This window comes from Conger conger, chromosome 5 (assembly GCF_963514075.1).
Source record: "Conger conger chromosome 5, fConCon1.1, whole genome shotgun sequence".
NCBI lineage: Eukaryota > Metazoa > Chordata > Actinopteri > Anguilliformes > Congridae > Conger > Conger conger.
Window position 1 is genome coordinate 43,100,085 of NC_083764.1, and position 51,497 is coordinate 43,151,581.

General features: G+C 42.4%; 5 protein-coding genes across 8 annotated transcripts; 3 read left to right on the forward strand and 2 right to left on the reverse strand.

Annotated features, from left to right (window-relative positions):
* Positions 1–6,210: 6,210 nt before the first annotated feature.
* Positions 6,211–13,005, forward strand: prss56 (serine protease 56). Its single transcript, XM_061244033.1, has 11 exons — positions 6,211–6,267; positions 6,468–6,624; positions 6,900–7,042; positions 7,181–7,340; positions 7,575–7,763; positions 8,242–8,412; positions 8,738–8,922; positions 9,076–9,553; positions 11,354–11,410; positions 11,739–11,845; positions 12,074–13,005. The coding sequence occupies exons 1-11, from the start codon at positions 6,235–6,237 to the stop codon at positions 12,245–12,247; spliced, it is 1,854 nt and encodes a 617-aa protein (XP_061100017.1). The 5' UTR covers positions 6,211–6,234; the 3' UTR covers positions 12,248–13,005.
* A 4,426-nt stretch (positions 13,006–17,431) lies between these two features.
* On the forward strand, positions 17,432–24,976 carry chrng (cholinergic receptor, nicotinic, gamma). The gene is made up of 12 exons (XM_061243430.1): positions 17,432–17,498; positions 18,672–18,808; positions 18,982–19,026; positions 19,448–19,560; positions 20,641–20,796; positions 20,975–21,075; positions 21,543–21,743; positions 22,144–22,258; positions 22,436–22,550; positions 22,699–22,900; positions 23,586–23,719; positions 24,196–24,976. The coding sequence occupies exons 1-12, from the start codon at positions 17,432–17,434 to the stop codon at positions 24,361–24,363; spliced, it is 1,554 nt and encodes a 517-aa protein (XP_061099414.1). The 3' UTR covers positions 24,364–24,976.
* Positions 24,977–26,161: 1,185 nt separating this feature from the next.
* Positions 26,162–31,996, forward strand: LOC133129855 (phospholipid scramblase family member 5). The gene is made up of 8 exons (XM_061244207.1): positions 26,162–26,270; positions 27,544–27,901; positions 28,355–28,429; positions 28,765–28,957; positions 29,488–29,599; positions 30,031–30,130; positions 30,218–30,276; positions 30,497–31,996. Exons 2-8 carry the CDS (start codon positions 27,547–27,549, stop codon positions 30,521–30,523), a joined length of 921 nt encoding a protein of 306 aa, XP_061100191.1. The 5' UTR covers positions 26,162–26,270; positions 27,544–27,546; the 3' UTR covers positions 30,524–31,996.
* A 146-nt stretch (positions 31,997–32,142) lies between these two features.
* eif4e2 (eukaryotic translation initiation factor 4E family member 2) lies at positions 32,143–38,140 on the reverse strand. The gene is made up of 8 exons (XM_061244208.1): positions 38,014–38,140; positions 36,556–36,667; positions 35,839–35,973; positions 35,215–35,319; positions 34,631–34,783; positions 33,893–34,029; positions 33,484–33,560; positions 32,143–33,333 (listed from the first exon to the last, which is right to left on the reverse strand). Exons 1-7 carry the CDS (start codon positions 38,031–38,033, stop codon positions 33,512–33,514), a joined length of 711 nt encoding a protein of 236 aa, XP_061100192.1. The 5' UTR covers positions 38,034–38,140; the 3' UTR covers positions 32,143–33,333; positions 33,484–33,511.
* A 220-nt stretch (positions 38,141–38,360) lies between these two features.
* capn10 (calpain 10) lies at positions 38,361–48,045 on the reverse strand. 4 transcript variants are annotated; one of them, XM_061242177.1, is made up of 13 exons: positions 47,854–48,045; positions 46,987–47,205; positions 46,741–46,872; positions 46,126–46,322; positions 45,469–45,689; positions 44,293–44,434; positions 43,512–43,678; positions 43,090–43,358; positions 42,767–42,969; positions 41,820–42,066; positions 41,189–41,382; positions 40,570–40,615; positions 38,361–39,602 (listed from the first exon to the last, which is right to left on the reverse strand). In XM_061242177.1, the coding sequence occupies exons 2-13, from the start codon at positions 47,125–47,127 to the stop codon at positions 39,573–39,575; spliced, it is 1,989 nt and encodes a 662-aa protein (XP_061098161.1). In that variant the 5' UTR covers positions 47,128–47,205; positions 47,854–48,045; the 3' UTR covers positions 38,361–39,572. The 4 variants fall into 4 exon arrangements, with proteins under 4 accessions (XP_061098161.1, XP_061098160.1, XP_061098159.1 ...); XM_061242176.1 differs by having other exon boundaries at positions 46,987–47,293; positions 47,854–47,904; XM_061242175.1 differs by lacking the exon at positions 47,854–48,045 and adding an exon at positions 47,561–47,827.
* Between the last annotated feature and the right edge of the window lie 3,452 nt (positions 48,046–51,497).

The following is a 51,497-nucleotide window of genomic DNA, read 5'->3' on the forward strand; positions in this document are numbered from 1 at the left end:
TCCCAAAAACCTGCAGACACGTAGTTTGATACCCTGAATCTAAGGTATAGCCACACAGTCAAAGTAACACAGTCTTGTTAATACTATTAGAACTACTATATATATATATATATATATATATATATATATGATGTATGTGTATAAAAAGTATATATAGAGAAGGGTTATTGTTTATTCAAGGGGGTAGGATTCTTTTAAAAAACTTCATACTAATCACACATATTCCATATGATTATGTTTATGAAACAGTGTATGAATAACATATCTTTGGTAGTATAGTATATGCCTTACATTTGCATAGCTACTACATGTATTTACATAAGTACTTCTATTACTAGTGTGAAGAGGACTGGCATTGCAGATGAAGACCTAGCAAATATTTGTGATGCATTTTAACTTTTTCTTCTTTATGATCAGCTCTAAAAGCATTACAAATAGTAACCACCTCTGAATTTGTTCAGAGGTGTTTACAAATGTGAAAACCTGTTCAGATTGATTGGCTTTTTTTGTACTGTTCCACAGCTTGGATTTAAGTGGAGCCTTTAAAATGCTTGTATTATGTGCTTGCAAATGTAATATTTTATTGAATTCATTTAAATATTTTGCTTCAGTCAAACCATTTTTTTAAGTGGCTTTGCTCTCTGAAATGCACATTTGACAACAATCATCAACCTGGCTGACTGTAATATATGTTTATTTTTTGTTATTATTTACGTAATGAAAGTTCAGCTGAGAAAGACAAAAGTGATACGAATTGACAATATTTTAATGGAGGGCATAAAAGCATGGAAATGATGAAGGGAATCGGCTCGTCTGTGATCGTTAAGGGGACAGCTTTGAAGTAGGCAGGCTCTGTGTGATGTGGAGGACAATGCATCCTTTGAGGGACAAGCAGAATGGCAGACGTTCCTCTCTCTCTCTCCCTCTCCTCCCGCAACCCCCACCTCCCCCCTCTTTTTCCAAGCATTACAGTCCACAGCCATCTCTTCCCCCAAGTTTCTAACGCTAATGAATTCAAACAACCCCTCACCCCATGCACACACACACACCAGCACCACTAACTCACCAGCACCCCCCACCCCCACCCATTTCTCCGCCCTCCCCTCTCTTTCTTTTGACAAAACCAAACCACTTTATAATTTCCAGCCTTGGCAAGTTGCTCTCCATTTGCTGGTACCGTCTTAATGAATTCAGCTGTTTGTGCATTGGCCATGGGAGCACTCCCCCCTCCCCTCCCCCTTCTGTCGTACCCTGAGAGACTCTATATATACCCCATGCTACCACACGCACCTATTGTTCCCCAAAGTAAACTTGCAGACAGATGCCCTACGTAACAGTGTGGGAGAGAGCTGAGACACTAGGGAGGCGGGAGACAGTTGCCACACAAACTTCTAGACAAAAGCAGTTGCAGGGGATTTCTGGAACTGAACTTGGTCCATACAGTTGCTTTGGCCGTTTCCTCCACAGGTGATCTAAAAGATGCTGCTACTGGCATCACTGCTGTTGCATTTTTTGGACTGCAGGCTGGCCGCACCAGCTGGGAGAGAGGTGTACATCATGCCGCAGAGTGCACTGCAAGGTAGGCATGCTCTATGGCTTGGGAAACTGGTCCTGCTGCTGCAGGTGGGTGATGTTGTGATGCTGTCACACCCCCGTTCTCATGTGCTGTTGCGCTGACGGCTGATAATAGGGGAGCCACTGTGTTAGTATTACCTCTTGTAGGGACAAGTGGGGTGTATACTAATGTTGAATAAAACATTACAATTTTCTATTGCCAGATTACAAGATTTATATTCAGGTTTTGATTAAGATTTGATACAAAGATAAGGTTCAGTGAGACTGCTAATCTTTGGTTGGGAGAAACTTGAAATGTGATTTGACAGGTGCCTTAAATCTAAAAACAAATTGCTTGATAGAATGCTTGGCACATCTCAGTTTAGGATGCCATGGAACATGCCACAGACCTTAGAACATTTTAGAATATTTGTGCCATTCTGCATTTTTCTTTCAATTATTTTTCAACAGACATTCAGGTCAAACCAAACCTTTATTAGCCTCCATAAGAGAGCCTTTTATCCTCAGCCTCTGAGGGAATACAGTAACAGATGAGTTATTTTTGTCTGTCAGAGGCTGCATTAGAAGTGACTTCAGACAACAAGCTGAAGAAGAGTATGACTTGCAACCTGAAGTCTTTCATTAAAAAGTTTGTCTGAAACAGATTTTAAAAGAGGTTGTAGGGATGGGCAATTATTGCCAGAACAGTACTTGAAGAATTTGGAAGTTTGTGGGGATCCACAAATTTCTATAATTTGGAGCCTTGCTGGTCTGATGGATGAAAGAAAATTTTTCAGATTTGTTTTAGTTAATCTAAAACTCGGCGTGACAATGGTATGTTTATGTGGCACTGTTCTCTGAGCTTCTGGGGTCAGATTCACCTGGTTGTGTCAAGGCATCCAGGTTGTATGACCGATGGAAAAAAATGTTTTGTGAATGGTTGAGGATCCTCTTTCTATGTGTCATAAATAACATTCCATCGTGGAATGGGATTCCTTCTTCCCAATACAATAAGGAGAACTTTATATTAACTCTTAAATTAAGGGTAATATTAGCTGGGATACTGTTTTGTGATGTTGTATCTCCTGGGCCTACATGTAGAACAGATCTGTGGTTAAAGGCAATAGTGATGGGAGCGGGGAAATGCATTCTCAGTTGTCCTGCTATGTCTACCCAAGGCCTCATCAGAGATGCTGCTCCCCAGCGCTCCAATTAAATTTTCAATCAGCATTGTGGTTAGAGGCTCTCTGTGGTGGAGCATACGGAGGGGGGGGCATGGGGGGGCCGGGGCGGTCGGGGGTTAGCGGCACATTTGAAGCTGGTCCCTGGCTCCTCAGCTGCCCTCTGAGCGGGAGCTTGCGCTCTCTTGTGTAGCCCCAGCGCATTTCGTGGTACAGTGAAAATGAGGACATGCACTCCGGGTGCTCTGAACTTATGGGATAGTCCTGAGGTCATGCTCCCTGTGTTAAATAGTCAAATGCCTCCTCCTATTTTGTTGCCACTGGAAGATATTTAAACATTCCTCATGTTACAGGTTACATGGTCCACAGACAGACATAGCACTTCCAGTGCATAGCAGTTGGAGCCATTATTGAGCCATTTGAGTCTTACTTGATGCAGGAGTGTACAGACATGCCCCCAGAAGGTGGTTTCATTGTACAACACTCACCTGTCTCGAGTAAGTGCTCAAACTGCTTTCCATGAAGGGTTTTTTCATCTTTTCTGCTTACATAGGCAAACCACAATCACTCCATAGCCAAGAGCTTCAATTATGTGTCCTCCTGAACCTAGGGTTGGGTACTGAAAACCCAGTACCACTTTGGCATTGGTTCCCATACTGGTACAGTACAGTCACTAGCTAAAACTAAAGTCACTCAGTCGACAGTGACAGCAGGTACCGTTAGCAAGCTAGCTAAACGTGGTCAAAATCCCAAAAGGTATAAATTACACGCTTCGACAACTCAATAAAAAAGTTGTCCAATTTCTATGCTTTTGCATTAAGAAGATGTTCTTTAATGTCATGTTTGCTCTTTATTTGAAAGACGGTATAGGTTCAGGCACTGGTATCATTTTACATGTATTGGTTTACCATTGGTCCGCCAAAATCTTAAAGGATACCCATCCCTACCTGAATCTCATCGCTCATAGAACCTTTGGGTCCCTTCCTCTCTGTTTTTGCCGCAGCCCTATCTGACAGAGGTACAGTGGTGCTGGAGGCTGCCCAGACCAGCGCTCTGTCGGCCCTAGAGCAGGCGGTATCGGACCGCAGCCGGGCGGAGTCCGGCTGCAAGGGCTGCGCCCCGTGCCTGTTTCAGGACTGTGGACAGCGCTCAGGGCCCTGCGGTAAGGACAACACCGCCACCCGATCCCGCTATCTGCTTCCTCCCATCGAGTGAAGCGTTTTCTGCTGGGCTTTGCGTCGTCAGTGAAGTTGTCCATGGTATCAAGATGAGTTGTATGTCTTTAAAGTTGCTCAGCCAAAAATATGAGGAGCAAGTTTCTGACTTTTATAATGTTCTTCATCTTTATTGCACTTGGATCATGCTAAGACACTTATCTGTCTGTTACTGTTTACCTTAACTTATTTGTTAATATTGGTATTGTGCAATTAGACCACGTTTCTGATGCTGATCATATCCCAGCATATTTGACAAAGGTGTACTCTACAGCACATTTTTGTTTGCTGTTTCACTTGTTAGTGTTGAAGGAAGCTTCTGAATATAAGAAGTCCTTGCGGGCGGTCAGGAAAACGTGGGGGCATAGAACATATTAGTGGGTCCCTTTTTTCTTTGAGAACCATTTCAGATTATATTGTGGTGGAAAAAGACATCCATAATGTATCTGAAAGCATTGCAACTCTAGTTGATTCATCCATGGAAGTGGATTAGGAAGATAAGCATCAAGCAAACATCTTCAGAAAGCTGAGAGAGAAGAAATGCCTATATAGGGACCCATACTGTATGTATTAGGGCTTCATATGGAAATATGAATATTTCATATTTCACTTTGCAGTGACAATAGTTTTCCCACTCGACACTGTCATATATTCTCTCAATTGTAGCTGTTCAATCAAAACTGTCAACATCAACAAATAGTATAGTAAATTACATAGAGTATGAATATAAATTATGAGATTGCTGGTTGTGGTCGATCCCTTATTACATTACTGTTACATACACTGTACCAGACCAGCTGAGGATGGCCTGCCACTCGCTAGGTTGGCACAGCTAGGTTCCTCCCAAATAAATTTCACGCCACCATTTGAGTGTTTTTGGGGCTTCAGGTCTGGTTTTTGCGAAATCGTCTTGTTATTCTGTAAAGTACATTTGTGACAATTTCATGTTCAGATAAAATTAATTTGATGTGAGAAATCACGTGTGAACCCTCATAGGTCATTCTCCAGACGCATACACCACTGAGCCGAGCTGTGAGGTCATCAGCCAGATGCAGCGGCTGTCAGACGAGAGGCAGCGCAACTGGGCACTGAGCCAAGTGTGCGGGTTCTACCGGCGCCGTTGCCCGGCGACGGAGCTGGGGAAGGAGAGCTGCGTGCGGGTGATGGGGGAGAGCTGCAGTGCCCGTGTCCTGCAATGCAGCCTGCTCAACACCATGAACAACCTGGAGCCCGCTCCACAAACCAAAATGCAAGGTACTGCATTCCTGCAGCTGCTTTTTAGTGACCAGAAACGAAAAGCTCAAAATGTATTGTTGCAGTGAAAACCAGTTTTGTTGCAGTGTTTGTTTTTTTTACCATCATAAAACCTAAGACTTTCAGTGGTATTTGCAACTCAAGAAAATCACTAGATTCTGCACAAACTAGAATGTTTATAAAAACCTCATCTACAGTGCCCTTTCATAGGCTTATCCATAACTCCCATTAACAGCTCTTTTTTAATCCCTGCTTAATAAAGCCAAATTATAATCTGCCTGCCTTCCCAAAACTGCTTTGGTGGTCTCACCTCTGCTGGTGTGAAAATATCTTGGGAAAATTGTCCTGCTCACACATGTACTATACTTTACCTGTGTATACAACAGTGGCCCAGTTCGGATTTAAAACCATAGCCACAAACACACTTCCATCAGCAATATCTTGCTGCCATCCCCTTTTCTTAATGGACTAATAGAAATTAACATGGTTGTGCACTGTTAAAACTACTTGATGGATATTATCAACAACGTACTTAGCTGCCTTCCCCCCTGACAGCTGTCTGTGGTCAGCGAGTCCCAGGGGTACAGAACCTCACTCAGCCTCGATCCAGGATTGTGGGGGGATCTCCAGCCACACCAGGAAGCTGGCCCTGGTTGGTCAACCTGCAGTTGGATGGCGGGATGATGTGTGGAGGCGTGCTGGTAGACAGCTCCTGGGTGGTGACTGCTGCCCACTGTTTCTCTGGGTAAGTGCCTTGACTATATCGGCCTTAGGCTGGGAAATCTAATTCCAGATTACTTACCAGGAACTAATAAATGAGGGAGCACATGTCACTTTCTTTCAGAATACTTTTTATGGATAGAGGTCAAAATTTATTTTTGGCTTTTGAGGAAGTATTATTTTATGTATCATCCCTCTGGCTTTAATGATATGCATCCATTATTTGGTTCTTCAGAAGCCGCGGTGAGAATTACTGGACTGCAGTAGTGGGGGAGTTTGACATCACTAAGGCTGACCCTGAGGAGCAAGTGATGAGGGTGAATCGCATAATTACTCATCCGAAGGTAACTGCATAGTTTTGTGCTGTATCTCTCTTACTCACAATTATGTGTTTGTCTCTCAGTGTCTCTCTCTAATGTTGAATCTGTACTCAAACTGTAATGTCTCCTTCAGAGACAATTCAGAAGTTTTATTTTGATGTATAGCTCTGCCATTCATATGCGTTTTATTTTTTTTTATTTGCTTTATTTTGTTCTGTCTATAGTTTAATCCGAAGACCTTCAACAATGACATAGCTCTGGTGGAACTGACATCCCCGGTGGTGCTCTCTGACCGCGTCTCCCCAGTCTGCCTGCCCTCCGGACAGGAGCCTCCTGTGGGGACCCCTTGTTTGGTGGCTGGGTGGGGCTCAATGTATGAAGGTGAGGAAGACCACTCCATATTGTTACCTTCACAGCAAGACTTAAATGTGACCTAATCTCCTAAATTACTTGTTGTAATGCAACATTGTGGTCTATTTAAAGCGCAGTGTCAGTTGATGTTGGCTGTCATGATATCCAATACAATGCACTCTGGCAATCAGGGGTACGCTTATACAAGGGCATTTTCATTCTGTGTCTTTACCAAAATGCTGTTCCTGCGTCCTCCTTTCACTATGTTTTCTTTGACTAATGCTGGCTTCTTTTTCTGTCCCTAGATGGGCCCCCTGCAGACAAAGTGATGGAAGCCAAGGTGCCTCTCCTCCCCCAAAACACCTGTAAGAACACTCTAGGGAAGGATCTGGTCACCAATACCATGTTCTGTGCTGGCTATCTGTCAGGGGGCATTGACTCCTGTCAAGTGAGTTCCAAATAACTTCTCACTTCATGTCCTCCAAATTTTAAAGCAACTTGTAATAGATTGCATTCTCAACTGAAAATGACTGTGAAACTCATTACAGGGAAACTGTAGCATTGATACTCTCTGCTCCCCACACAGGGTGATTCTGGGGGTCCCCTGATCTACCCGGACCGAATTTCAGGGCGCTTTCAGCTGTATGGCATCACCTCCTGGGGCGACGGGTGCGGAGAGAAAGGGAAACCTGGGGTGTACACACGGGTTACTGCCTTCTCCGACTGGATCCTTGGTGAAATTCAGAGTGAGTCTTCCCATTGTTTTGAACTTGTGTCCCCAGAAAGCAACATAAAAACAACTTTGCTGCAATTACTTGTTTTATAAATTATTGAGTTTAGCTATGTATTTCTCATTAAAGTATTGAGTTTAGCCATGTATTTCTCAAAGAAGGGTAGAAGGCAAATTCAATAGCAGGCATTGAAAAGTAAAGTTTGGCAATTCTGTATAAATTCAATGGCGTGCATTCTTTTTACACCAGAATCCTCTGGGAGCCGGGAACCTACATGTCCGGAGTTGCTGAAGACGTCTGAACTGTCTGAGGAGCAGCAGAGGTCAGAGTTCAGGTCTCTGTGCCGCTTCTACACCCTCACCTGTCCCCCTTCCCATGGTGTTGCCGCTTGCACCAAGGTGGCTGAGGACAAGTGCTTGAACCGCTACAAGAAATGCCGTGAGTGTCCTCTGTTATCCATTCAGTCCTTAGAAATACCATTCACTCCTTACAAAGATAAAAACATTTGTGCATATCCCAAATTAAGTTCCTGTACAAAATTAAAACATAGTACTTTTGTCAAAATGTTCTTTAACTACAAAGTTACAGTGGCACTGTCTTGTTGGCTGGTTTATTTCATTTGTTGTGAAGGGGGAGGTTCTAATTAGTCAGAATATAATTATAATCCATTCTTCACTACTCTAGCCAGGAAATACATTTTTATTAGCTCAAGGTAATTATCATAAAATACTTAAACCTTATGAGGTTTCCAAACTAAATGTATAACACTAGAATTAAGTAAATTTGGAAACTGTGTTCTGTATTGTACTGAGAATATACTCCTTGGCTGTGCAGGGAACATGCACTGTTCTGGCTGGGCTCTGCACTGTGAATTAAGCACTCTCATTGGTTGGCAATTTGTGTCTGGCATTGGCAGAACTGCGCTCCTTCCTGCAGACGCTGCTGGACCTCCTGCAGCGCGCCGAGGACTACATCAGAGAGAAGGTGGACCTGACCTTCTTCACCCAAACTCTGCCTCAGCTGGTGGAGCACATTTACAGCACTGCCTTCTCTGGCCGAGAGCGCCGCCAGGCTCCGGTGCAAACAGGTACGCTGCCACCAACAAAGTCACCAGTTGGGAAAGTTATACTGGTATGTCATTTTGGACTGCCAAAGATCTAATATTTGTTTTCATGTGAATGTAAAAAGAACATGTTTGCAAAAAAGGTCCCATTCCCATTAGTAATACATTTTACCATTTACCACTCCAAGTCTGTGGACATTAATTCTGCTATAACTACTGTTCAAAAATGTAATATTCTGAGTAACTACAGAGATAGCTGGAGCTGATGATACAAATCAATGCTTTTAGAAAATCCTTAGTGGAGTACATTTTTTTTATACATTGAGTAACAGGTGTATTATTTCAAAAGAACAGGTAGGAGTGACTGCTGCACCAGAAGAAGTGGGTCATCATTCACCCCCTCTTTTTGAGGAGGTTGGACCCCTAGTGGATGATTGGGCCAATTACCTGAGAGGTATTGCTGAGGATCTGGACCGCAGTGCCACTGACCAAGACCATAAACCACTACCCCAGGAGAAGAGGCTTTTTCTACAGGTAAACATTTAGGTGCATAAGCCCTTCTAAAATACTCTATGAGGGAAATAAAGGGATCAATAAAGACAATGGAAAAAATAAGAATAGAGTAGCTGAAAAAAAGTAAAGAAAGTAAGGTGTTTAATTCAACTGATCTTGTTGTCTGATCCGCAGGGAGAGGATGGCGCTCTTTACCAGCTGGAAGGAGAATACCGCTCTCTGATCAGTCAGCTCCGCTCCAGGCTGGGCTCTGGGGATGCCCCTGCTAAAGCAAGCACAGATCTAGCTATTCCCCACGAAGACAGTGACATTTCCTCTTCTGCTGGGGCTGAAAGGGCGGTGCCATCCCGTACCTCCCCTCAATCTCAGGGAAAGATTCCCACATCCATGGTTCACACTGCATGGGAATTTGGGGAACAAACCACAAAGACCTCCCCAGACATTCTGCCTACTCATGTGTCTTTGGATCAGGCCATGGAGCATAATCCACAAGTGTCACGGCTGAATCCGTTGTCATCATCTCGGTCAGCTCCTCGCGCAGACACCCCTGATGCCAGTGAGCCAACAACTTCTGACCCTACACAGATGCTTCTCCTCGTTCCTCCCACACTTTTTCCTTTCAAGAATAATCCAGCACACAGAAGACAAACAGGTAGGCTTCCTCATTAAAAGAGCATTTTACTTCCTTTTAGAATAGTGAGGGGGGAGTTTGGCAGTGAACCCTTTCCTTAAGAATGCTCAGAGGTCCAAGGTATCTGGAGGCACACAGGATAGGCCTGGGTCTTCTTCCTCTGAGGACGGTTGCATCTATCTCAAGGAACTCGATATAGGGTTCAAACAGTTGGTGGGACACTAAGCCAGTAATCAAGTCAATGTAAGGATTATGTTTCCCAAGAACCTGGGGTTGTATAAGAAAGTGGCATTGTATAAGTTCGGAATGAGACTAGCAGACTTGTAGCTGAATGGAGGTGGCGAGCTGCTTAAGCTTTCCAGAAACCAGGGGTCTTCCATCAAATGCAGTGAGAGACAGGGGTTCAAGATGACTGATTAATGGCAGCCCCCGATTAATGGCTCGGGAGTGCTCTAAAAATGTCCCAGATACCCCAGAATCAATAAAGACCATCAGGCCCTTACTGCAAAATTCCACATCAGGAAGCATATATTTGGATGCCAATTCGTCCTTCGAACATTCTGAAAGACCTTATTAAAAAGAGATGCTACCTCCACATCCTTCCACTCATTCTGTGTGTGTAAAATTCATTAGAAAAGCCAGCAACACTGTGAACCTTGATGGAGTGAAACAAGTTTTCTCAAAGCATCTCACGCACTTCTGGGTTGGCCCACCAAAAGCTCAGCTCACTAGCAAAATTCTGAATGACCAAGTAAGCTGAGAACTGTAAGAACTGTAAGCTGAGAACTGTAGGCCACCTTGGAATGCTCTGTGAGGAAACTGGACAGCTGGGGCTTGAACATGAGAAAACATTGTGTGCAAAAGCCTCGGCATTTGGCCAAGGCATTACATTACATTACATTATTGGCATTTGGCAGACGCTCTTATCCAGAGCGACGTACAACAAAGTGCATACCCATAACCAGGGATAAGTTCGCTGAAAGACCCTAGAGGGAAGTACAATTTCAACTGCTACCTGTACAACAAAGATAAGGAGGAGGGCCCCTTTTTTTTTTTTTTTTTTTTTTTTTTTTGTTGAGAACAAAGAAACAAACAAACAGAGCAAAAGTGACCAAAGTTAACTATCCAAACTATCCAAACTATCCAAACACAAGGCAGGTGATGCTTCCTTAGTGGCGGCTGTTGGTTACGAGAAACTGGAGACTGATACTGACTGGAGTGGCCTACAGTGGTTCTCTGACTAGTAGCTGTGATTCACATTTGGCTGATCCCACTGGATCCATCTAGTTCACTTACTGTCAGGGCTCAGGGCATGAATCCAGGTGCAGAGATTGGGGCACGGAGGCAGAAGTGATATAACAAATATATTTTACTCATGGCTATAGAGTAACAGGACAAGGGTAAAGAGAGGCTCAAATCATACCTGCAAATTAGCAGCTGGAACAAGTGCAACAAAACACTAAGATTGAGAAAAAAACACTAAGATTGAGCAACAAAAGACAGAACTAGGAACTTACACTTACCAACAGGGTAACAGACTCATTAAATCAATTATACAACAATGACACCAATCACAAGGAAAAGACTAGGCAAACAACAAGAGAAACAGAAGTTGGCGACCTCTGGTGGGCAGAAACAGAAATGGTAACTGATAGCTTCTTTTAAATGATTCACTTATATTGTTTGTTCAGATTCGCTGTACAGGGCACGATGTTAATCGAACATAACAAGCTAGGAAGGACTAAATGGTGATGACATTTGAAGTGTAAAATCCTTGATCTTATGACAACATTCCTACTGTATGATTCTTTTTTTCCCCAGTTCACCGGAGACGCAGAGGTCTGCGCAAGAGACAGCTGTCTGGAGTGAACAACAAAGGTGCAGAATTTGTTTTAGTCTCTAAATCGGTATGCAACAGTTGTGCCCTACAGTATGGCTGTTGTGACCAAAAATTAAGAGATTACCTATCCATGTTGTTGAAATTGAGTTGAGAATTTGCAATCACACACAATTCAAAAATATCAAGGGCAACACTCAAAGGATATCAAATATTAAAGTGACCATTGCCATCTTATTATACCATGAAATTTATATTTGAATTTGAATGGGGTAAAAATGTGTTTTTTACAATATATAAAATTGGAAAACAACATACTCTGAGTTTACATGACTAAGATGAAAAAATGTTTTTCTATCTTTACAACAGTATGCCCAGGGGTTGTGGAGTCAACACAGCAAGTCAGTGTGATCAGACAGACATACCGCTGGGTCCTGGCAATCCCAAGCAAGAGCCTCAGCATGAATTTCCAAGAGGTGAGCCTTAGTGTGTCTTAATGTGCTGATAGAATGCAACTTGCAGATGGCCTAATCATTTTGTGTTGAGAAGGCCATGCATTGAACTTGAACATTGAAAATCTGCCACTCAGCAATTAATTTGTAATTGCCAATAACCACAGCTACACATAGGCTATTGGTTTCAAAGGCATTGTCATCATATCATCCTTTTCACATTAGGCCATCTTGCTCTCTGCCTGCTTTCAGGTGCTTGTGGATCTGGCCTCCAAGAATGAGCGAGGCCTGTATGAGGCACGCATCCGAGCCATGGTCGCAGGCCGGCCCCTGACCTTCTACAGCCTGGTGGGATTGGAGAGTGAGGCGTTCTACCGAAGCATGCCTCGTGTCATTGCCATGGCACTGGACACACTCAAGGCATAAAATGGCCAAAAAAAGGAATGCAAACCCCAGTATTTGGGACAGCTATCAGTAGGCTACATAGGCTACTGTCTTCTCCGGTCAACAGACTTCTCAAAGGACTGCTGATTTCACACAAGTATAGAAGAGACAACATTGATTTTCACACAATCTTGATGGAAAAAAACAAACAAATATTTTAAAATTCTGGCTTGCTGCTGGACACAAGAAAGAATATATAGCATCCATCTTGGTAATTCAATTTGGCCAAAAACGTCTTGCATCATATCTATCGATCAGTGTGTATTTCTGATTTTATTTGTCTTGCTTTTTGTCTTGCTTATCATGCTGTTCCCCCAGGCTTCTTATCTGAGACCTGCAGTGTGGAAAACAGCTGAAGCTTTGGCAGCCATTTCTTTACAGTTTAAGAGAAGATCCATTTTCTGAGTGCCCTGTCACTGACTGTCAAGCAAATTTTTAATTCTAAATTCTGAAGTATTCTAACTCAAGTCATCTGAATGTATAGAGAATGGCTGAAAACAACCTAATTTCTCAGCCACTGCAATGGGTCATTTCACCCAGCAGGGAAAATTCTCTCTGACCTAACTTATGAGCCTTTTTGTGTGGATATTTGTCAAATAAGTTATTCAAAATGGCTGATTTTGCAATGGTTGAACCTTTTGTGAAAATAGCTGAATGTTAATATACTGTCATTTTAATTATGGAGATATTTATTTATATATAGAATCACTGTATTTTTGTAATAAAAATCTATGGAAATATTATTGTATTTTTCCCCATTTGTAATGCTGATATTGGAAAGGGGTAGCTGCATGCTTGTTTGAACTATCCAAAGATGCGGCAATGAGCGATGATACAATAAAATAAAATAAAATAAATAATATTATTATTATTATTATTAGACATTGCAAATGAACAAAAAAGGGTGGGGGAATAAGTCAATCAAAGCTATATACCAAACCAGCTAAAGTTCAATATTCAATATTTAACGATCAATATTCAAAAAAGCTGAAACGTTTTCTTACCACCCTGCTGTAAGATCCAGCTATGTAAGCTTGACCAGCATAAATATTGAGTTAGTCAAGCTGGTCATAGCTGGGGATGAGCTAGTCAACCAATGCTAGAAGCTTGTCTGAGCTGGTTAATGTTTCAAAACTTAGCTTGAGCTGTTCAAACCATGTCAAGCTGGGAGCTAGTCTGAACTGGTCAACCTGAACTGGTTTCAAAACCTAGCTTGAGCTGTTTTTTTGTTTTTTTCAGCAGGGTAGCCCAGTGTAGCTTCCATTCACGTCAACAATGTTTGTTTGATCGTAGCTAATTATGTTTACTTTGCTATTAAGGCACGCGATTGAAGTAACTAAACTTACCTTTCATAGTAGGCTATTGAAGCAAACAGCACTGTCCCTCTTAATGCCAGGCAGCCTTACACAAGGGTTTCCTTTCTTAACTTTTTGTTTATTCTTCTTGCTATAAAATATGTGGGTCAGTCTTCTTTCTTTTTGGCGCTTAATTCTGTTACGTAATAGCAGACAGGTTTGTGAACCGAATCGATTTATGTGACTAACGTTACAGTTAGCTACTCAGTTATGTTTTTTTGTTTTTGTTTTTTTGTAGGCCTAACGACATAAACTCTCCAGCCGCCAGTTCACAGGAATTCATTCTAGGTTCCATAAATACAAAGAATTTGAATATCCGATGGCCTATTAGTCTAATTCTTTGTCAAACTACTCTAGTCAAACTATCTTATGTAAAACTGTATTAGTCTATATACCATAGCCTACGCAACTGCTAATTTAGCTAGCTAGCGTTAGTTAAATTAGCCTGAGAAATGACCATGCTAATCGGGCGATAGCAACTGAATCAAACGTGTCAATTTAATCACATTTTAGATAATTATTTGAACATTGTCACCTAGGTGCGTAATCAATTTAATTTTACTTCTGTGGCACTACGGTTTCGTCTCAAAAACTCAGTTTTGAGGAGCAATCTTGTAACTGTATTATGTGGGTCCAATCCGCTTGTTCCCATCCGCTGGTTCCCTGTATTTTTAACCAAATAATCGTAACTAGGCCTACCACTAGATGGAGCCATAAAGCAATACAAATCACCTTACTCAAAACGGTCTGGAGGCTGGTAGATTCCAAACCCCGATCTAACTGATTGGATCTGACTGTCTAAAAAAGCAAAACCCATGGCATTATTGGGTAAAAGCTAAGCTGATAACCCCGTTCAACATAATTAAAAGTACAAACAAGGAAAGCATTGCCTATGGCAGTCGCAAAACTTGAGCCTGTATTTCTGTTCTGCTGTTATTTTACCTCAAAGTGGGATTGATACATCTGCTTGATTTGAAAGGAAATAGCAAGAAGGACAGATGGTTTTTAGAAGTCAATATGAAACCAGTGGCAATTCAGCATGGTTGGCTGAAAAACCAAAGTTGGTATTGGCTCAAATAATTTAGAACAGATACTTAAGATGTTAAATCCAGTCTGATGGCAGCACATTAGGAATTGGGAAGCCATAGATGTTTGATCATTGATAGCCTGATAATCTCAAGACACCAAGCACATCGAGACCCTCTCAACTCTACCGTCTAGACTGTTGCCTGCTACTGTACAGTAAAGCTGCTTTCACATGATCAGAGTCAAAATGCTCAACATGGCTTCAAGCCCGAAGTTCTGCATTTTGGAAGGTTGCACATTGTTGCATGGTACAAGCTGGCACAAGGTGATGAGGGTTCAAGTTTAGCATAACAGGTTCAGTCATTTTAAATATACTGTATGAGTCGTCTTCCAATGCATGCATGGCTTTTGAAATTATTCCTGGCTATCAAAACATAGGCTTCCAAATCTAGACAGCCTTGAAATGCCTCAAAAATGCACTGCGCACTAACACAATTTACCACAAGAGGGAGCCCACTGCTCATGTCACAATTTATTCATTAGCAGGCACCGAAGTAAACGATTTGTTCGGGGAGTTAGTAATCAGAAAGATTCTGATTCTGCCTAATAAAAAATAATGGATCTTATTTTCAGCTTTCTTTTTTAGTGTAGCAGTGTTTGATAGTGACGTTGCAATTAATGTGTTCATTTAACAATAAAGGATGCAAGATTTTTTTGCAATATCTTTTGCCACAACCTTTTAGTGTGTAAACTTTCCAGGTGGTGTATCCAGCTAAAGTGTTACGCTGGTGTCATGTCTTACCCTATTTCCAGGAACTGAATCCTGCATATTTTCATTCCTGAGTGGGTGGAGAATCAGTGATGTTCCCCACACATCAACAAACAAAGAATCTAGCTCTAGTCAGAAACCAGGAGTCTGCCTGCATGTGTAATAAAGTTGTCAGTTGCTGGATTGCAGTTTGAAAATAGAGGTGGTTGGCTACATGTGCCAGAAAGCTAGTACTCACTTGAATTGGCAGCAGCATATGGGTTTAATGTCTCATGGAAATATTTGAATGCAGAGAGTGACTGTCCATCACCATATACTGGGGCTGTTGGCACTGGCCATTATTCTTCTTCATATTCTTAAGCATTTTATTTTATAACCTTGTTCAAAATTAAATGTGAGCAAATCTAGCTTTGTGTTCAGCATTCCCCACCCATGGTTTGTCTTGATGGGGAAAGGATCACTGCTGATGATTCCTGTTCAAATGTCCCAGTAATGTATGTACCGTACTCCCTCCTAGTAACCAGAAACACCACTGACACTGCCCTGAGATCCCTGGACTCAATAACCAAGTAAGTCTGAAACCAACAGAATTTGAATGATATTTAGCAATATTATAATTCAAACCAAAAATCCAGAGTAGTCCTTTCCCAAACATGTAGGTTCAGAACTGTCACTGTATACACAACAATAAAATGGAAAACCTTTTGAATCAGAAATACAAATACATGTTACATTTTGGACAGCAGTTGATAGGCGCGGCCTGTAGCGTAGTGGTTAAGGTAAATGACTGGGACACACAAGGTCGGTGGTTCTAATCCCGGCCCTTAACCCTGCATTGGTCCAAGGGAGGATTGTCTCCTGCTTAGTCTAATCAACTGTATGTCGGATAAGAGCGTCTGCCAAATATGCCAATAATGTATTGTAATGTAAAAAACATGTGGCCGTGTAGTATGGTGTGCAAGGAACAGGCCTTCAAAACATGATGGTTGCAAGTTAAATTCCTAGATAAGATACTGTACCCTTGAGCAAGGTACTTAGCTTCCATATATGTAAAAAAAAATCTGAATGCTGTGTGAGTAATTCTGGTTAAGGTGCCTATAGTGTAATCTAAGACATGAAATCACAGCACTGCCTACTATTCAATTCCCCTGAGAACACTCATCTTTGGACCAACTGAGTTAACTTGACTGTTAACTGAAGGCAGTTAACTGATTTATGAACTTACTCCCTCTAGAGTTGCCTGTCTTACATCCCCTTAATGAAAGGTCAGCTGTCCATTCAAAATAAAAAAGAACAAAATAACCATGGAGACTTTACAGTTCATACAAGTAAATAGAATTTTTAAAAGAAACACTTTTGTGAATGATTGTGGGAAACCGTGATTTTGTTGCTGTAGCCAAGTGAATGATCACTGGGAATGGTGTTTCTGTTGCTATACAACTGAATGATTACTGGGAATGTTGTTTTGATGTTTGCATGCCCTCAGGACTTCAGTGTCCCAGAAGAAAATGTTGTTGTGATAATTTGAGACTCAGGCGTTTTTAGCTGTGCTTCCTGTCACTGCTTGCATTTCCCGCTCGTCTCTCTTGCGGTTCATTGATGACTGTTATAGATAGAAACAAATGGCAGGAGACCAGTTGTTCAGAGCCGTCCCTCTGCAAACCATCCACTTTGTGCCATCTGCAGTCGACATCCGAATGTAATATAACCTTGGTATTCTGCTGTTCAGAATCTCAAGGAGCAGGAAACTGTTAACAAAATACTGTAACCCCCTGGAGTGCTCCCCCTGACTATTTCATCTGTGTGTTATGACAGCTGACAATGCAAAAGAGGACAGTCGGGTTGGGCTCTAAAAGCTACGGTCAGACCACCCAAAAATAACCACAGGACAAAGGTCCCAGTTCCCAGCCCAGAAACCCCCACAATTACCAGCCCGTGCCCTAAAAATCAGGTACACCCTCTATCAGAGTCTGAGAGACTTCAGAACACTACATTTTTCCTTTGGGCCACGGAGAGATGGAGTCGGCCTCATCCTTGTCCTTAGCTCTCCACTTCCTTTCTTTCATCCTCCTCTTCAGCACAGGTAGAAGTCTTTTACTTTGACATTGAGTGAGTTTGAGTGTGAGTGTGCACATGTGAGTGTGTGTGTATGTCTGTGTGTGTGTGTGTGTGTGCATGTGTGGGGGAGGGTGCATGAGGGTGCATGAGTATGTGTTTGGTTATGAAAGCTATAAATGTGATGTTTATGATATTAAGAGCTGAGAGACAGCAGGAGAATACAGGTGTCTGACTTACTGTAGTAATGAGCTGTTGTTTAGCCACTAAACGGCTATTACTTCACAGTTAGAGAAACTTTTAAGGTGCCAATGGTGAAAATATAGCATGGCATAGTTAGCTACCGTAGAATTCTTGCTCCCCTCTATTTTCACCTTTGTCAATATGAACAACCTATAGAAAGTTATATATGGTAATATAGTTCAAACTGAGAAATATAGAAGTAATATGAATGCATGATAATTGTTGTCTATGACTTTCACTGCTACCAAGAAAACATTTGTTGAAATAAATTTTTCTAACTTTTTGGATTTTATTCTTTCTGGGGTACACTGCAATTATGAACTCCAGACAATGCTATAAATTCAAGGGGATAATAACGTATATAATTATATTAATCTTCTGTTTGTTTTCACCAAATTATATGTTTGTTGCTTAGTTGTTCAGCTGACAAGAAATGTGTGGTTTGTTGGAGTGAGCTGTCTGACTATGTTTGATTTTCTTACATGAAAGCTGATGGCTGCATGTTAGACAGCTTAATTTAAGTGTCTGGATTTGAACAGCAGCTTTAGGGATCAGCTGTTAATAATAACATGTTGAATAATTATGCTGTTGCATTTAGCATTTAGTGTATTCGCAAGCACACTTCTCACCAACTGGAAATGATAAAACAAGATCAATATTCATTTGGCATTACACTTAATTTTACAAACAGGTAGAACAAAGTAAATTTCCAGTGTGTCTCCAGACCGTGGATAACACCGAATTTGTTGAAGTACCATATTTTGGTTTCTCTCCTACTGACCTTTTGCATACAACCCAATGTCCAGGTTTGCTTTGCCAAGTATACATACAGTATGTATTATGTTTCACAAGGTGCATCACAATGGACAAGCAGTAGTTTGAGGACAATAATACAGCACTGTTTTTTGACAGCAGATAAAAGTTTAAAGTGATAAATATCATGTGCCACTCTCAGGAGCGGAGAGTGTTAACCTGGAGGGTCCCCTGATGAAGGACCTGATGCGGGGTTATAACAAGAACATCCGTCCAGCCAAGTGGAATGCCAACATCACCCAAGTGGCGCTCAAACTGACTCTTACCAACCTCATCTCTCTGGTTAGTTCAAGGGTGTGTGTGTGTGTGTGTGTGCTGTTTGTGTGTGCATACAGTATGTGTGTGTGTATGTTCGTGCGTACAGTATGTGAGTCTGGGGAACGCCTGACCCTGCATGTGTTTCATGATTTGTGGAGAGTATGTGTCAATCTAACTGTTTCTGTCCTGATTTGCAGAATGAACGAGAGGAGGCCCTCACTACCAGCGTGTGGGTTGAAATGGTAAAAACAGGGTGCAGCAGAGAGCTATGGTAGAGCTGAATGATGGGGCTATGGGGTGTCAGGGTCCCATGTTGAGAGGCTAGTGGCTACTGTAGCTACACTTTTCTGGGGTCCTGAGGTTTAGAACTGATGACCTCAGATTAACTTATTTTGCATTAATACATACCATTGATGATGGCAATTTTTGCAAACTGGATTCCAGAGTAAAAGTTATTAAAAAAATTAATAAGTTAAATTATATACTTTGTTCCTGCAAATCCTCAGCATTTTTACTGGTCATGTAAACAATATTTTTGTAGCTCAAAACTGAATCATATCTGAGAGCATGTACTTGCTTCAGTTATCAGTGAAAAGTTCAATAAAATCTCATTCATGACAATTCTCCAAAGCTAATGTGAATATTGTGTTATTGATTTTACAGCAATGGTATGACTACCGTCTGAAGTGGGACCACATGCCAGTGTATGAAAATGTTACTCTTCTGCGCATTCCTTCCAAATACATCTGGCTGCCTGATATCATACTAGAAAACAAGTGAGTACAAACAGCATCAATGGCTATAGGCCCAAGGAGAACTTAACTCCAGCCGCCTAACAGTGGGAATATAGCTAGCCTGTAGCGTAGTGGGTAAGGTACATGACTGGGACCCGCAAAGTCGGTGGTTCGATCCCCGGTGTAGTCTCAATGAGATCCGCACAGCCGTTAGGCCCTTGAGCAAGGCCCTTAACCCTGCATTGCTCCAGGGGAGGATTGTCTCCTGCGTAATCTAATCAACAGTACATCGCTCTGGATAAGAGCATCTGCCATGGAATGGAATGGAATCACAACATTAGTTTTTTTGAATAACAGCAGGTAAATTAATTCAGGTGATTTGGTAAGTATGGGCTATGCACATATGACATAGTAAAGCATCATGTACCTAATACAAATAATTAAGTCGATATGACCAGTTTCCTCTATATATTAATCCATTTTTTTATATGAGTGTGAACCAGGCTATCATCTATCATCATACAGTAGACAGCAGGTCAGTCATGTCTTCATTCATACAGTACATCATTTAGGTCTGTCATTAGACTGTCATTCATTTTGGCAAGCTTTTACTCAAAGTCAACTATAAATTAATTCTCAGGTCTATAAGTGAGTAAGTCCCCCAGATATGTAATGTTGAAAGGTTTTTCTATAAATGCCTTTAGCAGCCACAGCCAGCAAAAGCAATACATTATCCAATATGCGATAAATTGCATTTGACAGCTGCCATCACAGTGTCCTAGAGGAGCCTAAAGCACTAATATCCCATTTCTGACAGAGCGAAGGATTATTCTGAAACTATACCTCATAATTATAATTGAGTCCCATTATGTATTACTAACATTGACTATAAAAGCTTGATTCCACTTTGATTGCAAATGTTAGTGCAGCACCCAGAAAACGGAATGTTCTCTAAACTCTAAACATATATCTTTATATCTTCTATAGTTCATGTGATCCCAAGCAAGCATATTCCCTGCTTTGATTGTGCAAAAATATATCTACTGATCTATTTTAATTGCTCCTGATATTTTAGAGCTTATTTTTGCTTTTGTTCATACATTCCACTCTTTGTACCTATAGCATGGATGGAAAATTTGAAATCGCTCTATACGTCAATGCCCTCGTTGACCCCTCTGGCCATGTGTCCTGGTTGCCCCCAGCTATCTACCGCAGCGCCTGCTCCATTAAAGTCAACTACTTCCCTTTCGACTGGCAGAACTGCTCAATGGTATTTCGGTAAGGTGAATCACCTGTCCCATATCATTTTTCAGAATTAAATAAGGTACAATGTAACCATGCATCATTGATATAATTTGAATCATGTGTTTTGCTGGTATACCACATACAATGTGTTTCACATGGGTTGTATTGATAATAAGCATTCTTTTCTCCACATTGTCATTCACTCTGGTAGCTCCCAGACCTACAACGCTAATGAGATTGAACTACTTCTCATAAAGGATGAAAAGGGTCAGATGGTGGAGTGGATTGAGATTGACCCAGAGGCATTCACAGGTCAGATTCAGTAACAGCAGGAAGCAGCCTCCTGTTTTCGATTACTCCTGTTACCGTTCTGAGGAAGCCACATTCTAATTCTCAGTTGGAATCCCACAGTGCTTTGTTTTTATTACAACCTGCATTACATTCTAAATTTCATAAAGTAGGCACTATCATGTGTCTGAATAGCATTTAGGCCTGTCATCAGACAATTTGACATTCTGGAGGCAAAAATGAATGGCCTCAATGAGTGCTCAAAAATAAATGTAGTAAAATGCCTGCATTAAAAACAGTCCTGTTGATGAATTGTGATGATGGGTCACACTGTGTGATACTGTAAAATCACAGTTTATGAGACTTCCTTCTGAGGTATAATATTAGTATCAGCTGTCCTATTATAATTGACTAAAACTCAGGAAGTTACATGATTTGATACCTGCCGACAACAGCTTGATGTGATTTGTATCTTCATTTCCTTTCAACAGAGAATGGTGAATGGGTCATCAAACACAGACCTGCCAAGAAGATAATAAACAATCGCTACAACAGGGACGAGTTGGAGTTCCAGGAGTTGGTCTTCTTCCTGATCATCCAGAGGAAGCCACTGTTCTACGTGATCAACCTCATTGTGCCCTCTGTGCTCATCTCCTCCCTGGGCCTGCTGGTCTACTTCCTCCCTGCTAAAGGTCTAGCCCTCATCGTCTGAAATGCTATATATATAAAAAGAGGGACTGTGTGTGACTTTTTGTTGGTTGAAAAAACCACAGAGCTGCTGTTTCTCCAAGTGAATAATTGAGAACCTACACATCCCCATAACATGCAAATCAGGCCATGCTGCTCCTCCAGGCTGATAATTTACCTATTCACAAAAGTATATCCAGCACTGCGAGTAGCCTGGACTTAAATTCCCCAAGGGCCCATGCCTCTCATACATGAAATGGCAACGATGCAATAAAAGTGTCCTACTCTTGAGTTAGTTAGTTTTTAACTGCGATAATGATGCCTTCTCTGTGTAATGTCATGTAGCTGAATCAAGGTGTTCCCTGCATGTTTGCTCATAGTTGTTTGTGGTGTCGCTTTTGGCAGCTGGTGGGCAGAAGTGTACCATGTCAATCGCCATACTCCTGGCGCAAACTGTTTTCCTCTTCCTCATTGCCAAGAAAGTTCCAGAAACATCGCAGGCTACGCCACTTATTGGAAAGTAAGATATTCCATCCCTTGCAGTATATCATGCAATACAGTTTATCTTTAGTCTTTTAGTGTCCCTATCATACAGATTTTCTGGTAAAGTTGTTGAATTGTAAGAAGTGGGGTGATTACTGCAAATGACTACTGTGGATCATTATCCTGACATTCTTTTATTTTATTTTTTCTCTAGGTACTTGATATTTGTCATGTCAGTGACCACCATTGTGGTGATGAATTGTGTAATTGTGCTGAATGTCTCCCTGCGAACTCCCAACACCCACCTAATGACAGACAAAGTCCGGAAGGTACAGCCAAAACCATCTCGTGCCACTGACTTCATATAAATGAAAAGCTCTCATGAAAGGGATTGCAGTCCTGTCATCAGAGGTTTGAGTCAACTTATTGATCCCCCAGGAAATTAGTTTGATGCCCTTGCTGTTCTCCATACACCAGGTCTTCTTAAACATCCTGCCACGGATGCTCCACATGCGGATGAGACCCTGGACCCCGGCAGATCCGCCCTCGCGACGACGCAGCTCCCTGGGCCTCATCGCCAAGGCGGATGAGTACTTCCTGAAGACGGCCCGCTCTGAGATCATGTTCAGCAAGCTCAGGGAGAGGAACGGGCTGATGAGGGTTGTGTTGGAACAGATTCGTAAGTCTCTCTCTCTCTCTCTCTCTCTCTCACTCTCTCTCTTTCTCTGTCTCTCACTATCTCTCTCTCCCTCTCTTTCTCTGTCTCTCAATTTCTCTCTCTTTCTTCTCAATTAATTAATTGATGTGACTGATATGAGTTTGTAGTACATGCTTGAGTACATTGCATTACATTAATGGCATTTGGCAGACACTCTTATCCAGAGCAACATACAACAAAGTGCAAAGTGCATACCCATAACCAGGGATAAGTGCGCTGAAAGACCCTAGACATAAGTACAATTTCAACTGCTGTACAACAAAGATAAGGACTAGGGCCTATTTGATCATCAGTTGTTGTTGTTTTTATAGTAATACCGCAACACGCAAATGTATGAATAAACTGCTTACCTAGCCAAACAAAACTAGCGAAGGTATCATCATAATACACAAGTAAATAAGTGAGTACTTTTCATTCCAAAACCAGATCAAAAAGTTCACATCAAATGCTATAAATATCACACTTCTCTGAGTCTCTATTTATGATCATCCTTCTCTCACTAGGCTTTAGTCTAGTTCCAGGTGTTATGGAAGTAACAATAGAGTAAGGAAAGTCATCCCTTCTCATGCAGGCCTGAAAAAAACACAAATACTTTTAATGCAGAAGCTGATACGGTTGTTTGGGTGTTTTTTTTGGTAACCTCTAGAGAACGGTCTGCAGGGGGACACTGCACAGGATGTGTGCGCCAGTCTTGCCCAGGCCTCTTCAGCAGTGAAGCAGTGTGTTGCTTCTTGCAAGCACATCACTGAGAGCATCGACCAACAGAACCGCTTCCAGAATGTGAGTTACACAGTACTCTCTTCAGCTTTAGGGACGGGCAGCACAGTGGTGCAGTGAATAGTCTCACAGCAAGGAGATACCAAGTTTGAATCCTGACCATGGGCCTTTCTGTGTGGAGTTTGTGCGTTTTTCCCCAATGTCTGTGTGTATTTCTGCTTGGTACTCTGGTTTCCTCCCACAGCCCAAACACAGGCAGTAGGCTATTTGGAGACTCAAAATTGCCCCTAGGTGTCAATGAGTGAGCGTAGTGTGTAGGCCGTGTGATGAATTGGTGACCTGCCCAGGGTGTATTCCTTCCTCTTACCCACTGCATGCTGGGATAGGCTCCAGCACCCGATGACCCTGATCAGGTATAAGTGGTTTAGAAAATGGTTGTATGGAGCTTTAGGGACAGACAACTGTTTTATGGAATGTTTCAACAGTGATAAATGTACTGTATGCAATTTGAAAGACAAAAGGTTTGCTTTTGTTCACAGGAGAACGAAGAATGGTTCTTGGTGGCACGAGTAATCGACCGGGTCTGCTTCTTTGGCATGGCACTCCTGTTCATCTTGGGCACGATTGGTATCTTCCTCATGGGTCATTTCAACAAGGCCCCCTCCATGCCTTTTCCAGACGACCCAAAGACATACTTACCCAAGTGAAACCGCAGAATGTTTGGCAGGGAGACGGTTACATGTTGGAAACAGTGGTCTTTGTCTGCATTGCTATGCTGGCTGAAGAAGTTTGTTCACACTCCTTCATGAAAATCCACAAAAAATTAGGCCAGATTTGTTGATTGTGACGACATCATTCAATATTAAAGACATGAAGGTGGGAATGTGGTCAATGCATAGGATATCTCTGTTTAAACATAAGTGAGTTTTTATTCCTCGTATAAGGATGTTGGTACTGTTGTATTACATCTTCTTTCGTTCCTTCTTCTATGGTATGCTAAACCAAAAAAATCTGAAATGCTTGGGAAGAAATTCAATGAAGGAGCTATGTAGCAGTGTGGGAAGATGAAGGAATCGGACTTGCCACCAGAAGGTTGCAGGTTTATATTTTGGGCAGGACACCATGGTTGTATCCTCGCACAAGGTATAACATTTGAGAAAACATCCTGCTGTTTGAATGGAATGTGACGATGTGGATTATATCACCAGTGTTTTATAAGTGCTGCAAGCAAATAATGTCAACAGCTCGGACCGGAGAAACATGACTACAAAAACTTGAAAGCTTCAGAAACGTACTGTACATTAAGAATCATTCTGCATTTGTGGCTGTGATTTGTCAAATGTTTATATTTTCATTTGGTTGTGCATTGCTTGACTATGCTGTTATTAGCTAAAGGAAAACAAGATGCTAGACTTACACATCTGAAAGAACAGAAATGATGCTATTAAATGATAGTGATATGGAATGATTCAATTATTGTTTTGGTTTGACTTTATTTGATTTGAACATAAACAATAGCTGTCATTTCTGTAAGAGCAACAGCTGTGTTGCTTTGTTCTCCGAAACCTTTTTTGGGGGACTGAGCAATCTCTGATCTCACAGTGATAGCATCATGAAGAGAAGGATGTAGGCCGTTTAACATCAATTAATGCTATTGTAAGAACAGTCTTTAGCTCACAATAATCCAGGCCAAAGTAACAGAATGATGTAAAGTGTGTTGGTCATACACCTTTATAGTAAATGGAAATTTGATGAGAGAGAACTGCTGCTGTTTTCTATCAGGCCCAAACAGCCCCTGCGTGCCCTGCCCCCTGGAGAGCTCAAAGCCTATATCGGCTAAGCAAATATTGCCTGCTCCTGTCAGGCTGGTGTTCTAACCCAGATATATAGGACATGAAATCAATACAACAACTATTTAAGCTGTGTTATTACATTTTCAAGGCAGCAAATATTTGACATGTATTCTCTACATTAATCTTGGTGGCAGTGTAGCATAATCGTTATTATGGGTCTGTAATGTAAGGGTGCAGGTCTGCTTTCCAGATAGGATACTGCCATTCTATCCTTGAGAAATGTACTTAACCGGAATTGCTTCAGTACATATTGTGTAAATGCAATTAGAGTTAGTTGCTCTGGAAAAGTGATGTAACTGTAATTTTAGCAGTGAAAAACAATAGGCATGTTAGGCTATTCATATGGTACACATTTGTAAGATGTGCATACGTAAGGTTTGGTTCAAAATTGCAATGAGGATTAGAGCAATAACACCATGCAAACACAGAAGGAAGGGGGTCAGTGTGGGGGCTCCCTTCCCTAGCTTTCCTTGAGGAGACTCAATTTGTACGGATGACTGAGGCCAGTCTTTCCTGACAATGGGAAGGTCCGGCTTGTTGGGATGGCAACCTAGGGGGAGGGACAGAGCCATCGACAGCAGGAGAGAGGCGATTATCCCTAAAGAGGACATGAGGCAGGATGCTGCTGTTCGCTCATCACCCTCGTCAAAACCATCCACGGCACTTTTAGCAAGCACCGTGCATCCAAAGTCCTCCTGTGCCACTGACTTCAATCTCTCTGACATACGAATCTGAAGATACCAAGGAGGACATCTATACTGGTAAGAACTCCAGCACAACCAGATAGTGATCTGAATAGTAGTGCATGTGATGAAATATGCAACTTCTTGACCGTCCTTTCTGGTTCATATCAGAAAATGATAAAATACCACAAAATACCTAATATTTCAACACGCCATTAGCTCTTTTTCCCTCACATTTTGTCTCCATATTGTTACACTTTTTTTAATCGTACAAATGGTTTTTTCTGAGCTCCATGAAAAGAAACCTTTGCCGGATGCTGTTTCAGGGGCTGATCAGGGACAAGCAGGGACAAGCAGAGGACATGGAGTAACTGGGCCTCTTGCAGTGCACAATTCGCTATATACAGCAGTGGTGCTCATTGGACAGCTTCTTTTTAGTTTTACTAATAGCCAACGACTAAGAATTGTTACACTTTGTGATGCTGTGTGTTCCAAAATGGACATGTTGCCTTTTAGATAGCTGTGTGCCAGGGGCTGTAATGCGCTTGATTATTTGTTCTTTGTATTTTGGTCAATGGTCTTGCAGTGAGTGCTGGTTGGAGCCTAGTGCCTGTGCAGCATTAGTTGGGATGGTTTTATGTTAGGTCGTAAATGCCGTGAATACGATGACATGGAGATGCCGTGACCTGAATGAAAACCACTCTGCCGCTGGCCGATTGTCTGGGTCCCTGTGCGCCCGGCGACAGTCACAATTGTTGCAGTGCCAAGGGGACGACAGTGAAGAAAATCTTTGCTTTAGACATGGCTGAAAAGGAGCCATGTGTCTCATGAAACGGCACAATACCAGCTTCTTTTAAAGGCTGAGCATGTTTTCCCCAGTTAGATAGTGTGCCGAGAGCAAGCTGGCTCACCAATACTTGGAGCAAGATTTATAACTTTTCAAATTCTGTTTTGATGTAAGCATATACATTCTTTAGCTATTTTCTATATTTTTTTCATCAAGGCTTAATTTCTGGCTTGAATAAATAATAATGCATGAAGAATATATGAAGAGCCTAAATGTAAATATGGGTGTAGGAGGGAGCAGGAATATTGTGGTGAATATCTATCTCCTGTCACAGCTTTTCATGTATCCCATTTCCTGCTTCAGGCTATATCTCTGCTTTTCCATTTAGCATTTACCATTCCTGTCATACCATCATAATTCCATCATAATACCATAATACCATCATAATTCAAATACCTTCATTTCAAACTGTGTAGGCCCACTCCCGGTTTCAAGTTTTGTTTACATTTCCTGTTAGTTAAAAGTTCCTGTCATAACTTCACACTTTTTTGCTTCCTGTTTCAGAACATGTCAGCTGTGACGGTTCAGCCCCTCCCATTTGGACGTCTGGAGAGAGAGAAACACATCGAGACGCTTTTCAGGGCTTTCCAGCGCAGAATAAGGCGTTCCACAGACCCTGGGGTATCGATGGCATCCCACTCTCTGGGGGGGCCTGTTTCCCCTCAGCTCCACAGTGCAGAGGTGCCGGGGCTGAGGCAGGAGAGGGAAGAGGACGGCCAAATGGACTTTGGGAGAGGAGCTGTAGGGGTGGAGATGGACCTCCGGACTGATGGGAACCATACTGGCACAGAAAAAGCTGAAGGCCTGGGACTACTGGACTCCATCAACCAGCTGCGCATCACTGCCAAACCGGAGCTGCAAGGTCAGAGGTTATCCATCAAACACATCTCTCTTCATGTAATTAAAGGCTGCTTCCATGTGCACTTAAATACTGTGATTTTTAGTAGTGTGTTGAAAATATTCTATTGAGAAAGAACTACCCTGTCTCAACCAGAGACCACCGCAGAATGGAACCAAAGGTTGACAGTTCCGTATCATACTCCATAATTCTCACTAGCAGTGCTACTTAAATCCAAGTCCTGTGGACCTTGGGGTCTGCAGGCATTTGCTTCAACCATACGTTACACCAACTATTTTCACTAATGAACTTATTATCTGAATCGAGCAGATAAATTAATTAATGAAATCAGGTGGTGTAGCGCACAGTCAGGGCAAATACCTGCAGACACTGTGGCCTGCATTACATGAAGTTGAGTAGTGCTGCTCTAGAGCATTATTCATGCACTGCCCACCTGCTGCTCAATTCATTTTGCAGGTCCACACTGTGTTCCACGCCGGACGTATAGTATTGCTTCAGGAACCAGAGACCAGCTCTACGTGGCAGTTGAAGGTAGTGCCCACCTACCTGGATTCAGGGAACAAATCCCACCAGAGACGTAGTTCATAAATGGTTGAGATTTTTGCTTAAAATCCAAGGGAACGGACCCTTCTGTTGTATTTAACCTAGATCAGCCGATTTAGATAAATAAGAATACAGGGATCTGTTCCACAAAGCAGAAATACTGAGCTAGCTGGATAACTGCACTGAGTTTTGCTCTATGGTAACTAATCTGTACCGCGCAATATTGAAATAAACCTTGACATTTGTATTTCAAGCAAGTACAGAAGAATGTTTTTATTTTAGGTGAACGGTAGTGTTTGACTGTGCTCCACTGCTCTCTTCAGAAAGCTCCTGCCTATGTCTGCAGTGCTGTGGTCCAGCACGTTCCTGCTCCTTGCAGGGTTTCGACCGGCAGGCCCAGCAGGTCTTCTTGTTTGAAAGGCCCCTCAGGGCGGATGCATGCTGTCTGGGCTGCTGCCTGATGGAAATGAGGGCTTTTAATTCTGACCACCAGCTGATTGGAACTGTGTACCAGAGGTATGTGGAGTGTTACAGCATCTTCAATGGAAAGTACCACTCCCTAAAAAAAGACACACACACACACACACACACTGTGTTGCGTGTCCATGCTAAACTTAGATGGGGTCAGATGCAGAGCACAGCTGTCTGTTTGGAGCTTTATTAACTTGGGTACGAATGCAGTCCGCTAGATTTAGACTGAGGAGGAAACTTAGCTTCTTGTATTCTTCCCAAATCATGTAATCTATATCATCCCATTTATAATAATTTTCGTAATCTCAGACACAATTATTTAGTTCCAAATGCCCCCCCCCCCCCCCCCCCCAACTGTTCCCACATCTCTCATTACCTATTAAATCTCCCACTATCAATTACTCACTCATCTGGAAGTGATGTTAGCCAAGTCCGAAATTATTAATTCACATAAAACGTGAATGCACTTATGATCACCTCCAAGTTGCTCTGGATAAGGGCTTCTGTTAAATGAATGCAATGTACTGATTGACTTCAGTGAATGGTCTGAATGTAATTCCTGTTCATTTTGGCAGATGGAGCATGTTCACCCCTCTCTTTGAGATCTGTGACTCTGACGGGACATCCACAATCAGAATCCAGGGTCCCTGTTGTCCCAGTCGATGCTATTCTAACCAGGAGTTTCAGGTGCGGTGACACATGCAAAGTTGTCTGCACCTTTTTTGGGGATCCATCATATTAATGAATAATTATTAACACTTTATTGAAATGATCAGTCCGCTGTGATCTTCTGGAACAGGTTACACATACTGTATCCATTGCTACACCGAGACTTGGACTGGGGTACATTGTGTGAGTTTACAATCAAATATATGATGCTTTCTCAGCTTTTAAACTTACATACCCTCTGATCTTGGGTCTCAATTTCTGTGTTTCAAGTATTGCAATAGGTTAAAATTGGCTACAGATGCTCAAAACTAAAAACCCTTGAGATTTAGAAACAATGACATAGTTGTTTATAATAACATGGGTTTTAGGAATCTAGCACCATTCTTTTTACAATTATTTTGATTTTATGCTGCACTTTGAATGCCATATTTTTTGTTTTAACCGACCAGGTGGTTTCAACCATTGGAGAGAGACTGGGACGAATATGGAAGAAGTGGCCCGGATTCAATGAAGAATGCAACATGGACCATGAGTTTTTTGGATTAGACGGTGAGTTTGGAACTTTTTACTGGAGAAGGTGGGAGAGGGATATCCTAGCATGCTTTATTCTGTGAGCTCCTGCATTTCTCTCAACAGTCCCTCAGGAAATGAGCACAAGAACAAAAGTCCTTCTACTGGCTGCGACTTTCTTGCTGGTAGGTACATTAAAACAGGCTAGTGAATTAATTCAGAGAAAGATTGTATTCACATTGAGATTAGAATAAGATATAACAAAGGAAACAAAAGTGACTAATACATACCGGTGCATTATTGTACACTTGAATATACAGCTTAAATAACCATTAAAGCAATATTAGAATATTGAGTTTCAGAATGTGATTTAAGCACTATATACTGTGTATCCATTTTTTTAAGAATCACATGTTCTTTGAGATGAGTTAACCTGGTCGGAAAAGGCCCCTGAAGCGAGGTGAGAGGTCATCAGTTCTGCTGGGACTAGGAAAAGTCCGTCACTGGGGCTAGAAGACGTCTGTCACGGCTGCAGTTGATGCAACAGTCCCAGTGGAAAACAATGATCCTGACACAGCTGACAGTCTCCTCACTTTCAAAACAACCCACCTCTGGCTCAACTACTGCTGCTAGAGGGCAACGTCAGAAGTCCAGCTTCCTTGACCAAATGAAGAACACAGGATACACGCTGCTTACATCTATCATTTACCCATTTAAATAATTGTAATCTTTGTTTTCTACCTCTTCAACATCAGTGAATGTACTCTTCTGAGACTTTACATGAATTTAATTTTACATTGCACATGCCAACACCTCTTAATTGGTAATCATTTGTTCCGCAAAATTGTTCAGGCATTGTATGCAACCTCTTTCTGCTTGTAGTCTTTTTTCCCCCAAAAAGGATGTACTAAAATATACAGCTACTCGCTGCCTGTATTTTCGGTAACTGTAGCTATCATTTTGAAGTTGTGTCCAAGTGACTAGGATCACAATGGGGAAAGAACTGGACAATGGAACATTAATGGACTGAGAACACAGAAGCCAAGCATTTGAAGGTCACCCCCTGGAAAAGTTGTTGGCCAAATCATTTTGTCACTCTTACTGAATGTGGCAATGGATTCATCACTGGCATTCCACTACATGCAGTATGCTCCCCTCTTCCAGCGGGAAGATTGCCTTATTCCTATGTTTGTTCACATTTATTTCATGTGTAGCCTGATTGCCACCCATTTTAATTGACCTGTTGATACTGATTCCTGCTACAACACTACGATATCAGTAACGAACATGAATGTATATATTGAAGTATTCAATATACTCTTCATTTAACTGAATCTAAACATGACCAGTCCATGTCAAATTAATTTTAGTACATTGCTGTTCAGGTTTTATATCACAATGTTTTTTTGTATTTGGAGGTGGGGAGGTTATTCGTGTGACTTTTTGTCCTGTGATACTTTACTGCCCGTATTAGATACTGCAAAAGAATTGTGGATGTTTGGTTAATGTTACCGTGTCAATTATTTTTCTCTGTAATCTTTTAGTGGGCCAATACTGGCAGAACCCCATTGGTCAACCATTGACACATTGCTGTGCTGACAAGCCGAAGTCAATCTGCTATGGCTTTGTAAACAATTCAGTTAGCAACAGCCATTTAATAATGGTCCCTAGTAGGTCGGCCATTACCAGTGTTCCATTGCCTTTGCCAACATAAACAGAAACATTGTTTCCTTGTCAGTCGTTGGTCCTTACTTGTTTATCAAAACAAGAACAAATCTTGAGATCTTCACATACAAACTTTCAACACTCATGCAGTTGTCACTTTTCGTCAATATATTGACATTAGTACTTTAAGCACAATGGTTTGAAAGCATTAAAAAAATAAAAGCGCTCTTTATGATTTTCTACGGGCTGTATGTGTTAACACTGCTACAAAAAAGCAGCTAGGATATGTCACAATACTGAGATCGTTTCTTGTCATTTCAGTTTTCTTAAAGGAGTGGCATTTCAAGTAAACACTGGTAACATCACAAAGTAGGACACTACAGAGCTTCAATAGCAGCAGATGCATAATTGACATTTATTGCTATAATCAATCAGGTGAAATCAGGCAACACAATTCTCCTTTTGAATGACAGAGCTTCCTGCAAGACAGCACCACCTACTGAAACCCAGACAGTAGTAACGGGTAAATAATGTAGTGTTCCTATCACGGATCCAGGATCGGATCTGTAAAATGGTAAGAGATTAAGATTAGGGTTGAGTTAGCTGACCCTGGATCAGTGCTTGGGGGCAGGGCACTATCTAGCTTAATAACACAGCAGCACACATCCCTCTGCATCTTAAGAGATGGCACTGCCATTAAGTTTCCACTTCGGATTCCTAAATATGGTACGATTTAAAAAATGAAACTCAAAAATAAAAATAAACCTTCAGCTTTTTAAATTTGGAGTAGACGGGCTGAAGTCCAGGCACAGTGATATAGGCAGCACGGCAGTCTATTTGAAAGAGACGCTCCAGGTGACACCTTTTAGGATGTCCTTTGGGGATGTTTCCACTTCCAGGTCAAAGGTAAGAATCAAGACAGGATTCTCCAATGATCCGTCAAATGTCCACTTAAAAATATATATATTTAAAAATAAAATTAATACTGTAATTTAAATACTGCACTACAGTAAAACAGCCTCCAGGCCTGTCCACATATTTAAAATAACAATTGTATAGTTCTGGGAACCATTTCCTGCTGTATAGTGCATCATTGCAATACTAATATGAGGAGCTGTAATATGCAATATAACAATACATGCTACTCATTTATGTTGGGGTTTTGGTTTGTTTTTTTGTTATTTTTCTTGAAGGCTCTTAAACAGTTATTGCCCATATCACAGCGGCTGAGATTTTGACTATGTAGGCTCCCTTATGCACCGGAGAGAGTGAGAGAGACACCATCGTCCTCAGTCTTCAGCTAGGTCATCTTGTTGGGTGTCTTGTGTTTACTGGACGACAGCCACTTCAAGGACAGCTCGAGTTTTCCACTGACATTTTGGCTCCTCGTTTAGCTGGCTCTTGGCGTGGCTACCGTATTATGAGTAATGTTAAAAGAAATTATTCCCACAAGCCATCAGAAAGCCTTCGTCTCCCTGCTCTGTCTCTCGTTCTCCCTCTCTCTTTGAAACAGTGACGATATATTTGCGGACATTCTCCTCAGGATATTCCTCTTCACCCAGACCACAAATACAAATCTGGTTCAGGGAAAGGGAGAGAGAGAACACATTCAAATAGGAAAATGGCATGATATATTCTATTGGTGCACTCATGCATTTAGAAAATATGCCTCAACATGCATAAGTGACCTGAAGGCTAGTGATAATGGGTCAAAAGGAGAGACCTACCCTTGGCAGAAACTTGAAGGAACTGGAGTTAGCGCCCCCCACTGGCATTCACCAGGCCATGGAAATCCTCCCAGGCCCTAACCAATCAAAAACAAGGAGAGGCTTCGGAACAATATCCAGTTTTTTGGTGTGTGTGCTTGAAACAGTGAGACAAAGAAAAAGAAAGAGAGACCATGTGTATCTGTACATTTGTGTTTGGTTTATTGTTTACATACAGTATGCGTGGGTATTCTTGGTGTGCTGGGTGTATGTGTGAGAGCATGTACATGTAGCATATGCATGTGATTGCACATGCCTGTACAAGAAGTGTTTGTGTGTGGGTGAGGGTGAGAGAGAGAGAGACAGAGATTGAGAGAGAATGCATGTTCATGCCCATGCAATATATATGTGTGAGTGGGCGTTGGCATACTTTATGCTGTCAGTATGGGTTTTGTACTCCATGATGGTATTGGGAGGCAGGTTGAGGACTCTCCTCAGTGTGTCTCTAATGCGGGCGGTGGTAGCCTGGTCACTGGCAGTTTTGTTCCAAATGGAGATAATATCTTCCTGAAACATAAGGAATAACCATGGAGAAAAGGCAGGGCCTGAAAACACCACAAATTAACAATTCAGGCAAAGTAACTTAAGGCTACAACAGCCCATTTGGGTTTTAAACCCACGACATTATGGTCCAGCACACAAACCACTGCTACCATTCTTTAATGCCACTTGCCCAATGTTCTTATGCAGAATGATTTACAATGCAACCACAACTGTAAAGAGTGCATTCACCATCATCAGCAAATTTGAGAGGAAGCAGTGCTGAAACATTCCTCAAGTGGTTTTGTGGATCAAAATGGTTTTAATGAACCGAAGAGAACTCGATTTCTGTCCATCCTGCCTTTGACTTCAGGCCAAATTTCCAGGAGATATTCATGACATTATAACCTAACTTTGATGGAAGTTTGATCCGTTTTGAAATGCAGGTTTTTTTTGCAAATAAACTTTCAGTTTTAAAATCACTCATATCACCGTTACCTTTATTTTTTGGGATAAAAGACAGAGCTGGAAAAACTTATATTAAAATAACTTATTATATATAAATAATATATGAACAAGTTATCTATGATCTGGACTGGTAGGTGCTGTAAGTACCGGTAGGAGTTACCTGGAAACGCACGGAGACGACGGCACCGCAGATCTCCTCCCCCACCATGAACTGCTCCCCCAGCATGGCCAGGATCAGGTTCTCCCAGCAGCGGGAGGCCAGGCCTTTCCGCAGGCGGATGATCCACTTCCCCCCACTCTTGTTGGCATCGTCCTGGCAGAGTTGGAAAAGAACAGAGGGCTACTGCCGCTACAGAAACAGGCTCTCTTAACCCTTTAAGGTGTAAGATCACAATTAAGTGATCAGTGTTCTTAATTTAACATTATGTAAATTAAACATAATAAATAAAATAAAATTATTTGTTATTTAGCTGGTGCTTTTATCCAAATGGACTTACAGTTTATTAGACTAAACAGGGGACAATCCCCCCTGGAGCAAAGTGGAGTTAAGAACCCAACAGCTGTGCAAATCTTATCGTGGCTACACTGGCGCTTCAACCACCAACCTTCCGGGTCCCAATCATGTACCTTAGAATTTTGAAAAAGCAGTGCAAAAAAACCCCTACTTCTTCAAAGGGTAAAAAGCATCCAAGCATTTGTTGATGACAACTACCTAACTCAAAATTTGAAAGGTGCCAAACCCACCTCCCACATTGGTTTGATGCCCTCTTTGAAGAGGTGGAAGTCGCTGTGGCCCGTAAGGTCACCTGGCCGGGTCATGTGACTGTAGAAGCGCCAGAACTGCTCCACCTGGTGGAAAGAGACAGCTGTTGTGCCAGATGTTTGCAGAAGGCAGGTTCTACGTAGGGTGAATTTAGTCAGTAAACTTGCTTTTCGATGCCCATGAAAACATCCACTTCCCACATACGTTTGCCATGGCACAGCTTTTCAAAATACTGTAAGCTACCTGAGCTTATATCCTGACAGGGAGTAGTGTGTCGTGCTGCAACTGATATAGCAAAAGGAATGCAACTGTAACCTTTTAAGTTGCATAACGGTGCCACTTAGTGGCGGAAAATTATAGCAGCAGGCTCAGGGAGCGATTTCAGCATGGATAAGTACAATTGTTCCATTAGCACAGTATTTCTTCTTATTTTATTCAGCCATTCAGTCCAGGTATGGACATATTATAGGTATGTATAAACATAAGAAAAATAACGTCAGGTGAGGATTATGCAGAATGCTTGAGGTTTCGAACCAAGGAACTGAGGTAGTAACATAGTTACTGCCATCTCCTGCACAATTGCATATTAGTATTATAAGACTCACAGAGGCAAAACTCCCGATCTGTTTGATGTTCTGTTCGTAGCTTTGAGAGCTGGCAGGTCGACCTGGAGTGCGGCGTGAGTACCAGAAGGAGTAGTTATACTGCAGGGGGTGTTCCCCTGCCCCAGGCACAACTGTCTGCAGAGAAAGAGAGAGAGACTGTCAATCCAGCAGGTCTGGGTTAAATACGATCAGTGCTCGATTGATCTTGTCCGCTGCAATTGAGCCAACAAACAAAAGCAGAAGGCAGGGACTTTTTGAGACTACTATATTTTATAGCTTCCAACAGACCAGACAAGCTCAATAAAGCGTAGAAAAGTATTTGAAACAAACAAATGATATCATTTGACCCAGGTCTGCAATCCACTGGTGCCATCAAACCAAAATCAGTGAGCCAGTCCAGCAGCGACACTGGCAACGGCTCACGCACTCACTGACCTGCTCTAACCATGCACTTCTCATTACACAAAGCGGTGTAAAACTGAGAATTAAAAACCACTTTCATCTCCAGAAATAACAGGATTGTGTTATTCCTGCTAGTCAAGTCCATACTTTACATAGATAATGGTTGGGGCTTTAACACACCCACACATTTGTGCATGCCTGCACACGGCCACACAGTGGCATGCAGGTCTACACACTGACATGCTATGCATTTGCATACACAAGCACGCAGACACACAGGCACCAATTCACACAACTTGGAAGTATGTTGAGCACCTTCCTCTTGTTCTGGTCCGTCTCTTCCTCCTCGTTTTTTTCCTTTTCACACTCTTTCGGTGAGCCGCTGTCCTCGTTCTGATCGTGGTCCCCGCTGTCGTCATCTTTCAGACTGCAGCAGACAGTTCCATTATTACTCTCACGCAGTCAGGTACACACACGCGCACGCACACACACAATGCGCAGGCTGCACCTCAAATACTGTTTACATATCTGAGGTTCTGCCCCAGTCTGACACTTCAGGGCAAACAGAGAAATACAGTCCTGCCACTACTCTCCAAACATTCACAGGCAAATGTACGAATAAAAATTAAAATAGTACATTAAATATATTGGAAATACGTAACATGTTGTTGTTCGGGGAAGAGTTATTTATTTATGCATTTATTTATTTATTATCATTATTCTGCACTTTTACATAAAATCGTAACAAATAACTAATGTAACGAATGTACTTTTTGTGGAGGGCAGAACATCATAGGGTCCAGAGCAAATATCGTGGTTCTGGGTCCACAGCTACCCTGGAGGCTGTGCCAGTACAGCCCATAATGGTCCAGTTATGTACTGGCTGGAAACACTCCGTTACTGTAGGTCTCATAATAATGTAGTTTCAAATAACGTTCACCTTCATATAACTACGAGCAACTCACTATGAGTCTACACTTTTACTGTTATAATCAACGATAAATTTTTTGTAAAACCCAGATGTAGTAATCATCTAGTTAGTTGGCTAGCGTTAAATTCTTCATTAATGTTAGCTGGCTAGCTTTAATTCTTTATGTTAGCAAACATTTTAAGCATTACAAGCTGCAAGACTGACTAGCATTGCACAACTTGCTTAGTGCACCATGGGTAGCTATCAAATGAGTTAACAGCTGTTCAACAAGACACATACTGCTTCACAGAAACAAGTTTGCTTAACTAGCTGTTAGCACTTCAAACTTTAAAATGAAAGTGCTCACATTATTGTTTTTTTTCTGGTAACATACAACATGTTTAGATTACTAATCATTGTTAAGATCTTTCTTTTACATTCACTACAGCTTGCCTTAATTCGCAAGCCTTCCAATGCAGCCAGAGCAGAAGGGAGTTTGGTTTCCAACCGGGTCCCAGCGCACCTGCCCCTGCCTTTCATCAACTTACAACCCGGGGATTCAGCTACGGCCTGATGGGCCTTGCTCGTTCAAACACAAGCATTTCCCCCCAGATTAACTCAGCATTGCAAGAATGGACAATTGGCTGTCGTGGCGTATTCACCCACGATGCAGGACACAGCAAGCGTGGGACACATGGCAGGCACTCGTGTGTGACCTCTGCCTATGCAAGACTCGCGGAGACACGCCTCTTTCTTTACAACAAGAACAACGCAGACAGCAAGCTAACACTACAACTAATCATTTACGATCAGCGAGGAAAGCGAGTAATCTGCAGCTCTTCGTAACAGGTCTCTTTACTCACGCGTCAAATTTGTTGTTCATTATTTTCTATATGGGTGTCTGTCTCCGGAGTCTGACAACAGCCCCCTGAATTCCGCAGGAACAGCGGCGTGCACAGAGACGGGGGCGCGCATCGTGCAGTGTCAGCGTGCATCGACGGCACATGCGTTGCAGATTGTTTAAATGTCTCCTCAAACGTTAATTTCATAATTTCCCGCGCGTGCCTTTCCGTACTATATTATTAATAGCCGACGTCCCGACGTGTTGACAATGTTTCGCTCCTCGGCGTCATCAAAGCACATCGTAGAAGCAAGCTGTATAAGCCTGTATGAGTTGCCTCTCATTACAGAAAAGTAGAACACGTCATGGTTTATTTTATCATTTTATTGTACTGAACATACCATTTTCTGTTCACTGACCTGACCGTCTAATATTCAAGTTCTTGGAAATTGCAAATACAGCCAAGTTTATACATACACATTTGAGTCAAACATAACGTTTAAAATGCCACATTTAAAAAATATATATTTTTAGGTGTACTAACACTTGGAATTGCACCAAAGTTTATCATCATGTGCTGTGCCACCTTTAAAAAGGGGAAAAGAGTAGGAACTACCTGCAATGGAGGAAAAGCACAAATGGAAAAGTATTACAGGAATACAGGCATATGGATCATACATTAAGCTCTCGAAAAGGAGCAGTCAAGAAAACGTAAATCTACATCTCAGTAGACTGGATCTTCCCAATCATAAACATGGACCTTCATGATATTTTTTTATAACATTTCAGAAAGGAACAGGCTGGAAATTAAAGTGATGAAAAGTCAACGGAGCAGTCATTACTTTGTCGGTAGTTATTCTTCCTGTCATCTTAAACCATTAGAAGTCTTCAACAGAAGAGTAAAAGCGCTTCAAAACGAACCTAGCGGAAAGTACTCAAGCGCACAGCAAGTGGACCTCACTAGCCAAATTGTTAATGAGCGCAACAGGATGTCCAGCCAAGCACTTTCCCTAAGTTCCCCCTCCCCAAGAAGAGTCCTAGGTGCGGTTAAGTGCGGCTTGGGCCACACTCGCCCGTGGGAAGGAGCTGCTGGTGCAGGCTGATGCAGACCGTCGCCGAACGGCCGGCAGCACGTTTTGGGTTCCGTGCCCCCCGCTACCTCCTCTCTCCCCCAGCCACACTGGTTTCGGAGGGCAGCCCGTCTCTCTCCCGTGCTGGTGCGGGCTCGGAGGGGTTGGGTGGGGGGTTCGACCAGGGGAGCCCCGGGCGCGGCTTCTCGCTCCCATCCCTAGCCCCCCTCGAGAGGGTTCATGAGTGGCGCCTTTGTTTTGGCGGCGGGACGGGCAGCAAGGAGGGGGCCCCTTCAATCAGCCCGTTTGTTTACACCGCCAAGTCACGTCGCCTCCCATTAGTGCCGAGGCAGTGGACGGGCTGTGATGTACTAATCGCTGTGGCCTGCCCTCTGTGGACAAATAAAGACTCTCTGGCTTCATTTGCCCCTGGGGGGGGTGGGGGGCACTTTCATCTCGGGCCAGAGGCCGAACCCACGTCACTGTACAGGAGGGGGGAGGTCTCCCATCATTAGCTGTGCATCACAGAGATGTTAGAAACCTGCCGAAAGAGAGAGAGGGACAGAGAGACAGACAGAGCAGGACATAGGGGTGAAATAAATCTTCCTACAGAACTGTGTAGCAAAACATGCATTTAAAAAAACATGTATCTGGTTCATGAGTAGTGCCAATATGAACTGTACTGAATAATAACAATAATAACAACTTCACGATTAATAATAATTGTCATTTGTGATAGAGGGTATTGGGGATTTTTAAAAAAGTTCATATTACAATACTTGAGAAAATTTTGAAGAGCAGTTCTCATGAAAAAAGCAGCACAATAATACAGGCACAATTAAATCATGAAATGGCATTTCATTCTTCTCTAGCAAAATAAATCAATTAAAGGTATAATATGTGTGGTTTTTACCTTGAAAATATAATGAAAGGATCATGCGAACGCATATCTGAGATGGACTCACAATCTCCGTCTTTGCACACCTTTGCCAAATTTGTGTTCCTTTACCCGTATTTGTAATTCTACACTGGGTTTGGGGTGTTTCTGGTGCTTATCTTTTCTGTGTGCAGAGGGGTGGGTGTGGCTCGGGTGAGTGGCGGGGTTGAGGATGGAGGAGGAGACGTGTAAACACAAGAATGCAGCACTGCTAAAAACAAACCCTGCACAGTATGCCTTTAAAACATCACAGCCTACATACCTCGCATAGTCACAACTAAACACTGCCCTCTGGTGCAGCTTGTGGAAAATATATACTCGCAGACAGATCTAAAAGGAAAAATCGTTTGGCTTCATGGGATGTGGCAGCCAGACCAGGCCTCAAGCAGGTCAAGCCGAACAAGCTTTTTTTTTTTTTTTTTTTTTTTTTTTAATAAAATATTACGTGTCCTTGCAAGCTATTTCAGATGACATCCTAGTCAATGTAATCAACCCTGAAGTGTAAATTCCTGTTTGGTCACCAGGTTAAAAAGGGGAGCTGTGTCATTTGAACCCTAAAGCAGGAACTCACCTCCTGTATGAACTGTCCCAAAGCCTCCTGGCTCTTCACTACTTTCCTAGACCGAAAGAAAGAGAAAGAAGGGAGAAGAAAAAATAAACACATATATATATATATGTATGTTTCAGCACTGCTGACATTTACTGACTTTATTTTAAAATAACAAAACATGTCCACTTAATACCACAATGGCCACTGTTATCAGGCAATATTAATAATAATCACAAATGGATGGCCATTAATTAAGTCTGCTTAGGGCCCTGATCGCATGGCAAAGCAATAAATTCTAGTAAGATCTTTAATAATTCATCTTAGACTGTAAAACAAGAGGGGATAAAGCACATCATTTCCAAATATGATGTATTTCTGAATTTCCATCCATCCATCCATTATCTGAACCCGCTTATCCTGATCAGGGTCACGGGGGGGCTGGAGCCTATCCCAGCATACATTGGGCGAAAGGCAGGAATACACCCTAGACAGGTCGCCAGTCTATCGCAGGGCACACACACCATTCACTCACACACTCATACCTACGGGCAATTTAGACTCTTGACCGCGCAGGCTATTCATTGTAACGGCTCTAAATGAATTCAAACGAAGGCAGTTTGATCAGTCCTGTGGTCTGTACCTGCAGATCTTCTTTGCCACGGTGAGGGTGAAGTGGCCCTTGCACTGGGGCTGGTAGGTGGAGGGGAGGATGACGTAGGCCCCAGGGGCCAGGCTGCAGTGCAGGGACACCTCGGGGGTGTAGCAGTGCGGCACGCAGCTCACCTTCGGCTCCTGATCCTGGGAGATCTGCGGATCCACGGACCCCTCAGGAACCTACAGCACATCCGCCCACAGACACACACGCAGATACGCATGCACACACACACGCACACACACGCAGATATGCATACACAGACGCACGCACGCACAGATATGCATACACAGACACATGCACGCACACACACAGATATGCATAGACACACGCACGCACACACACGCGCACACACACGCGCACACACACGCGCACAACCACAGATAAGCATACACACACACGCAGATACGCATATACAGACACACACACACGCACACACACACACACACGCATGCGCGGATACGCAGACACACACAAAGACAAATAGACAAATAAATCGCCATTCATACACAAAGGAGTGAAAAGAGTGACTGATAATCACAGTGACTGCTCCTTATAGATTCACAAAATGGCCGACCCGTTAGCCTGTCTCCCTGGCCCTGTCCTGCAGACTGGTCACCTGGTATATGTGGAAGCCGATAGGTTGGAGGGCTTTGGCGGGGCAGTGCTGGCGTAATGTGATCCTTGTGTTGGGCTCGCTGGAGTGGTAGTTGATGGTGAGAGGCACGTGCGGGTTCGTCCGGTGGGACGGAAAGTTCCGGCTTCCCCCCGCTGAAACCCCTGGGACCCACCTCCCGGGGAAGCGGCTGGTCTCCCACTCCCCGTCCGAGACCTCCGCGACCGGTGAACGGGGGAACTTCAGCGCACTGTCGCAAGACACAAGTCCACGTGAGGCTCCACGCGCTTGTCCGCCATTTTCCCACCACAAACACTGCTCAGAGGTATCTGAAACCCATCTCTCAGCTTTGAACAATTAGATAAACGTGAAGAAACAAAAAACATCAGAGAATATGCTTGAATTTTCCAACACAAACACTTTACATTACATTATTGGCATTTGGCAGACGCTCTTATCCAGAGCGACGTACAGTTGATTAGACTAAGCAGGAGACAATCCTCCCCTGGAGCAATGCAGGGTTAAAGGCCTTGCTCAAGGGCCCAACGGCTGTGCGGATCTTATTGTGGCTACACCGGGATTAGAACCACCGACCTTGCGTGTCCCAGTCATGTACCTTAACCACTACGCTACAGGCCGCACTTGGTTATCAATCCGTCTCCTGACTGCTCTACAGCGCCATTTGAGGCCCATCATTGCCAGCTTAAACAAGCAGTGAAGGAACAGACAAACAAGAATAATCACAGAGTAAACGGTGGCAACATTTTACACAGACCACTTGACACGCATCCAATTCTATTCTCTGTCCGATTTACTTAATAAACTCCCACTGAGTCCAAAATACCATAGCAACAGGCCCAGCCACGATGTGCGCTTTCTAAGTGAGAAAAGCTTTGCTTCTTCACGGTGGCTTCTTTGGCTACGTTGCCTGGGGAAACGGCTGTGCCTACCTCAGAGACACGGGGGCGGAGGAGAAGACCCGGAGCAGGAAGCTGGCTTCCGCCCCCTGGAGGAAGGTGCTGGGGACCAGCAGGTGAAACCCCGCCCCCAGGTGTGTGCGCAGCGTGACCTCACGCTCATAGGCGTGGCAGCGGGTGGAGGCACAGGGTGTTCTGTTCAGAGTCCGCGTCAGGTTAAAGTGCTTCTTCTCCACCTGGGGGAGAGAGAGGGTCCGCATGAAATTCATTAATTTTTTTTTCAATACCTTTTTTATAAAAACAGTATAACAGTATACTTGGTGGGCTTAATGACAACATTTCTCTGAAATGGCTACCTTCCATATGTGGAGTCCAATAGCTTGGTAGTCCTGGTGCTGCTTGAGGCCGCCCTCTTGTGGGTCTTCCATGTTACTGCACCCTCTGAAAGTGGAGGGTTGTCTCCACCCTCTGTGCTGCAGAAGGGACACCAACACCTCTCCTGGCTCACTCGCCCGCAGCCAGAACTTTGGGTTGCTGCCAAAGCTGCTGTTATTACGACAACCGCCCGCGGAATGATCCTTGATCCAGCAACCACCCACCTGCTGGCTGTGAGGTAACTCTTTCCCTATTGGACAGAGGCGTAGGATGTCAAGGGCCAATCATATGTAAAGCACACAACAGCTACACTATTTGGAATATAGTCTTTAATACTCTGTAACTTCTTCAGGTTAATTTTAATTATGGACTAGATGTGGTGAACTGCATGACCACTGGGTACCTGTATAAATGCTTTGAAGTAGACCCTGTTTGCTGATTGGATATCCCACAGTGACTTCATCAATCTCCTTCAGGAGCTCCGCCTCCTCGACCCAGAACTCTCCTTCCTGGGTGCGGCTGAGCAGGTCCTGAGAGTAGCCTGGCTTCAGCTCTCTCCAGCCTTCCCCACTGCCAGGACAGACAAAGGCTGTGATGTCACCACCCTGAAATGTATCCTGCTTCTGAATCTGCCATCGCCCTCCTTTAACTGCCCCTCTACATTAATATTTTTTTGTAGCTGGATATTTACTGAAGCAAGCAACCTAGGATGTGGACCAACAGCCTTTGAGTTCCAGTTCCCTATCCACTATGTTACACTGCTGCCCTAACTACTCAGGGTAGCACTGACCTCACACAAATCGACAAGGGATTTTTACTGACATGACAGAGGTTAAGTGGAAAGCTGAAGTGTACAGCCTCATTGTCACACCTTGGACTTAAACCTGCAACCTACTGTTCCTTGACCGTGAAATTACACTTTGTAATTCACAGCTGTATTATTAGAAAGAATATTTGTGTGAAGGCTATTTGCAGCACGTCAATACAGACGGCACTTTAAAGTTGTTTGGGCTGAAGGTTAAAAGCAGCTTAATTTAATGTCATTCATTGGTTTATTTGACAAGGTCACTGCACACGAATAACGTTTCTGTAAATGTGCCAGAGTCTGCCAGAGAAGCTAATTTTCACCCTGAGACCTGGGGCTACATGTCTTTGGATTGCGGGAGGAGATTTGCCCTACACACCTCTCACTCCAGGTCCCCCCCCAGCAGCGACGTCCCCACGGGTTCCTGATCCTAAACAGACGCACGTGACCGCCCGTCTCTGTTGTCACGTCTGTCCACTCCATCACACACAGCGCGTGGTACTGGCCCAACTCACTGGCACCTGGGGGGGGGCATTGGAGTTAACACGGTTTCCGTGACAACTGTTGAATCAGGCATATTCCAGCCCCCAATCCACACACTGTGGCTTTAAAAGGGCTAAGTCATGTGGCTATTCAGAAATAATATTTCCGTTCTTCCGTCTGGAAAAACACACGTACACAACCATGTGGCTAGTGTAAGAAATCTGAAAGGAAACTTAATGGCACACAGCAGGCTAATCGAAAAAATGCTTCAGAGATTAATATGGTCATCACACAGAGATCTCCTTTAACATCCTGTGAGTGACGTACTGTAGTAACCATACATGTGCCAGTATTCAGTGTTAGTCATGAGACCGCTTTCGTGTGAACTGAACAGGGTCTTAAGGTAAGCTGCTTTAATTTCAGTGCTATAATGAGGAAAATGTGGATTTTAAAAACGCCACTTCTTAAACCAAAATGCGCTATTCATCAACGGATGTCTCTGCATGGATCCGACCTGAACAAAACCAATTGATCTATGACCTAATTGTGCATTTTCCCTGGCACAGTACAGCCATGGTATTTCTTTCATCCCTATAACTTTCACAGGATATTCATATTTTTTTTAATTCGGCATGACTACTGCCAACAAGCTGATATTAGCTTGATTTGTTTTACATAAACGTTACATAGAATTTTTTTTCCTTGTCATTTATTCATGCCAATAATCCATAATTAAAAGAGAAATGCTTAATCGCCATGATAGGAAAAGCGAGATGAATCTTCCAGTATCCAATGCAGGTATACAAGTCATCAAAGGGCTAAGTGTTCAGAACTAATTATTATCATTAATATTAAGCACTTTTAGAATTTACCGACACATCGGGATTTATGCTTAACAAACACTAAGTTCTTTGTAATTAAAAAAATAATCTCCATCATACCAACAACCACTAAGCTTATCAGCTAGTTCCAGTGTTGTGCAAACAGCTAAACTGTTGCACTTAAATATGCTGTTCAAGTTTCAGGACTGGATGGCTACTACAGAATACATCGAGGCAGTTCTCAGTCTCACCTCCAGGGGAGCTGTGCACAGAACAGCTCACTGTACCCCTGTCTCCCACTCCTCGCAGGCTGCTCAGATCGAGTTTCTTTTTGGGCTTGCGATTCTCTCCGTGCTGGTGCTCCTCTTTCCCAGAATCCTTCAGGCTCCAGCGCTCAGCCAGGCCCCCCGTGAGGTCGACCAGGGCATCCGAAACCTGTCCGGCCCACAGCCGCTCATAGGACCCATGAAGCCTAAAGGGATGGGTGATGGCACAGAATGCAAGATTTAAGATAGCAAAGCAATAAAAGTAACATGTCATTCTTGAATTCGTACAGTTCCTTTTCAAAAAATCTGGTGCCTTTCAGTTAACGATGACTGTATGTTGTGGTTATGTTTTCAAATAAACAGCTCATCACATGTAGGTCCATTTAGGTTCATGAGCCTACAGTTTAGAGAGCATCGGAGGTGTAGGGTGTAAGGTAGAACAAATAGAATAAAACCTGTTCTTAAACACTCAAAATGTCTCTTTTCCTCCTACAATCGTTTGCCAGTTATTCACTTCATGAATTACTCGCTGTGGAAAACCACATTCTTAGCATGAGCGAGAAATTAAATTATTTTAGCTAATTTATCCTCTATGGTCTCTTAAAAGAATAATTTTATCAACTTTATCAAATTCCCACTCACTTGGCATATGCCTTCTCTAGGAGCGCTACCCAGAATGCACTGGGAGACTGGCAGTGGGAGAAGCACAGCTTGGCGTTAATGCAAGGCAGTCGATCATCCACCTCCACGTCCACCCAGCAGCCGAACTGCCAAAAGCGGAACCCGAAGCGGCCCGCGTACCCGCGTTCCCCCCACTGAGGCTGTCCGGCAGGCAGGACCTGAGGCATTTCAACACTGTTGCTTTACTGAATAGTAAAGAAGAGGACTTTTGCCTATAAACTATGTCAAATAATCATCAAAGCAGTACACAAACAGTATTAAATCCAGTCAAACTGTAGGAGGAGTGAATCTACTTTTATCGAATTCATGACATTGTTTTTAGGATTAGGCTACACACAAACTAAAACCAATATTCACGAATATATTTAAATGGTAAAGTTACAATGTTCGCAATTAAACAATGGCGTGTATTCCATACAACATCACACATGTAGTCAACCCCAGGAAGGATGCCCCCTCCTCAGATCTTCGTAGTTCACTTCAGTGTTCCTGTCAGAATTAATGTATTTTGTCTACGGACTGGTCCCTATAGTTAGTCTTTTTTTACTATATGTAGTGACATCAGTGATTAATTACCTTGTTCATCATATGATCGTTCTTCAGTAGTGCAGTACAGGCACACAACAACCAACAATCTCCCAGAATCCCTTGTTTCACATGGGCCTCGTTTGGATTTTCTGGAAACATTTTCGGTGACGGACAGATTTCCTGGCAAAACACCAATTGGATCAGCAAATGATGATCTCACAGTTCAAGATGCTCAAATAAGTAACGACACCATGGAATGTAACGTAATGTAAATATCCAATTGCCAGCCCTCACCTGTGGCCGCATCCAAGTGATACAGCCTTCGAATTTTGAGATGGGGGTGGTGTAATCAGAAAACAGGGAAGAATCCTCTGGCGGAAACTCTGCGTCTTCGAACACTGTCCCGCACTTTGCTTCCTCCTCCATTTCCCCCATGAAGATCCGAAAAACTCACAATGTCCTGCTACTCTCCTCCTGAAATCTGCCGTAATGCACCTCATATCTACATAATTTCTGTCAATACATTAAGCAAACAAAAATAAATATTTGCTACGTAGGCATATCTCTGGTTTCAGATCTCATGTATCGTCAAAAATCATACCTGGAAAAACACAGAAACATATTATCACATAACCGGATCATGTTACCGCATGTGAAGATAAAAAATGGGACTGACTAACCTGCCAACGTCACATTTAGAAAACGGGCTGGTTCAGCACAACTATGTAGCTACGGTAGCGTTACCACAGCGTTACCACATGTTAAACTGACATAAAACGTGTTGTTGGATGTTAGGATGTAGCCAAACATAATGCTGTCCCATAATGATAACTGTAACAATTGTCAACATTTCGATGGTTTCCGGTACCTTCAGTAAAGTAAGCTTGCGATCCAGTTAAGTCTATGCATGACCAGGAGAAACGGATGAAGTCGCCGATAGAGCGAATTAGACGGGATCTTCGTGTGGCTAAGTTTAAGCATTCTTAGGACTAGCACACTACCCTAGTATAAAATCATACATTGCTGTGCGGCATGTGGATAGTTATATTGTAAGCGAACGTTCGGTGACATAATGAATTGTGTTGCATTGTTTATATATGTGACAATCTACTAAATGAATGCTTCCTATACTTATTTCTGCAAACGAATGTGGAAAAATACCCAGTTTATTTCCTGCGGACGGTTTCCTTCCGGGAAGAAGACTCCACAAGCATTTCCCCCACTCTGTTTTCATGACGTCAGTCGTTAGACAGCGCTTTGATCCGATATATGCCACCCGATGGCTCCTTGTTGAATTACAGTATCAGTTCATCCATTTGAAAATAATTCAAATCAACAAGAGAGTTGTAAAGGCCGGTTGGTTTCATCTAATGCTAAGGCAAGGTATTTTTTAAAAGAATGTATATCCCTATTAAACCACCATTACCAAAAGATGCAAATCAAGTCAAAAATGTGAAGGGCAAAGGGCTTACGACAGCCTACAATTAAAAATCCTGTTTGATTAAGATCAAGTTAATTTTGAGAAAAGTATTTGGTTTTGGATAGATTTGAAAAGCGTATCACTTCACATGTCCCATATAGCCTACAGTCCGTTTTGTTAGAACACTATCAACACGATGAACATTATAGATCATAATACGCATTTGCGATTCGAATAAATTAACTGTAAGCCACACTGGATAAAGGTTTCTAAATATAACATGAATTCATCAGCTTGCCAGTTTATATTTGTAAAACTCTAAAGCTCTAATACAGTATAAAATACAGTCGTAAAATGATATAGGCTACCATAAATTATTTGTAGCCTTTTACAAACCCAGAGTACAGAAAAGTTCAAGACTATCTTCTCATATCTGGAGCTTTCTTTTAAGATTTGCTGTGTTATAACATGGTAAGATCTTTACTTAAGATTTTCTTATTTCTTTCAAAAGTAAAACAGATTCAGTGAAGCAGTCTGAACTTAGAAAGTAGTTTATTTCCAGGCAATGTAAATTATACCTATATGGATACTTATTGGCTTAATTATTTGATCAGTTCTCAATTTATACTATTTTTGCTGACAATTTTATAGGAGTAATCGAGGATAAATACTGTGCATTTCTGGGTCTATAGTACCCATCCTAGATACAGAAAAGCATGCATCACTTGACTACCACATGGGGGCAGTAGATTTCTAATTATTTAATCTTGCGCTAAGACTGCTGTATCCTCTCATTGTGTTAACTGACCACTATATTTTTTAAACAATACATATTCTGTTATTTACATCATCTTGTCACCCACAACTTTTATTTACACATGGTACATGAGGGTACTCCACTGCACTGCTTCGGTTTATCATGGGCTTTGAAAATACACTGAGCACTTTATTCAATATTTATTAGACCCACTTCTTTAGACTTATTGGTCTTCTGCTGCTGTAGACTATAGGTTTGACACGTTGTCCGTTTAGAGAACAAACACTAAACAAACAAAAAGCATGGTGCGGAGGGAAGAGGCAAACTCGTAGTCGGTAGACGTGCAGGAAGGTCCGGAAGCAGGAGAGCCGTCAGCGGGGCAGAAGTACAGGCGGACGGCAGGCAGAGTCGGAGTCCAGGGCGATGCGGAAGTCGAAACCATGAAACAATCAGCGAGGCAAAGGTACAAAAGCGGTAGGCGAAGACGTGGTCAAAAAACAAACGATGGTCAACGAAACAGAACTCAATAAACAATAGTCGGTAAACAGGCTTGGCTCTTACCGTGAACCAATCCGTACTAATGCTCAAGAGTTGCGTAGTAAACTAGAGGCAGACAATTTCGCAGTGAACAGTAACGCGACTGGGATATAAATGCAGGTGTAGACAGGTGTAGACAATTAGTTAGAGCGCAGCAAGGAAATAGAAAACAGGTGCGATGGATGACACGTTAAACAAGGTAATTAGTAATCGTTAGTAATAAACCTATCCTGCCCTAGCATTAGTAAATTAGTAAATGACATGCACGAGAAACGTAAGGTAACATGAACACATGATTAGTTTGTTAGTTCTACCCAATCCTGATCTAGCGTTAGTAGTTTAAGTAAATAGACAAATGGAAACAATTAGGGTGTGAATGACAGAGAGAGAGAGAAAAAAGGTGGAAGGTTTGCGGAAAGACATGTAAAAGTGTATGTCTAAACAGTAACCAGTCTCCGTAACAATAAACATAAATCAAAACATAACACAAAACGAAACTAAGACGATAACCACTCAACATAACAAGGTAAAATAATCGTAAGGAAACATAACTAGACATGACGAGAAAATAAATCGGAACAAGAAATACACTAAACAACATGACGAACCTAGACTAACATAATACATGATAAGACAATACAAGACTAAGACAAAATGAATAAACATAAAACATGGCAAGACAGACCTGAAACGTGACAATTGGCCTGCTGCTCACTGGATGTTATTTGTTTTTCATACCATTCTCTGCAAACTCTGGAGACTGTTGAGCGTGAAAATCCCAGGAGATCCACAGATTGTTAATTACTCAAACCACCCTGTCTGACACCAACAATCATTCCATGGTCAGAGTCACTTAGATCACATTTCTTCCCCATTCTGATATTTGGTCTGAAAAACAGCTGAACCTCTTGACCATGTCTGCATGCTGTTATGCATTTAGTTGCTGCCACATGATTGGCTGATTAAATATTTGCATTGACAAGCTGGTGTACAGGTCCACCTAATAAAGTGATCACTGAGTGTACATTTGTAATTGCATTTAGAAGCAGTCATGAAAGCAGATGTGGCTTGCTGGGGAGACCTAGGGTGAGACGTGTGGCCCACTAGCCGGCTAAGGAAGCCTGAACCAGGAGGAACCAGAGTGGAGGGGTAGATGCCTGTAGGCAGCTGAGATATACAGATGACAATACAACCAAAGACTGTAGACCTCAGAAATGAGTAACATTTATTATTATTTATGTATTGCTTTTTATTATTCAATATTTAATGGATGTTTTCAGGATGACATACATTGCTGTTTGGAAGCACTGCTATATTGTATGTTTTTGTAAGAAATTGACATTCACCGAGGTAGCATTTAAAAAATACATTGATGTTACAGTAGTGTAAACACCAGGGAAAAACCTTTCTATTTCTGTGAAATGTTATCTGCTTTAATACCCGAGATTAAGTTGTTGTACCACAGATGCACTGAAGATTGTGTCTGTATGAAAGAAACTGAGGGGGAAAAAAACAAGATTAGGAAGAAGGAATGGCAACATTTTCATTAAACAATGTGTTTGTCCACAGTACAAAGCAAGAACAAGGGAAACAAGATTAATGCTTTAATCCCCGATGCTGTCATATCAGGTCATCATGTGGCCGTTACTTCAACCTCAAACCCTTACAGACGAGCTCCAACTGTGAAAATCAGCCAACAGTGGGAATGGATTAGAGTTGACCTTGGCTGTTCATTTGGAGCTGAAACACTGCATCTTTGCGCCACAGACAAAAAGACATCTTGATACCTTATCTGCCCCTTACACCTGCTTGGTGTAATGCACAGGCAACTCATAATGAGCTTGATTGATTGAGGGATTGTCAGGAATTGTGCGGCTCGTGGGATCCAGATCTAATTCTAACTGAAAAAAGGAGTCTCGTATAATGTCTGAAGGATGTGGACCGCACGTGCAGAAGTCGGATCCCCAGTCGGGGGAAAACCTTGTAAAACCGCTGAACATCAGTCTCGGGCTTTCTTTCTCATAGAGCTTAGAGCCCCGGATGTCTTTCGTCATTGAATCCGAGACACACCGCATTCACTTTGCAATATCA

Coding starts and splice junctions, on each gene's coding strand:
- prss56 (XM_061244033.1), top strand. CDS start 6,235: ATGAGGGTGAATCGCATAATTACTCATCCGAAG. Junction 7,043..7,180: donor GGGGCATTGACTCCTGTCAA/GTGAGTTCCAAA, acceptor CTCCCCACACAG/GGTGATTCTGGGGGTCCCCT. Junction 11,846..12,073: donor TCAGCATGAATTTCCAAGAG/GTGAGCCTTAGT, acceptor GCCTGCTTTCAG/GTGCTTGTGGATCTGGCCTC.
- chrng (XM_061243430.1), top strand. CDS start 17,432: ATGGAGTCGGCCTCATCCTTGTCCTTAGCTCTCCACTTCCTTTCTTTC. Junction 17,499..18,671: donor CATCCTCCTCTTCAGCACAG/GTAGAAGTCTTT, acceptor CACTCTCAGGAG/CGGAGAGTGTTAACCTGGAG. Junction 21,076..21,542: donor TGACCCAGAGGCATTCACAG/GTCAGATTCAGT, acceptor TCCTTTCAACAG/AGAATGGTGAATGGGTCATC.
- LOC133129855 (XM_061244207.1), top strand. CDS start 27,547: ATGTCAGCTGTGACGGTTCAGCCCCTCCCATTTGGACGTCTGGAGAGA. Junction 27,902..28,354: donor TGCCAAACCGGAGCTGCAAG/GTCAGAGGTTAT, acceptor TTCATTTTGCAG/GTCCACACTGTGTTCCACGC. Junction 30,131..30,217: donor TGAGTTTTTTGGATTAGACG/GTGAGTTTGGAA, acceptor TTCTCTCAACAG/TCCCTCAGGAAATGAGCACA.
- eif4e2 (XM_061244208.1), bottom strand. CDS start 38,033: ATGAACAACAAATTTGACGC. Junction 35,974..36,555: donor CGGACCAGAACAAGAGGAAG/GTGCTCAACATA, acceptor CTTTCTCTGCAG/ACAGTTGTGCCTGGGGCAGG. Junction 34,030..34,630: donor TCGTCTCCGTGCGTTTCCAG/GTAACTCCTACC, acceptor CTTATGTTTCAG/GAAGATATTATCTCCATTTG.
- capn10 (XM_061242177.1), bottom strand. CDS start 47,127: ATGGGGGAAATGGAGGAGGAAGCAAAGTGCGGGACAGTGTTCGAAGAC. Junction 45,690..46,125: donor CTAGAGAAGGCATATGCCAA/GTGAGTGGGAAT, acceptor CCATCCCTTTAG/GCTTCATGGGTCCTATGAGC. Junction 43,359..43,511: donor ACTTCAAAGCATTTATACAG/GTACCCAGTGGT, acceptor TCTGTCCAATAG/GGAAAGAGTTACCTCACAGC.